The 72,089-nt window shown below is 47.4% G+C and overlaps 3 protein-coding genes across 4 annotated transcripts; 2 read left to right on the forward strand and 1 right to left on the reverse strand.

Moving 5' to 3' along the window:
• The first annotated feature begins 823 nt into the window (after positions 1-823).
• On the forward strand, positions 824-6,216 carry LOC123132167 (guanine nucleotide-binding protein subunit gamma 2). Of its 2 annotated transcripts, XM_044551932.1 has the most exons (5): positions 824-1,362; positions 5,494-5,546; positions 5,630-5,674; positions 5,775-5,793; positions 5,829-6,216. In XM_044551932.1, the coding sequence occupies exons 1-5, from the start codon at positions 1,138-1,140 to the stop codon at positions 6,000-6,002; spliced, it is 516 nt and encodes a 171-aa protein (XP_044407867.1). In that variant the 5' UTR covers positions 824-1,137; the 3' UTR covers positions 6,003-6,216. The 2 variants fall into 2 exon arrangements, with proteins under 2 accessions (XP_044407867.1, XP_044407869.1); XM_044551934.1 differs by having other exon boundaries at positions 839-1,362; positions 5,775-6,216.
• A 172-nt stretch (positions 6,217-6,388) lies between these two features.
• On the forward strand, positions 6,389-10,237 carry LOC123132166 (delta-aminolevulinic acid dehydratase, chloroplastic). Its single transcript, XM_044551931.1, has 12 exons — positions 6,389-6,721; positions 6,818-6,929; positions 7,023-7,096; positions 7,375-7,443; positions 7,527-7,610; positions 7,704-7,773; positions 8,563-8,618; positions 8,714-8,835; positions 8,958-9,029; positions 9,126-9,207; positions 9,307-9,384; positions 9,886-10,237. Exons 1-12 carry the CDS (start codon positions 6,449-6,451, stop codon positions 10,054-10,056), a joined length of 1,263 nt encoding a protein of 420 aa, XP_044407866.1. The 5' UTR covers positions 6,389-6,448; the 3' UTR covers positions 10,057-10,237.
• Positions 10,238-11,949: 1,712 nt separating this feature from the next.
• Positions 11,950-14,676, reverse strand: LOC123132165 (leucine-rich repeat extensin-like protein 4). The gene has a single exon (XM_044551930.1). It carries the CDS (start codon positions 14,498-14,500, stop codon positions 12,248-12,250), a length of 2,253 nt encoding a protein of 750 aa, XP_044407865.1. The 5' UTR covers positions 14,501-14,676; the 3' UTR covers positions 11,950-12,247.
• Positions 14,677-72,089: the final 57,413 nt, after the last annotated feature.

A 72,089-nucleotide genomic window follows, 5' to 3' on the forward strand; every position in this document is an offset into this window, starting at 1 on the left:
CACATGGACCAAGCAGTCGAACGCGTACGTGACGGAGGTCCGGACGTCCGCAAACCTTCTCCGATTTGCTGTCGGCTTGCAGAATTCAGACACACGTTAGCGCACATTTACGAGACGGCGTTGGATAGCAAAAAAGAATGTCCGAACAAATCGATCCCAACGTTTGCGGGCAATTTGAGGAGGTATAGCTTTGGAGATGCGCTACCAATGTTGGCGAAAAGTGTGGGGATTGGGTATCCATAAAAGGTCAATTTTATCCTTTTCGCCAAAGAAATAAAATCCATTGCACTGACAATACGGGCAAACCCTGACCCTCCTTCTGCCATTTCTACCTGTGTCTTTGGCCCTGTTTGAATCCCTATGTTAGAGTTAGTTTTAGTTAGTTGGGGCTCAAATAACCCAAAAGTATCCAAACATGATGGGTTAGTTTGGGTTAGTTGGATCTAACCCACCCAAAAAACTAGCCCACACTAGAGGAGCTTATTTGGGTTAGTTCTCTTGGACCCACTAGAAAAAATAGTAAAAAAAGTTACCCCTCCCATTCAAATAAGGTCCAAAGTAGTCAAATGATTGAGAAAGAATATTTTATTGTCAATCTAACCCTACCATCCAAACAGCTTTTTGGTTAGAGTTAGTTTAAGGTTAGTTTAGAGTTAGAATCTAACTCTAACCTCTAACTGAGTTAGAGTATCCAAACAGGGCCTTTCTCTGCAAAGTGGGTCCGGTGCTCTGTTTTAACTGGCAGTGAGCCAGTCCGTAAGTCCCATCCATTGACCGGCGCCTTGTGTTGACCAGTCAGATCGACCGCCTCCTCTCCTCCATTCCTCCCTTCGTTTTTACCCCGTCGTCGTCTTCCCCCCTATTCTCTCTTATCCCCACCGCCGTTCTCCTCCCGCTTTGTCGCCGCTCCCCCCGTACCCGACGACGACCGCCCGAGCGGAGGGGAGGGAGAAGTACCATCTCACGCAGCCCATGGCGTCCCGACGTGTTCGCCTTGTCTGATCGACCGCCCCCTCTTATTCCCTCTTGCTCGGCACAATCGCGCACGCGGAGGCGGGTAGGTGGGTCGCAGGTCTGGCTAGGGCGGAGGCGGAGGTAGATCTGTAGGGCGGGGAAGATAAGCGAGGGCGGGCCGGGATGAGGGGGGAGGCCAACGGAGGGGACCGGCGGCCGCGGGACGAGGAGGAGCCGCCGCAGCAGCCGGAGGAGGAGCAGGACAGGACGTCGAGGCCGTCTTCCGGGCAGCAGCAGCAGCCGGCTGCGGCGGGGGCGGCGGCGACGACGAGGAGCGTGGGGTACGTGGGGAAGCACCGCCTCTCCGCCGCCATCCAGCGCCTCGACCAGGAGCTGCAGTCACTCCAGGTACTCCCGACTCCGCCTCTCCGCACCCCCTCCTCCCCCGTCCACCCGTCTTCTCCAGCCGATGCATCGATCCATAGCTTCATCACGTAGTATACATGCCAAATCCAGAACCTCGCTCCGTTCGATGATAGTATTTCGCACAACAACTCGGCAGCTTAAAAAGCGCGATCTGGATCTTGTAGAACCCGGTTCTACTCGTAGAATCCACAAACCTTGGTGGTTGCCATAGTTAGGGTTGTTCGAGTGTGTGACACCAAATAAGGAAACGAATGTCCCTTTATCTCACGTTTTCCCCCTGAATGTTCCTGATTGAAGAGTCAAAGGCAGAGTCACCCGATTTCTTTCTAATTCAAGGCCTCTTCTAATCGGTGATAGAAGTAAAGTCAAGGTCCGTGCCACTGTTAGGCAACACGCCTACACCTGTAATAGTACTACCTTGTTTCCAGGGCATCTACGATGCCTTTTCTGTATGCCTACTGTCCGTGGATCTGGATGTCCACCAATCACCAATGCCGCCCATCCTAAGCCACACATGACATAGCTTGTACACGGCATTGGCAGGAACAGACGTAGTACCGGAGATGTGATGTCCTTGGTGAATGTTTGTTAACTATGTCTATGTGTAGCACCGTGCATGTCCTGTGTACCCCGATCTGTCGGGGGTTGACAGTTTGTGCTGTGTGCACGGAATAGGATTCTTCATAATTATCTAACGTACTTCATAGACGTTTTTGTCCTTGGTAACTGAGTAGCGTGTAGTACCAAAGGAGCTTTTTATAGATATTACATATTTTGCCTCCATTTCAGTATCATTTTCCCTAAATGACCTTCTTTGGACTTGATTACCCTACTGGCACCTCCAAACACTTGCACTTATGCCACCAGAGATATGGCAACATTTATATTGGCATTTTTATGGGGTAGTGGCGCCACTTCAATTAGTGTTTCTAGGTCGCGCCATTTTTTGATGGTGTATAAGGTTGGATGCCGTTATGTAGGTGCCGTCGGATCAGTTGGGGTCGGCGCTGCGGTATCTTATACTAATACATATATATACTCGGTGTGTGATAGAAGCTGGTGCTAGCCTAGATAGTTGGCTGCCCCGCAAACTGTACAGATATGCCACTTTGGAGCAACCAACATGTATATATGTGTCGTTAATTTCCATCAACACATAAGAAGGCAATACTTGAGCTCAAGAAGCAAGCAGGTTTCCCCTTCGTGTAGGATATTTTTTTTCTGAGCCACAGGGCACAAGGCCCTTGTTCCATTGCATTTTGCATGAAACATCATACAGTGTACAGCACCTTACCATAAAATTAAACATTGCTAACGCAGCACCTGAGTTAATTCTATCCAAAACATTCAACAGCCACATGCATAAACATGTCCTCTGTACCCCGATCTGTCAGGAGTTGACAGTTTGTGCTATGTGCACATAATAGGATTCTGCATAATTATCTAAAATAATTCATAAACGTCTTATCTAAAGTACCAAAGGAGCCTTTTATAGATATTACATCATTTGCCTCCATTTCGGTATTATTTCTAAATGGCCTTTGTTTAGACTTAACTACCCTACTGGCCCCTCCAAACACTTATTTGCACTTCTGCCCCCAGATATATGACGCCATTTATATTGGCAATTTTAGGGGGGGAGTGGTGCCACTTTGATTGGTGTTTCTAGGTCGCACCATCTTTGATGGCATATAAGGTCAGATGCCGTTATCTAGGTGGGGCTGACGCTGCGGTATTGTATATTAATAGAGATACTCAATGTTAGAAGCTGGTGCTAGGCTAGATGGTTGGCTGCTCGCAAAGTGTACATTGTGGGTTCGAATTCTCACCCCCCCCCCTTTCTTTAATGTGTCAGTTTGGAGCAACCAGCATGTAATATGTCTCGTTAATTTCCATCAACACATAGAGGAGGCGATACTTCAGCTCAAGTAGCAAGTTGTTTTCTCTTATTGTAGTTTTTTTTTCTGAGCCACAGGGCACAAAGCCCTCGTCCCATTGCATTGTGCATAAAACATCATACAGTGTACATCACCTTACTACAAAATTAAATACCGCTGATGCAGAACCTGAAATTAATTCTATGATTCTATCCAAAACATTCAACAGCCACACAGGTATAAACATGACCACCCTGTAGGATTTATTACGCTCTATTTTATTCGTCCGGTCATCATGCCATAAATGAGCATACGTACAAGGCAGACACACAAACTGGAGTCGTCCATTGATGGGCTTGGTTACTTGGACACCAAAAGGGACCCAACAAAATCAACTGGAGAGAGAGGTACATTACAGATTACACACAGATGTTTATGATAAAATAGTGAAAAATACACTGGTAGCGTTGATTAATGATGCAGATGTTTCTCCCTGGTTCCCGCCATCTTCGCGGCTATAGCATAGTATCATAACACTTGGGAGGACAAATTTGGCCACAAGCACGTCCCCAACCTCGAACCCGTTCACGAAATCATGCCTTCTAAATATCTACATGCTGGACATGCTTAAGATCGATGGAGAAAAACACTGCATCAAGAGAACATTTTCTTTTCTCGTTCAAGAGATAACGATCGATGCGATCTGAGCACACTTTGTATTTCTTAGCTTGAAATAAAATAGCGAAGGAGAGATGAGGAGTGCACGTCTAGTAGTAGGAACAAACACAAAGCTGCAACAGTTTTTCTCTTCTTATAGAATTTATTTATTAACTTAAAGCACAAAGAAAATCGGAAAAAGGAAAAGAAGAAACCTAGCCAGGAAAACACAAAGCGACAGCAGTTTTTCTCTTCTTATAGAGTTTATTTATTACCTTAAAAGACCAAGGAAATCGGAAAATAAGAAGCCTAGCCAGGAAGAAAATAAGAAAATCGGAACAGGGAATACAAAGATGGTTAGCCAGGATTCGAACCCATGACCGGTGAATAGCTAAAACAGCCAACCGTCCACGCTAGCGGTGTCTTGTCTCGTGTGTCACGGTGGTGTACATATCTTGGACTGCATGATGGCGTCTGAGTTCTGACCGTGTACTCCATCGAGGCTGGTACGACCTAGAAACAACAATCAAAATGCACCCGCCCCCCTCCCAAAAAAAAAGGCCAATATAAATGGCGCCATATCCCCGAGGGCCAGAAGTGTAAAATGAGTGTTTGGAGGGGCCAGCAGGGTACTAAAGTCTAAACGAACGTCATTTAGAAGAAAAAAAAAATCTCCTTTTCACACTTTTGACCTGTCGAACCATGCATATTTCTGCTGGATGGAGGGTTATCTGGAAATTGTCCGTGATGCTTTTCCAAGGAAGTTGCTACTGGAACGTATAAATGTGGAAGTGTTCGATATGATTGTCCACATTATCCCTGTCTTTCAGTTTCTATCTCTGGCAGTGAATCTTTTTTTTTTGTTACGTCGTATCTACTCTCCTTTACCATGAATAGATAACAGAATTTTTCCAGAAAGAACTCTAACCTCTAAATTCTTTTCCTCCCTTTACTGGAACTGTCGTCTAAACAAATGAATTTTAACATTTGTAGAATTATTTACATCATGAATTTGATTTAAGGACATGAGGGGACATCTGAGGAGTTTACATTATTTTGATACGGAGGTAATACTAGATAGATCATTCAGTAGTCGCAAAAAAGAAAAGGTTGAGCATTCAGGTAGATATAAAATGTCTGTGCAAAGAAATTATCATTTCTCTCTTCCATGCTGGATTCTTCAAGGAGTTATGGCAGGCTGTGGTCTTTACTCCGTCATACCAATGATTGGCTATAGAAACAGGGAGATTTCAGTGAAGTCCTGAAATTGGTCATCATGATGAATTTGTACCAATGTCCACCAGATTATGATCAGACTGATCTGGTCTGTTATTCACAATCATGTTTCTTCACAGTATACCAATCGAAAACAAAAGAGGTTCGAAGATTTAGAAGTCACTCTTCTGTTTCCAGCCATGTTTATTTTAGATGTTAGGCTAAAAGTTCTAACAAAATAACCATGATAAGTGATCTAGCATCCTTTGGGGAAGAAGTTTATGGATTTGATCATTAGCATGCTACGCTACAGGTTGAAATTAATTATCTCTGATGTATATTGTGTTTTGTGTATATGACACAGGATGAATTGAATGAGCTTGAAACCATGGAACCTGCATCTGCGGCATGCCGGGAGTAAGTAATTTCAAGTATATCGCATATGTTTCCCGTGCTCTTGCATTCCAGTTTGTGATTGTTTTTCCTCTTGACTAAGCCAGGGTGATCACAAGTACTGAAGGAAAACCTGACCCGCTTCTTCCAATGTAAGTGCCACCACATCTTATTCTTGCCAGTATCTCACCCTAGGAAATCTGACCGTATGAGCACACACACACAAAGTGTAACACGGTCGCATTTTTGCAGCACAAGTAGCCCGGAGAACTCTTCATGGGACAGGTGGTTCCAGCGCGTGCGAAGCTCTCGCAGCAACAAATGGTGGCAATCCAAAGGCTCCGATTTTGCCTAGCTTTCGCCGAAGCTGAGACAAGCTGTGTGCAGATTGAATCGACCCCAATCCGTATGGTCCATCGTTGGCCTGGCAACAGAATACAACCCAGTTTTCTTGAGAATCGTTGTGTATGTAATCCCTAACAAAAACATGAATGTATCCTCATTAGTCCTGATTGCTGTCCAGAAAATAGTCCTGTAATTCATCTCCCTCAGGTGCTGACTAGCTATGTTCGATTCTGGTGGTCTTGGAGCAAAATGGTCCTGTACTTTTGGGCAAGTTTGTTGACCTTTGAGCAAAATTTCTCATGTGCATCTAATTTTGTCGAAAATTGCGGAAGCACCGCCTTTCGTTCGATTTGGCTAGTTGTGTTTATTCAGTGATGAATGATATCTCCAAACATGATTGTGTAAAATATTGGGTCCACGATCTCTCACTGTCGTGTGGGGACCGCATGTAAGAGTACACCCGAAGCATCTCTCGCTGTCATGTGGGACCAGCTTGCAGGAGGGTCTACTTGGATCATGAGCGCCATCATCCATCCACATCCACTCTTCGATTCTCCGCTTCTCGCCAACCTCAACCCGCCATGGCCTCCACCGTGGCCTTCACCCCCGCCGTCGCCGTCGGCGCCAATGTGCAGCACTCTCGGAGGACCTCTTCGCTGCGGCCCGTCCCGAGAGCCAGGCCCGTGGCCGCGAGGGCCAGCGCCGAGCGGGACGGGGCCGCGGCGGCCGTCCAGGCGCGGTCGGGGCGGACCATCGAGGAGTGCGAGGCGGACGCCGTCGCCGGGAAGTTCCCCGCCGCGCCGCCGCCGACCAGGCCGCAGGCGCCCAACGGCACCCCGGAGATCAGGCCCCTCGTACGTCACATCCCCTCTCATCCGGGCATTTGCCCAAGTTCCAATCGCTGTGCTGAATTGTGGCCATGTGGGTGTTTGTTTGATGTGTGTGTGCAGGACATGGCGAAGCGCCCTCGCCGGAACCGGAGGTCGCCGGCGCTCCGGGCAGCGTTCCAGGAGACCAGCATTACCCCCGCGAACCTCGTCCTCCCTCTGTTCATCCACGAAGGTTGGTGATTGGGATACTGAAACATGGTTGGTGCAAGCAACTGAGATTGGTGGGTACAGTTTGGTTGATTGGTAGTTTGGTACTGATGTGCAGGTGAAGAAGACACTCCCATTGGAGCTATGCCTGGGTGCTTCAGGCTTGGATGGAGGCACGGGCTTCTGGAAGAGGTACCGAGCTTACCGCAGTTTACATGATTCGGTGCCATTGGAGCTATGCCTGAATTATGATACATTAGGTGATTTTCTGTAGTAAGGACATTGCTGTCCATATAACTTCAATATCACCATACTAGAAACAGTGCATGTATATCCATACGAGTTTACGACGATAGTTAATAATGCGCTGGAAAATTAGCAACTATTGTCACACCCTCTTGTTCAAGTCTTAGTTAGCTACATCTATCTTCAGGAAGAAATCAGTTTTGTTGAACTGCTATTATTCACAGGTGTACAAGTCACGCGATGTTGGTGTTAACAGCTTTGTGCTATTTCCAAAGGTTCCTGATGGATTAAAGGTTTTGCCAGAAACATAAGTTTTTTTCGTCTAATTGAATTGCATAGATCATATGGAATAACATAGACGTCCTTTGTCCATCAGACGCAAACTGGAGATGAGGCATATAATGATAATGGTTTAGTGCCGCGAACAATCCATCTGCTCAAGGATAAGTACCCTGACATTGTGAGTCATGTGTTACATTTGATAATCATTGTCACATTACATCATTTATGCTAAATGCTAACATGTCCGCTTCTCACCATACTACCTGTTTAGGTTATCTACACTGATGTTGCTTTGGATCCGTATTCTTCTGATGGTCATGATGGCATTGTGAGGGAAGATGGTTAGAATTTATTCCTTGCAGATTTGCTCCCAGAGAGATAATATTTGAAGTTTACTTCCATTCATTGCTTCAGTTCAGTGTGATATCCTGAGAATTTTACTTTGCATATGCTAACAATCTAATCATATTAATATAACACTCATTGCTTAATACTGCTACTGTTGTAGACTTGTAGTGCCATACTGATTAAAGAAAACTTTATTTCTTCTATCGAGACCAAGAGAGCATACCTGATTTGGAAGAATGTTGAGAAAAAGTAGTGTTGTATAGGCTTTACAGGCATATGAGCCCGTTAGATCATGCTTGAGTTGCACTGTTAGAGTATACCTGATTTTTTTTACATTATGTTGGATGATGTTACCGGAGGCTGCAGTTATTACTTTTTAATCATAGTTTGTGTGATTGATATTGATTTATACTTTCCGAAGTAAGCAGCTTTGGAGGAGTTTTGTGACTGATAAATGAGTTCCATCAAAGTTCAACTAGATGCTGTTTGTATAGAAATGAAAGGAATAGAACATCAATCTGTTACTTCTGACCATGTAGATTATGGGAAAAAATTGCTCGTTTCCCCCCTGTTTACATATGAGCTGAGGGCACCCCCTGTTTACATATGAGCTGAGGGCATTAAATTCCACAACGGAGATGTTTGCATGCCAAGTCAATTGGATGTGCATTCCAGTTTAGTAGTTCGTACCAATAAAAGTATGTTGGTAGAAATGTGCTCTTTTTCTCGATAATGGCACTTATTAATAACCATGTTTCCATTGGCCTTTTATCCCACTGCAGGAGTCATCATGAACGATGAAACAGTCCATCAGCTGTGCAAGCAGGCAGTTTCCCAGGTTCCCTTTCCTGAATCGGCCTTGTAGTCATGGGCCTCCTGGCTTAGTATACCTTTGAGTACATACTTATAGGAAACTTTGCTGTTGCTAAATAGGCTCGAGCTGGTGCTGATGTTGTCAGTCCTAGTGACATGATGGATGGTCGTGTTGGAGCAATTCGGGCTGCTTTAGATGCGGAGGGTTTCCATGATGTCTCCATCATGTCCTACACTGCCAAGTACATACCTGTCCTGAAATAGAACCTACTGTTGTCTTATTATATTTGATAATTTTCTTCTCCCCTTGACTACAAATTGCAAGTAGGATCATGTGTATGATGTATAAGCTATGATATTGCAGGTATGCTAGTTCATTTTATGGTCCATTCCGTGAAGCTTTGGATTCAAATCCACGATTTGGAGACAAGAAGACGTATGTACCTAACCTTAAAACTTGTAGTTACATCCAGTGTATAATTTAAAATCATTATATCTAAGTGACCTAGTACACGCTTTGTTGATTCTCAAGTTATCAGATGAACCCAGCCAATTACAGAGAAGCCCTTATAGAAACTGCAGCAGATGAAGCAGAAGGAGCAGACATTCTTCTGGTAATTCTGTTACTTTGTATACAGAGTGCTCGATCATCAAAGTCTTTGTTTGTTTCCTTGCTTGTGTAGCGTACTAAAAGCTATGTTATCATTTGTCAGGTGAAACCTGGATTACCATACCTGGATATTATCCGACTTCTACGGGATAATTCAGCCCTGCCGATTGCTGCATACCAGGTTAGTTTGCAAGCTTTTTTACCTGCAACCACATCTTCCATATTTCACGTGAAAGCAGAAACCATTTTCTTAGCGTCAGGTACAATGTTGTTGATGAAGCCATTTTCAGGGCCACATGTACTGCATAGTGCCACCTAGATTCGTCTTGTTATTTTCTCTTTACCCAGAAGGAGATTTAGGTTCATGTGTAACAAAAGGACTGGCGGCCAAATGATCTTTAGCAATAAGCAAAGCAGACATTTTCGATATCGTTTTCTCAGAAATAGCTTCTGGCCTCCCCTTGAACCCTGTCCCTGTCTATAACACCACCCTGAAACTGATCTCCAATATGAATGCTCCGGAGAATCCCCTTGAATCTGTTTTGCACGTCCTCCAATGCGTATCGCCTGCCTGACCCTACTACACGTGATCATTTGAGATGCACTAGTAATCTGTCAAACAGATCAATGCCACTTATTTCGACGCATTTGTTTGTAACCGCATGATGGTTGCTGTGTTCAGGTGTCGGGCGAGTACTCGATGATCAAGGCCGGCGGCGTGCTGAAGATGGTGGACGAGGAGAAGGTGATGATGGAGTCGCTGCTGTGCCTGCGGCGCGCCGGCGCCGACATCATCCTCACCTACTTCGCCCGCCAGGCCGCCAACGTCCTCTGCGGCAGCAAGCGGCCGTAGCTCATCACGGAAGTCGATTTCTTGTAGTAGTAGCACCATGGCCATGGCGCTTCACTGCATTGCAGAGTATGTGGCGCGGCACGGCCATGCTCTCCGGTAGATAGAGGTTTGTCACCGGCTTCGGTTTGGTGTAATTAACGAGGCTTTATTTTTAACTGATTTTAGGGGTGGTTTTTTAGAACTGATGAGAGGTTTGCGAGAAGGAGACGCTCGTTCGTGAGCACTGACAGGTGGGCCCGCCAGGCCTGCCTGCGTGGGCCGGGCCGCCGGGCTGCATGCACGGGTCAGCTTGACGTTCCGGTGACATCACCGGCTTTTTTGAATTGCACGCGACCTGGGGCACCGCCCCCCTGCTCTGCTCCCACTGTGTGCTCTGCTTCCGTAAATTTCTCCGGGGCTCACACGCACGCAGAACACCTGCACACACAACAGCGCCAGCACATTCAGGGCCGGACGGCGTCTGCACACTCCTGCGCCACCACCACCACTGCTCCTCCTCTATTATTTGCATCATGACATTTCACACCGTCTCTTTTCTAGTATAACCGCGAACGCTTCGCACCGTCTCTCTTTTAGAACCATTTCACACTGCCTGTTAACAGGAGTACTACTGTCTACTGTACTTACTATATATTTCCCTCGCAGAAAAGAAAAGACAATGGAAATCTCAGGTCCCCTCCTCGCTTCTTGTTTGACTATTTTCCTACCACGTGTTTGGTTTACCGAACACACATGCCGATGCCGCACGCTCGTTTTCTTTCCACCATTTTTTTTGCTTCAAAGGATCAGTGTGCGGGTGCCCGCTACACTTGTTCGGAAACTTCATATGGTCGTCGCTATGGGCCGGGATCACCAGATCAGATCATGAGAGTAGTGGAAGGTCAACGGTGGGTGCTGAGGCAGACCCAGTTGACCCAAGGCCCCAAACCAATACTGGCTCACTGGTCGCTGCCTGCTTTCTTCTTCCTTACTACGAGTAGCATTTGGCAAATGGGACGTACATGAGCAAACGTGTACTTTGCTCCGGTGGACGTACATGAGCAAACATCTAACTACACATTTTCTTTCGGAATCTCATCTGAGAACACTTGATTACTGCCTGTTTACAAGAGGTCCGTACTGCTACAACTTAGGACAGTGTTATTTTATCTTGGATCCGCCGCCGCCCCACGATGAAATGATGCCCAGCAGCAGGCCAGCACCCACCAGCCACTTCCTCGCCATTCACAGCGAGCGCTCGCTCGCTCGCTCGCTCAGTCCCCCTTGTCTGTCTCCATGGATGGATCGATGGGCACCGACAGCGACACCACTTGCCCCTACCCCGCCTGCTTTGCCCTTGGCGCCTTGCCAATGGCCAATGCCGTCTACCCATGCGTGACGGCCGGACCGGCCCAGTGCCGGGCCCTCCATGATAGAAATGCCCATGCATGCATGTACGTACGTCGTCCTCTTCCCCCTCCCCCCACCCCCACGACAAGTACAACAGCAAGGTGGCGGATGCGCTGGCGAGCGGGCGCACGGAATGGATGTCTGATTTGTTGCAGCATCGCGCGGCTGGCGTGAGCCGGGAAAATGCCATGGCCTTTTCATGTGCAGTTCTGAGTTCTGGGGGAGGGACCAACCCGTGTGCGCCCCGCACCTGCGCCTGCTCCCTCGAAACGCCGCATTTTCATCTTGATCCGATTCCTCTTTTGCGCGGGGAGAATTTCGATCTGAAATTACGAGAAGGAAGAGCGAATTGATGCCCAACATTCTCCCTCTCGGTTTCATTGCTGCTCTTTTTGGCCGCTGCGCTTCTGCGTCTCCTCTACGAGTAATCAACCCGTGTTCAGAGTTAGGAGGAGTACACTTTTGATCATCATGTATCAGATCGAGATGTTTTACTGCAGTAGATGAAGGTGCCACTCATTCTGTTATTGCAGGCTCGAAGATTACACATCCAAATTAATTTAATAAATCCGGGCAGAAAGAATACATAGGAGGGCCTCTTTTAACTCCATCCAATCTCTCTCTCTGTAGATCGTGGATCGAATACTCGCAACAAATTCAGAAGAAGGAAGAAGAAGAGATGAAAAAGAAATCCAAGGTGGAAAAAAAATACTACGGGTGACGGCGGAGCGAGCGCGAGGTGAGGTATTATACTGGCGGCGATCGGCTGTTGGCGGCGGCTCCGGCGGTGGATCGGGAGGAATTAGTTGTACGGCTTCATTGGCGGCGGCGGCGACCCGTATGCCACGCCGTACACCGGCGGGAACGGCAGGTTCGCGCCGGCCGGCGTCGGGTGCCCGGTGCTGCCGCCCTGGGACGGCGGCGCGCAGTGCTCGGGCGTGGACGGCGTTGTTGCTCCCGACGACGGCGAGGACGGGGTGCCTGGGTGCGTCTCTGATGGAGGCGTGGTGGTGGCTGGTGTCCCCGGCGAGTGGGGAGGCAGCGCGTAGCCGGGGTACTCCGTGGGCGGCGACGGCGTCTGGTGGCTGCCGGAGGGCGTCGTGGGGCCGTACGAGCCCGGAGGCGGCGCGTACCGCCCGTCTGGCTTGTCGGCCGAGGTTGGGGGAGGCGGCGCGTGGCCTCCTACTGGCATCGGGGTGCCTGACGAAGGAGACGGGTACGACGGGGTCCCCGGCGTGCTCTGCGGCGGCGAGTGGGATGACGGGGTGCTGGAGCTGGACGGCGGCGTCGGGTACGATGGAGTGGTTGAGCCCTGCGGTGGTGATGGGGTGGTGGATCCCTGGGGCGGCGAGTGGTACGACGGGGTGCTGGAGCTCGACGGAGGCGTCGGGTACGACGGCGTGGTCGAGCCGGGTGGCGATGGCGTGGTGGATCCCTGGGGCGGCGAGTGGTACGACGGGGTGCTGGAGCTGGACGGCGGCGTCGGGTACGACGGCGTGGTCGAGCCTGGTGGCGATGGCGTGGTGGATCCCTGGGGTGGCGAGTGGTATGACGGGGTGCTGGAGCTCGACGGTGGCGACGGGTAGGACGGGGTGGTGGATCCCTGATGCGGCGAGGGGTATGCCGGCGTGCCGGAGCCCTTGGGAGGCGAGTGGGACGACGGAGTGGTCGTGCTTGACGGCGGCGACGGGTAGGACGGGCTGGAAGGCTTGCCACCACCGGGCGTGGTGGGAGTGGCAGGAGTGTACGCCGGGAACTGGCATTGCGCCTTGCTGCAGTCGAACGGGTGGGAGGCCGCGGCGGCGCACTGCGCCGCCGGCCGCTGCGCGGGCGCGCCGGGGATGCAGTTCCACGCGCCGTCGGCGGTGGCCTGCGCGCAGCCGGGGCGCGAGGTGATGAAGTTGTCGGTGTAGGTGAAGTTCTTGAGCCCGGCGAGGCCGCAGACGGCGGCCGGCACGGCGCCCTCGAAGAGGTTCCCGGCGACGTCGAGCTCCTCGACGGCCGCCATCCCGCCGACGGCCGCGGGGAGGGCCCCCTGGAGCCGGTTGCCGCTGACATCAAACACCGTCACCTTCTTCAGCAGCCCCACCTGCGGCGGGACGCAGCCGGTGAGCATGTCGTCGATGAGCACGATCTCGTTGAGCGTGTCCGCCATCCTGCCGATGGAGGGCGGGATGCACCCGCCGAGCCGATTGTGCGCGAGCACGACGACGGAGGCCGGCGAGTTGCCGAGGTTGGCGGGGATGGGGTTGCGCAGGCGGTTGGAGTTGAGGAAGATGGCGTCGAGCGGGCGGTCGAAGAGCGCCGGCGGGATGGAGCCCTCGAAGTCATTGAAGCGGAGGTCGAGGTACCTGAGGGACGGCAGCGCGAGCACCACCTCCGGGAAGGCGCCGACGAAGCGGTTGTTGCTGAGGTCGAGCTCGTGGAGCAGGCGCAAGCGGCGGAAGGTGTCGGGCACGACGCCGCAGAAGCGGTTGGAGTTGAGGTGCAGCAGCGCCAGGTCCGGGAGCCCCAGCGGGAGGGAGGCGGGGATGTAGCCGGCGATGTCGGCGTGGTTGAGGTCGATCCCGGCGACGGTGAGTGGTGCGCCGTGGTAGGCGGCGGAGGGGGCGGGCGCGCAGTAGACGCCGTTGTAGCGGCAGACGTCGGGGCCCTGCCAGTTGGCGGTGAAGTTGGCCGGGTCGGAGAAGATGGCCGTCTGCTTCCAGGCCTGCAGCGCCGCGTAGGCCGCCCGCAGGCGCGGGTTCGGGAACGGCCAGCCCGCCGGCGCGTCGAAGCGGGTGGCCAGCGACGCCGCGTACTGCTCCGGCACGTTGCCCTCCTGCTGCGCCGCGGCGAACGCGCCGAGCAGCGCGAGCAGGAGCAGGAGCGCGAGCGGCGGCGGCATGCCGCGCCGGATCATGGCTGCGTTGAGCTGTGATCTGGGGAGAATGGAGAATGTGGCTGGATGCAAGCAAGAGCAAGGTGGAGGAGAGCGAGGGAGGAAGGAGGTGAGGGAGGTCGGGATCAAGCGGGGGGAGGGGAGCGTGGTGATGAGGTGTGAGGGCAGTGGCATTCAGGGCGGGTCACATGGGGCGAGAGGGAGGGGTCACATGGGGGAGCTGCTACGAGCTAGGAGCATGTATGATGCTGCGACGAGGCGACGCGGCTCGTGGACGACGGCTGGCTGGCGCGGCGTCGGTCCGTCGGCGAGGAGGGCCGCGTTTCAGCGTGTGGGGCTCCGCGTTTCACTGCTACTGCTGGCACTCTCTTATTTTATCTCTTCTTCTTTTTTCTTTCTTTTGCATGGGGATGACGACGGGGATGCCATGACCATTCGCGTCTGCGTCTCCAGGGTGAATGATTCATGCGATGGCCAAGTTGGAATTTCATAATGCCACCGATTTCTCGCCGGACGATTCGACCTGTGTTCATTTTGATTTTGAAGAACTTCACAGGAAACGTCTCGGGCCTACGCCGTGATCCGGGCATTTTACACGCGAGTTCTCCATGAGCCAGGTTGGCGCCAAGAATCGTCCCAACGAACGAATAAATTCCGGCGTTTCGAACGGGGTTCGTTAGCCAGCCATTAATTTAGCCCAGTCACCACTCACCAGTGATCACACCACATGCGTTACTAGTACCAATTTGGCTCAACAAACCTACAGTGCTTCCACCTACAACACTCCACGGCCGGCCACCAACATGCAGCAGCGGCGGTACCACTTCAGCAAATCAAATGGCCAGCAATCGATCAACAATCATGCACGCGCCGAAGCACGTACGCTCTCCTCTCATATACTACATGCTCTGGCGACACCGGTCCTAGTCCTATACCAAAATTTGATTGATTGATTGCTGGCCACCTAAGCAACACATGCATGCAACTCTTAAAGCGCAGATCTCCTCCCATGGAGCCTCTCCCCTCTCCCACCATCAACAAAAAGACTTGCATCATCAAAAAAAATTTAAAAATTTATCAGCAAGTCCAGCCCAGCGAGCAGGCAGGCACCGACCACGCCGTTGGAGTCTTCTCACCTACCGTTCCAAACCAAACAGTCCTGGGGTACCGCCGGGGGCAACTAATTACGCAATGCAGCAGCAGCCAGCGGGAGGCGATTAGGTTAGGTTAGCGAGGGCCAGATCGAGGCTAGTAACGTGCTCGTCAGACTAGTATAATGCGCCCGCCACTAATCAACAGCGCCTCGTGATGCGCTCCGTGCCGATCGCCTCGTGGGCTCACGGCGCAGAGCTGCAAACATTTTTTTTACTGATGACCAGTTTGGTTCACTGGCTAGGACTTAGAGCTTCAAATGTTTGAATTAGTCCACTACTACGTACATGCACTCTCGTATGGGATGGACACATGCATGCACACCCACGCGGATCGGATCGTTGCAGGCAGAGGTGTCAGTTGTTTACTGCAGTAAGTTACTCAACTGGTTGCTTCGTAGCCGTTTGATGAGGCGTTACTGTATTTATTTATCTTTGCGATTCAAACAAGAGCTACATTAACTTTTCTTTTTGAAGACAAGACTGTACTCCTATTATCAGTTCATGAAGCTCATCGGGTAATTTTTTTTTCAATTCAGCTCCATTGGGACCTGAGACCGATCGGGTATGTCAGATGGAAGCGTTCCTACTCCTCAATGAGGAGCCGCGTTGGTTTATATTGATATGAGACAGAAACAGCCCCTGTCGTGGCTTACAAGGCAATACCGATCGATCACGATTCGGTTGTTACAAGAGAGGAGGAGATAAGCTAAGAGAGAGAGAGAGAGAGAGAGAGAGAGAGAGAGAGAGTAGAGTTTGTTGAGATTACAATAGGTAGTTCTATCTATATTTCTAACACCCTCCCTTAATCTCAACTATCCTATATTAAGATTTCTCTTGAACTCCTCAAATGGTTTAATTGACAATGCCTTGGTGAAGCCATCTGCTACCTGATCTTTGGAGGGAATAAATCTTATGTCCAACTTCTTTTCTGTAACCCTTTCTCTCACAAAATGAAAATCAACTTCAATGTGTTTAGTTCTTCCATGGAACACTGGGTTAGCAGAGAGATAGGTGGCTCCCAAATTATCACACCATAAACATGAAATGCGGTGTTGCTTAACACCCAACTCATTAAGTAATGATTCCACCCAAATGATCTCAGGAGTTGCATTGGCTAGTGACTTATATTCAGCCTCTGTACTTGATCTTGACACTGTAGCCTGTTTTCTGGCACTCCAAGAAATAAGGTTAGGACCAAAGAATATTGCAAATCCTCCAGTTGACCTCCTGTCATCACTGCATCCTGCCCAGTCAACATCAGAGAAGGCACTAACAAGAGTGGAGCTGGAACGTTTAAACTGGAGTCCTAGGCTTACAGTGTATTTTATATACCGTACAATTCTTTTAACAGCTGTCCAGTGTACAGTAGTAGGTGCATGTAGATACTGACAAACCTTATTAACAGCAAATGATATATCTGGTCTTGTCAGTGTTAAGTACTGTAAGGCACCCACAGCACTCCTGTACCTTGTGATCTCTTCTTCCTTTAGAGGCTCCCCTTCAAAGGCTGACAATTTTTCTGAAGAGGACAATGGTGTAGGTGAAGGCTTGCAATCCTTCATCTTCATGTGAGTCAGAAGCTCAGTAGCATATTTCTCCTGATTCATTACTATGCCATGTGGAATCTTCTTCACCTCAATGCCCAGGAAGAAGTGTAGATCACCAAGATCTTTCAAGGCAAACTCTGAACTTAAGTCATGAAGTAAAGCATTAGTAGCACTTGATGAAGAACTGGCAACTATAATATCATCAACATATATCAAAACAAATATGACCGTGGTTGCCTTATTGTAGATGAAGAGTGATGTGTCAGCCTTAGATGCAACAAATCCAAGGCACCTTAGGTGAGAGCTTAGCCTTGAATACCATGCTCTTGGTGCCTGTTTCAGGCCATAAAGAGCCTTATCAAGCTTACACACATAGTGGGGTGTTTTCTTGTTTTCATACCCAGGTGGTTGTCACATGTAAACCTCCTCTTCCAGAACACCATGCAAAAACGCGTTCTGTACGTCTAGCTATCTCAAGCTCCATCCCCTGAAAACAGCAATAGCTAACACAAGCCTAATGGTTGCAGCTTTAACAACGGGACTAAATATGTCCTCATAACCCAGCCCATAACGCTGTTTAAAACCTTTCGCGACTAGACGTGCCTTGTACCTGTCAATCGAACCATCTGCCTTTTTCTTGATTCTATATACCCACTTACAGTCAATAACATTTTTACCTCGCTTCTCAGGTACAAGGCGCCACGTTTTATTTTTCATGAGTGCAGAGTACTCTTCATCCATTGCATTTTTCCACCTTGGATCTCCAAGTGCATCTTCCAATCTAGTTGGCTCTCCTGCAACACATAACATGCCATAGCGTATAGTACCATCTGATCTAATTTTTGGATTTTTTATACCTTTTTGAAGACGAGTTGTGACACGTGAGGCTGGCACCGGCTGTAGCTGAGCAGATGACCGCGTCACAGAAGATCCAGATGATGCAGATTCTCTGGATCCACTTTGCGTAGCTGATCCGGACCCTGATTCTGTAGCCTCTGGTGTGTTCGCGCCAGACTCTTGTGCCACAGCCTCGCACGACGTAGAAGATCCCGTAGGTGTCGCTGTCACCTGATCCGCACGCGTGGGCAGCCACGATCCCGAGCCGATCGTCTCAGGCTGGAGACCGGTCGTGGTGGGCCACCCGCACGTGGGTCGCTGAGCCGGCCCACTGCCTGGCGACATGGCGTGCTGGCCCTCGCCTCTGGTGGGCGCGCGATCCAAGGTTGATCGCGACGCGCGATCCAAGGGTGCCTGACGCTGTGGTGTTGCAGGTTGCTCCGGATCAACCTCGTAGTCTGCGCCTGCCTCTTCTTCCTCCAACACATGAAATATGGGGCCATTTTGTGCCAAATCTTGATCATTTTGAGCACCATTTTCTCCTGCGTTTTCTCCAGGACCCTGCACAGGAATAGATGCACCACTAGGACTGGTTGAAGTGTCATATTGGTCAGTACAATCGTCGCCCCCTTGCTCAAAGTTCCGAAGGTTTGGGGGAAGAAGCAAGATTTCTTTCTTAAGAATGGCTCCGGCGTTAGGATGAAGAGATGCAAAAGGGAGAATGGACTCATCGAAAACAACATCACGAGATATATAAACTCTGCCACTAGAGACATCTAGGCATTTTACTCCTTTGTGAATGGGACTGTACCCCAAGAAAACACACCGTTTGGAACGAAAGGCAAGCTTGCGCGAGTTGTATGGCCGTAGGTTAGGCCAACATGCACAACCAAAGACACGCAAAGACTTGTAATCTGGACTAGTGCCAAAAAGGCATGTGATAGGGGTCTCAAATTTAATGACTTTGCTAGGGAGTAAGTTGATGAGATATGTGGCAGTTAAGAATGCTTCATCCCAGAATTTTAGTGGCATAGATGCATTTGCGAGTAGAGCTAGGCCTACTTCAACGACATGACGATGTTTTCTTTCTGCAGAACCATTCTGCTGGTGCGCATGAGGACATGCAACATGATGAGAAATACCAAGTTGCTGGAAGAAGGAATTCAGTTTCCTGTATTCACCTCCCCAGTCGGTTTGCATGGCAATGATCTTAGTGTCTAGTTTTCTTTCAACAAGATTTTTAAAGTTTGTGAAAACTTGAAACACTTTAGACCGTTTCTTAAGAAGATAGATCCATGTAAACTTGCTATAATCATCAATAAAGCTTACATAGTATGAGTATCTACCGACCGAAGTAGGAGCTGGCCCCCAAACATCTGAGAATACTAGTTGTAAGGGTGCAGTAGATATGCTAGTAGATACAGGGTATGTGAGTTGATGGCTTTTAGCCTGTTGACACGGATCACAAACCGACTCACTAATCTCATGAGAGAAGAGAAGTTTATTCTTACTAAGAACAAATTTAACAATGACTGATGAAGGATGACCTAATCTACTATGCCACTTGGATGATGAAGGCTTGACAGCGACAAGCGCTTGTTTATTTGATGATGATGACGAAGAAATAAGTGGGTAGAGACCTTCCATGCACTTGCCTCTAAGCAGGATTCTCCTCGTGTCCAAATCCTTTACCAAAAAGAAATAAGGATAAAATTCAATAAGGACACGATTATCTAAAGTAAAACGATGAACAGAGAGAAGATTTTGTGAGGCTTCAGGGACATGAAGAACTTTGTTTAGATGCAAGGTTTTTTAGGGGTTTTGACGATTGAATGACCAATGTGAGCAACTTTCATACCAGAACCGCTCGCGGTGTGCACTTGATCATGTCCATGGTACTTGTCCTTGAACGTCAATTTGTCCAGCACGCTGGTGATGTGATGTGAAGCACCGGTATCTGCATACCAGTTCGTGTCGACGCCATAGGAGCTGGTCACCATGTTTGCATTCTTCTCCTCGGGTTCATCTTCATCATACCTATGCCAGCAATCACGAGCACCTCATGGGTGATGTTTGTAGCAGATTTGACACTCTGGATAGTCATGTTCCTGCTGCTGCCGTTGTTGTTGTGGGCGACCGCGGCCACCTCTGTCGCCGCCATGGCCACCAGACGGAGTCGGGGAAGGACGCCTGCGTCAGCCGCGCCCCCTGCTGCTGCTGCGCCCGCGGCCCCTGCTGTAGCTGCGCCCACGTCCCCTGTAGGCCAAGTTTGCAGAGGTTTTGAAACCCCCATCAGGGCCATCGCCGAGCATCTCGACTCGCTGATCGAACGCCGCGATCTGAGCAAATAGATCGTCAACCGTGATCTGATTCTTGATTGCACCAATAGCTGCCACAACAAGATCATAGTCTCTGTCAAGGCCGGTGAGGACATAATCCACCATCTCTGGATCCGAGACGGGGCGTCCTGCCGCTGCGAGCTCGTCCCCTAGATTCTTCATCTTGGATATGTAGGCGCTGCTGGACATGGAACCCTTCTTCGTGTTGGTGATTGCAATCCGCAAATTGGTGATGCGAGATTGGGACTGCGATGAGAACAAGGTGGAGATGGCAGTCCAGAGATCAAAGGTTGTCTCCTTGCTCGCAACTTGGACGAGGATCTGTTGGGGAACGTTGCAGAAAACAAAAAAATTCCTACGTTTCACCAAGATCAATCTATGGAGTCAACTAGCAACAAGAGGAGAGTGCATCTACATACCCTTGTAGATCGCGAGCGGAAGCGTTCAAGAGAACGGGGATGATGGAGTCGTACTCGCCGTGATCCAAATCACCGATGACCAAGTGCCGAACGGACGGCACCTCCGCGTTCAACACACGTACGGAGCGGATGACGTCTCCTCCTTCTTGATCCAGCAAGGGGGAATGAGAGGTTGATGAAGATCCAGCAGCACGACGGCGTGGTGGTGGATGCAGCAGCGATCGCAGCAGGGCTTCGCCGAGCTTCTGCGAGAGGGAGAGGTGTAGCAGGGGAGAGGGAGGCGCCAAGGCTTGAGGTGCGGCTGCCCTCCCTCCCCCCTTTATATAGCCCCCTAGGGGGGTGCGCCGGTCCTAGGAGATGGGATCTCCTAGGGGGGGCGGCGGCCAAGGGGGTGGAGTACCCCCCAAGGCAAGTGGAGGCGCCCCCTCCCCTAGGGTTCCCAACCCTAGGCGCATGGGGGGCCCAAGGGGGGGGGCGCACCAGCCCACTATTGGCTGGTTCCCCTCCCCACTTCAGCCCATGGGGCCCTCCGGGATGGGTGGCCCCACCCGATGGACCCCCGGGACCCATCCGATGGTCCCGGTACAATACCGGTGACCCCGAAACTTTCCCGATGGCCGAAACTACAGTTCCTATATATAATTCTTCACCTCCGGACAATTCCGGAACTCCTCGTGACGTCCAGGATCTCATCCGGGACTCTGAACAACTTTCGGATTACTGCATACTCATATCTATACAACCCTAGCATCACCGAACCTTAAGTGTTTAGACCCTACGGGTTCGGGAGACAAGCAGACATGACCGAGACGACTCTCTGGTCAATAACCAACAGCGGGATCTGGATACCCATGTTGGCTCCCACATGCTCCTCGATGATATCATCGGATGAACCACGATGTCGAGGACCTAATCAATCCCGTACTCAATTCCCTTTGTCAATCGGTACGTTACTTGCCCGAGACTCGATCGTCGGTATCCCAATACCTTGTTCAGTCTCGTTACCGGCAAGTCACTTTACTCGTACCGTAATGCATGATCCCGTGATCAACCACTTGATCACATTGAGCTCATTATGATGATGCATTACCGAGTGGGCCCAGAGATACCTCTCCGTCATACGGAGTGACAAATCCCAGTCTCGATTCGTGCCAACCCAACAGACACTTTCGGAGATACCTGTAATGTACCTTTATAGTCACCCAGTTACGTTGTGACGTTTGGCACACCCAAGGCACTCCTACGGTATCCGGGAGTTGCACAATCTCATGGTCTAAGGAAATGATACTTGACATCCAGAAAAGCTACAGCAAACGGACTACACGATCTTTGTGCTATGCTTAGGTTTGGATCTTGTCCATCACATCATTCTCCTAATGATGTGATCCCGTTATCAATGACATCCCCATGTCCATAGCCAGGAAACCATGACTATCTGTTGATCAACGAGCTAGTCAACTAGAGGCTCACTAGGGACACATTGTGGTCTATGCATTCACACATGTATTACGATTTTCGGATAATACAATTATAGCATGAATAATAGACAATTATCATGAATAAGGAAATATAATAATCATTTTATTATTGCCTCTAGGGCATATTTCCAACAGTCTCCCACTTGCACTAGAGTCAATCATCTAGTTACATTGTGATGAATCGAACACCCATGAAATTCTGGTGTTGATCATGTTTTGCTCTAGGGAGAGGTTTAGTTAACGGATCTGCTACATTTAGGTCCGTATGTACTTTACAAATCTCTATGTCTCCATTTTGAACACTTTCACGAATGGAGTTGAAGCGACGCTTGATATGCCTGGTCTTCCTGTGAAACCTGGGCTCCTTGGCAAGGGCAATAGCTCCAGTGTTGTCACAGAGGAGAGTCATCGGGCCCGACGCATTGGGTATGACTCCTAGGTCGGTAATGAACTCCTTCACCCAGACTGCTTCATGTGCTGCCTCCGAGGCTGCAATGTACTCCGCTTCACATGTAGATCCCGCCACAACGCTTTGCTTGCAACTGCACCAGCTTACTGCCCCACCATTCAAAATATACACGTATCCGGTTTGTGACTTAGAGTCATCCAGATCTGTGTCGAAGCTAGCATCGACGTAACCCTTTACGACGAGCTCTTCGTCACCTCCATAAACGAGAAACATTTCCTTAGTCCTTTTCAGGTACTTCAGGATATTTTTGATCGTTGTCGAGTGTTTCATGCCGGGATTACTTTGGTACCTTCCTACCAAACTCACGGCAAGGTTTACATCAGGTCTGGTACACAGCATAGCATACATGATAGACCCTATGGCCGAGGCATAGGGGACGACACTCATCTTTTCTCTATCTTCTGCCGTGGTCGGGCATTGAGCCAAGCTCAATCTCGTACCTTGCAATACAGGCAAGAACCCCTTCTTTGACTGATCCATTTTGAACTTCTACAAAATCTTGTCAAGGTACGTACTCTGTGAAAGACCAATGAGGCGTCTCGATCTATCTCTATAGATCTTGATGCCTAATATATAAGCAGCTTCTCCAAGGTCCTTCATTGAAAAACACTTGTTCAAATAGACCTTTATGCTTTCCAAGAATTCTATATCATTTCCCATCAACAATATGTCATCCACATACAATAGGAGAAATGCTACAGAGCTCCCACTCACTTTCTTGTAAATGCGGGCTTCTCCATAAGTCTGCATAAATCCAAACGCTTTGATCATCTCATCAAAGCGAATGTTCCAACTCCGAGATGCTTGCACCAGCCCATAAATCGAGCGTTGGAGCTTGCACACCTTGTCAGCATTCTTAGGATCGACAAAACCTTCCGGCTGCATCATATACAATTCTTCCTTAAGGAAACCATTAAGGAATGCCATTTTGACGTCCATTTGCCATATCTCATAATCATTGAATGCGGCAATTGCTAACATGATTGGGACGGACTTCAGCTTCGCTACGGGTGAGAAAGTCTCATCGTAGTCAACCCCTTGAACTTGTCGATAACCCTTAGCGACAAGACGAGCTTTATAGATGGTCACATTACCATCCGTGTCTGTCTTCTTCTTAAAGATCCATTTATTTTCTATGGCTCGCCGATCAACGGGCAAGTCAGTCAAAGTCCATACTTCATTTTCATACATGGATCCTATCTCGGATTTCATGGCTTCCAACCATTTGTCGGAATCCGGGCCCGCCATCGCTTCTTCATAGTTCGAAGGTTCACCGTTGTCTAACAACATGATTTCCAAGACAGGGTTGCCGTACCACTCTGGTGCAGAACGTGTCCTTGTGGACCTACGAAGTTCAGTAGCAACTTGATCTGAAGTTTCATGATCATCATCATCAACTTCCTCTCTAGTCGGTGCAGGCACCTCAGGAACATTTTCTTGAGCTGCGCCACTTACCGGTTCAAGAGGTAATACTTCATCAAGTTCTACCTTCCTCCCACTTATTTCTTTCGAGAGAAACTCCTTCTCTAGAAAGGACCCATTCTTGGCAACAAAGATCTTGCCTTCGGATCTGAGGTAGAAGGTATACCCAACAGTTTCTTCAGGGTATCCTATGAAGACACATTTTTCCGACTTGGGTTCGAGCTTTTCAGGTTGAAGTTTCTTGACATAAGCATCGCATCCCCAAACTTTTAGAAACGACAGCTTAGGTTTCTTCCAAACCATAATTCATACGGTGTCGTCTCAATGGATTTCGATGGAGCCCTATTTAAAGTGAATGCGGCAGTCTATAAAGCATAGCCCCAAAATGATAGCGGTAAATCGGTAAGAGACATCATAGATCGCACCATATCTAATAGAGTGCGATTACGACGTTCGGACACACCATTACGCTGAGGTATTCCAGGCGGCGTGAGTTGTGAAACTATTCCACATTTTCTTAAGTGTGTGCCAAATTCGTGACTCAAGTATTCTCCCCCACGATCTGATTGCAAGAACTTGATTTTCCTGTCACATTGATTCTCAACCTCACTCTGAAATTCCTTGAACTTTTCAAAGGTCTCAGACTTGTGTTTCATTAAGTAGACATACCCATATCTACTCAAGTCATCAGTGAGGGTGAGAACATAACGATAGCCACCGCGAGCCTCAACACTCATTGGACCGCACACATCAGTATGTATGATTTCCAATAAGTTGGTTGCTCGCTCCATTGTTCCTGAGAACGGAGTCTTGGTCATTTTAACCATGAGGCATGGTTCGCACGTGTCAAATGATTCGTAATCAAGAGACTCTAAAAGTCCATCTGCATGGAGCTTCTTCATGCGTTTGACACCTATGTGACGAAGGCGGCAGTGCCACAAGTATGTGGGACTATCATTATCAACCTTACATCTTTTGGTATTCACACTATGAATATGTGTAGCATTACGCTCGAGATTCATTAAGAATAAACCATTAACCATCGGAGCATGACCATAAAACATATCTCTCATATAAATAGAACAACCATTATTCTTGGATTTAAATGAGTAGCCATCTCGTATTAAACGAGATCCTGATACAATGTTCATTCTCAAAGCTGGCACTAAATAACAATTTTTGAGGTTTAAAACTAATCCCGTAGGTAAATGTAGAGGTAGCGTGCCGACGGCGATCACATCGACCTTGGAACCATTCCCGACGCGCATCGTCACCTCGTCCTTCGCCAGTCTCCGCTTATTCCGCAGCTCCTGCTTTAAGTTACAAATGTGAGCAACCGCACCGGTATCAAATACCCAGGATCTACTACGAGTACTGGTAAGGTACACATCAATTACATGTATATCACATATACCTTTTGTGATGCCGGCCTTCTTGTCCGCTAAGTATTTGGGGCAGTTCCGCTTCCAGAGACCACTTCCCTTGCAATAAAAGCACTCAGTCTCGGGCTTGGGTCCATGCTTTGGCTTCTTCCCGGCAGCTTGCTTACCGGGCGCGACAACTCCCTTGCCGTCTTTCTTGAAGTTCTTCTTACCCTTGCCTTTCTTGAACTTAGTGGTTTTATTCACCATCAACACTTGATGTTCCTTTTTAACTTCTACCTCTGCTGATTTCAGCACTGCAAATACTTCAGGAATGGTCTTTTTCATCCCCTGCATATTGAAGTTCATCACAAAGCTCTTGTAGCTTGGTGGAAGCGACTTAAGGATTCTGTCAATGACCGCGTCATCCGAGAGATTAACTCCCAGCTGAGTCAAGCGGTTATGCAACCCAGACATTTTGAGTATGTGCTCACTGACAAAACTATTTTCCTCCATCTTACAGCTGAAGAACTCGTCTGAGACTTCATATCTCTCGACCCGGGCATGAGCTTGGAAAACCATTTTCAGCTCTTCGAACATCTCATATGCTCCGTGTCGCTCAAAACGCTTTTGGAGCCCCGGTTCTAAGCTGTAAAGCATGCCGCACTGAACAAGGGAGTAATCATCAGCACGTGTCTGCCAAGCGTTCATAACGTCTTGGTTCTGTGGGACGGGTGCGTCACCTAGCGGTGCTTCTAGGACATAATCTTTCTTGGCAGCTATGAGGATGATCCTTAGGTTCCGGACCCAGTCCGTATAGTTGCTGCCATTGTCTTTCAGCTTGGTTTTCTCTAGGAACGTGTTGAAGTTGAGGACAACGTTGGCCATTTGATCTACAAGACATATTGTAAAGATTTTAGACTAAGTTCGTGATAATTAAATTCATCTAATCAAATTATTCAATGAACTCCCACTTAGATAAACATCCCTCCAGTCATCTAAGTATAACATGATCCGAGTTGACTAGGCCGTGTCCGATCATCACATGAGACGGACTAGTCAACATCGGTGAACATCTTCATGTTGATCGTATCTTCTATACGACTCATGCTCGACCTTTCGGTCTTCTGTGTTCCCAGGCCATGTCTGTACATGCTAGGCTCGTCAAGTCAATCTAAGTGTATTGCGTGTGTAAATCTGTCTTACCCCCGTTGTATGTGAACATTGGAATCTATCACACCCGATCATCACGTGGTGCTTCGAAACAACGAACTGTCGCAACGGCGCACAGTTAGGGGGAACACTTTCTTGAAATTATTATGAGGGATCATCTTATTTACTACCGTCGTTCTAAGTAAACAAGATGCAAAAACATGATAAACATCACATGCAATCAAATAATAGTGACATGATATGGACAATATCATATAGCTCCTTTGATCTCCATCTTGGTGCTCCATGATCATCTTGTCACCGGCATGACACCATGATCTCCATCATCGTGTCTCCATGAAGTTGCTCGCCAACTATTACTTCTACCACTATGGCTAACATGTTTAGCAATAAAGTAAAGTAATTTACATGTCGTTTCTCAATGACACGCAGGTCATACAAAAAATAAAGACAACTCCTATGGCTCCTGCCGGTTGTCATACTCATCGACATGCAAGTCGTGATTCCTATTACAAGAACATGATCAATCTCATACATCACATATATCATTCATCATTCATCACAACCTTTGGCCATATCACATCACAAAACACTTGCTGCAAAAACAAGTTAGATGTCCTCTAATTGTTGTTGCAAGTTTTTACGTGGCTGCTATAGGTTTCTAGCAAGAACGTTTCTGACCTACGCCAATACCACAACGTGAATTGCCAATTTCTATTTACCCTTCATAAGGACCCTGTTCATCGAATCCGATCCGACTAAAGTGGGAGAGACAGACACCCGCCAGCCACCTTATGCAACTAGTGCATGTTAATCGGTGGAACCGGTCTCACGTAAGCGTACATGTAAGGCTAGTCCGGGCCGCTTCATCCCACGATGCCGCCGAATCAAGATAAGACTAGTAACGGAAAGAAAATTGACAATATCGACGCCCACAACTACTTTGTGTTCTACTCGTGCATAGTAACTACGCATAAACTTGGCTCTGATACCACTGTTGGGGAACGTTGCAGAAAACAAAAAAAATTCCTACATTTCACCAAGATCAATCTATGTAGTCAACTAGCAATGAGAGAAGAGTGCATCTACATACCCTTGTAGATCGCGAGCGGAAGCGTTCAAGAGAACGGGGATGATGGAGTCGTACTCACCGTGATCCAAATCACTGATGACCAAGTGCCGAACGGACGGTACCTCCGCGTTCAACACACGTACGGAGCGGATGACGTCTCCTCCTTCTTGATCTAGCAAGGGGGAAGGAGAGGTTGATGAAGATCCAGCAGCACGACGGCGTGGTGGTGGATGCAGCAGCGATCGCAGCAGGGCTTCGTCGAGCTTCTGCGAGAGGGAGAGGTGTAGCAGGGGAGAGGGAGGCGCCAAGGCTTGAGGTGCGGCTGCCCTCCCCCCTTTATATAGGCCCCCTAGGGGGGTGCGCCGGTCCTAGGAGATGGGATCTCCTAGGGGGGGGGCGGCGGCCAAGGAGGTGGAGTACCCCCCAAGGCAAGTGGAGGCGCCCCCTCCCCTAGGGTTCCCAACCCTAGGCGCATGGGGGGCCCAAGGGAGGGGGCGCACCAGCCCACTATGGGCTGGTTCCCCTCCCTACTTCAGCCCATGGGGCCCTCCGGGATGGGTGGCCCCATCCGGTGGACCCCCAGGACCCATTCGGTGGTCCCGGTACAATACCGGTGACCCCGAAACTTTCCCGATGGCCGAAACTACACTTCCTATATATAATTCTTCACCTCCGGACAATTCCGGAACTCCACGTGACGTCCAGGATCTCATCCGGGACTCCGAACAACTTTCGGATTACTGCATACTCATATCTATGCAACCCTAGCGTCACCGAACCTTAAGTGTTTAGACCCTACGGGTTCGGGAGACAAGCAGACATGACCGAGACGACTCTCTGGTCAATAACCAACAGCCGGATCTGGATACCCATGTTGGCTCCCACATGCTCCTCGATGATCTCATCGGATGAACCACGATGTCGAGGACCTAATCAATCCCGTACTCAATTCCCTTTGTCAATCGGTACGTTACTTGCCCGAGACTCGATCGTCGGTATCCCAATACCTTGTTCAGTCTCGTTACCGGCAAGTCACTTTACTTGTACCATAATGCATGATCCCGTGATCAACCACTTGATCAAATTGAGCTCATTATGATGATGCATTACCGAGTGGGCCCAGAGATACCTCTCCGTCATACGGAGTGACAAATCCCAGTCTCGATTCATGCCAACCCAACAGACACTTTCGGAGATACCTGTAATGTACCTTTATAGTCACCCAGTTACGTTGTGACGTTTGCACACCCAAGGCACTCCTACGGTATCCGGGAGTTGCACAATCTCATGGTCTAAGGAAATGATACTTGACATCCAGAAAAGCTATAGCAAACGAACTACACGATCTTTGTGCTATGCTAAGGAGAATGATGTGATCCCGTTATCAATGACATCCCCATGTCCATAGCCAGGAAACCATGACTATCTGTTGATCAACGAGCTAGTCAACTAGAGGCTCACTAGGGACACATTGTGGTCTATGTATTCACACATGTATTACGATTTCCGGATAATACAATTATAGCATGAATAATAGACAATTATCATGAACAAGGAAATATAATAATCATTTTATTATTGCCTCTAGGGCATATTTCAAACAGGATCTCCATTGACAGAGAGTTCAGAAGATGACTCCAAACCTGCTGATCCTTTGATATCCACTGTGCATACAGCGGATTGGGCTCCGTGGTGACGGTTTTGTCCGTCTGCTCTTGCTGCACCGTCTTTCGTGGTGCGGCATCTGACCTGTCCAGAAGGCCGGTGACCTGCGCTCCTCGCAGGCCCGGCATGACTGTGCTTTCCACAGGATGTAGTTGGTTTTGGTAAGTTTCTCGGATGGTAGGGCTCCGAGGTTGAGGGTGACGGTAGATGAGGACGACATGGCAATGGCGAGGGTGATTGGGAGGAAAGCTTTTGGCTAGATCGATGGGAAGAGGATGGCTCTGTATACCATGTCAGATGGAAGCGTTCCTACTCCTCAATGAGGAGCCGCGTTGGTTTATATTGATATGAGACAGGAACAGCCCCTGTCGTGGCTTACAAGGCAATACCGATCGATCACGATTTGGTTGTTACAAGAGAGGAGGAGATAAGCTACGGGAGAGAGAGAGAATAGAGTTTGTTGAGAATACAATAGGTAGTTCTATCTCTATTTCTAACAGGGTATTTTCGTCGGCTCACAAAGTTGCTAAATTTTCTTCTGAATCAAGTCAGGAGTGCACCCGCCCGGTACATCAGGTGCCGGATAACAACCCGATGTGCACTGCAACGGAGTACACCGGTATGTAGTGTTCCGTGCAACAAACCGGTGGAGTAGGTGTTTTATGCAAAATCAACATCAAATAGTTCATGGTTTATGCAATTCCTCCTTGAGATCCAAGAATCTGCGTCCCCAAAGTAGAGCACATATGCCGGCACATATTTACACCTTAAGCGGATAAAAAACAATGGCATGGTGTTCCTTTGTACAATGTGCATATACTTTTTACATAGACAAAATATTTCCTCTAGCATTAATTAGGCAAAAGAGAAATTGTTCATTTGTGGGAAAACGTTGCTGGGACTTCTAAAAATTTGTCTTAGGATGCGCATGATGTCTTTGTTGATGTGTTCTTCTCAAGTTGCAGAGCCAGCCAAAGTGGGAGATTGCAGGAACAGTGTTATAGGAGTGTGTGTGTTGATTTGCCATTGTGGTCGTTTAACTTTAGTATAGATGAAGACGTTCACGCACACATTCGTCCAATGAACACATGCACACAACCCTACTCATATGAGCACCTTTGAAGATTGAGTTGATAGATATTGCGATTGACAAAGTCGCCAAAGACAAATCGTATATAGTTGACAAGCACATCATACCACTGAAAGATTAGCGTCACAGAACCTAAAATAAATCCAAAAGAGTATGTGAGCATAAGAGTCAAGTCGGGTAGACTGATTCCACTACAAGAAAACCATCCATATAAACTAGGTTAGTTGGCAGCTTCACCATGTGGGTTCTTGGCAGCACAGGCCGCTTCATATATCTGTAGTATGCATTCTATCACTACCAATAACTTAGGGCATTAGGTTGGCCCCTCGAGTGGGCTCTTGACTGCTTCGGTGACCTTGTTGATGACCTGCTCGTCGTATACAGATGTTGAAACGTGACGATCTAGCTTGCAACAATAACATCTTCACTAAAAATGGGGGCGGCAGTACAGGGAGACTTAAGTGTGGTGGTGCTCTTTAGCACAGGGTCTCGAGCTCCAGAGTGAGAACTCTAGGTCTGATCTCTGCACTGGTTGTACCTGACAATGATGGTGTTTCACACCATTCCCTTCATGAAGGCATTTTCTGGAATTTGCTCGGATATTTCTTCAGGGGTGAAAAACCGTAGATCTAACCTCCATCGGTGGATCTAGTGATGGCGGCGCTCGAGTGTCGTGTCTTTTTTGAAGGCGTCGTTGTCCAAGAACTTTTCACAAAGTCCGGGTATTGTCATCGGTGGTGGTTGCTGTTGCAAGATTGAGTTGAGTTCGTTGTGACAGGTTTTTTTGCGTGTGTGTTAGTGTTGCTTGTGTGTATCCTAGTTTTGCAGAAACCGAGTGTGTGCTTATAATGATTGTATTCTCTTGATGCGACGTTATGAGTCAAAAAAAGCATCATTTATCCAAAAAAAAGTTGGCAGCTTCGCCATGGTTTGTGAGTGGTTTGCACATTTTGCAGGGCCGTCCCTTCGTACAGTGCGCCCTTGACCGTTTTCAATCCCGCGAAGCTTGGCTTCGCTGTCTGAACAACTGTTTCGGGAGGCGGTGTTGAATCAGAGATCCGTCCATGCAGCTGCACAGTGAGATCGTGCATGCAGCGGGAGCGGAGAGCCCTCTGCATTTTCGGCGCCCCATTCAATGATAGTTCACGATCTCTCAAGTATAATGAATCAAGAGAAAATTAAAATACTTTCTGGTATACGTACGTACAGTACGTAGTAGTAGCAGCGATCGACGGCGTTCCCGCCAAGACATGTCGATGGAGACATGCATGCAGTACAACGTGCACGTGAGAAAACGCGTTGCTCTCCGCTTTCTCTCGTCCTTTAATTCCGGCCACCTAGCTGGCGTGCGTCCAAACACACGACGTAAAGTCTCCCCGTTGTATGTATAGCCCTGGGTACCATCGTAAAGTTATGTTCGTTGTAGTGTACAGTACTAGACACACGCTGGCCGTGCCCTTCTTTGGTTCCATTTGAGGAGCTCAGTTTCATTTGCCTTAGACTTTTCGTCGCCGTCGTTCACTTTTACGTTGAGCCTTTATATTACGGTGAAAATGGGCAGCAAAAAGACAGGAAAAAAGAGTTGTACTTCCTCCGTTTTTAAATATTGGTCTTTCTAAAGATTTCAACAAGCGACTACATACAAAGCAAAATGAGTGAATCTATACTTTAAAATATGTCTATATATACATCCATATGTGATAGTTCATTTAAAATCTTTAAAAAGACTTTATTAGAAACGGAGGGAGTAGAAAACATATACAGGGAAAAAGGGCCGGGGCCTTTTGCAAACTTGTATGGTATGCAGGCGTGTCTGTGTGGACACACATGACGCTTACACTTGTTCCGGTACTCGATCGACGGTGGCTAACTAGTGCTGGACAGCGGGCATGCATGTTCGAGATCGATCGATCGATCGAGCGTAGCAGGCAAGTAATTCGGTCGGTCGCGCAGCAGCAGCAGCAGCACATGCATGTGCGTCCATATGGGCACAGTTGGCATTGCATCGCCGAAAGATGGATCGACGGAAAGCATGCACCATGCTCGATGCTCCACTGTGCTAACTGCTAGCTGGTGTTTGGCCGGTTGAATGCATGCATGCTTGTTTTACACCGCTGCGGAACAGGCGATCTGAGACCAGATCCCTCGTCGGTAATTACTCGATCACCACCTTTGTTCGTTCGTGCTCTGGCTACATACGTACCTAGCTAGATAGCGCCACTAAGTGCAACTCCAACGCATGGTCCGGCCGCATCTGTTTGGGATAAACGGATAGAAGACGCGGCCCAACGCCCCAAGAGCAAACGAATCAGTGTCCGTTTTCGGTCCGCTTTTAAACCATTCCTGGCTCAAATTTCGGCAATTATCCGATGGCAATTCTGAGATCCCTCATAGGCAATTATCCGATCTACGCACGTTTGTTCGTGCTCGGGCGACATACCTAGCTAGATAGCGCCAGTAATGGATGAACGGATGCATGTGTTTGATCTCAGATGATGATCAGGCATCCAGGCCCGTCGACATGGACGGCGCCACAGGATCGTCCATGGATGAGATGAGACGGACGTCGTACGGTGCAACACGGAGGACACCAGCACACGGCACGAGTGTCCTCGGCGGATTGGCACCGTCACCCAATCACGCGTGTAGTACGTAACGTACGCGTACACGCGCAGTGCGCAAGCAACCAGCTCTGATGTTCTGACGCCACGCCGTCCAGCCAGCTGGTGCCCCTCTGCTGTCATGCCACTGACGCCACAATGGATGCCACGCATGATAGATTGGTAGTAGCAGAGTACTGCTCGGGACGGGAGGAAGAGTGAGCTGCAATGCAAGCGGTGTCCACTCGACCGTCGCACGATGCTTACGTGCCAAGATCGAAGCAATGGCCCCAACTGGCACTGCCTGTGGACTGGGTGTACGTACAGCTCCGTACTAACTAACTACTGCTCCCTCCCTCCATTCCTAAATATTTGTATTTTTTAGAGATTTCAAATGGACTACCACATAAAGATGTATATAGACATATTTTGAAGTGTAGATTCACTTATTTTGCTTTGTATGTAGTCACTTGTTGAAATCTCTAGAAAGACAAATATTTAAGAACGGAGGGAGTAGTACACTAATCACCAACACAGATGTAGGGATGGATAGCAGAGTTGAGTCCGCGACGAATCGAACCAAACCAAGTATCGAGTTACTCGTTTAACTCGCGAGTTTCAAGTTTTTCTTTTTGAATTATTTGTACAGTCTCGCTAAAACTCAGCCGACTGAGACTTGACGAAATCTCAGTCAATTCCCTGCCCGTTAGATTTGTGTGTTGCTTTTAGATGCGTGCAGACTGTGTTTAATAAGAATTGGCCTGCGTAGGGGAGGAAGTGGGGTGGGCTGCTTTTCTGTCTTGTTTTTTTCTTGCCGGGCAGGCCTTTTGGCAGTGGGCTGGGCAGAGAAGGTTTTTTTTTGGGGGTCTGTTTGCCCTTTATTCCCTTTTTATTTGTTTGTTGGGAATGCGTGGCGCTGAGCGAGGTTCTTTTTCCCTTGTTTCATCACCTTCTTCTGCCCCATTTTCAACACTTCTCTTTCTGCACCCAAATACTTTTTCTTTCTTTTATTTTTCTTTTGACTTTTATTAATTATTACCTCTTACATTTGTTTTTCTTATTTTGTAAATCAAACTATCGGTTGCATGCTAGTCATTCCGTGCGCAACTGGATACATCGTATTTTTAACTTTGAGTAAAATTTAGTCGTATTTATTTTTTGCGGGTCAATTTAATCATATATTGCACGTGTAGTCTATCCATGCACAACTACACGTCTCTCACCCAGTGTGCAAGCAAAAATCCTACACTTACGGACTACAACCTACAGACTGCTTTTACGGACATACGTGTCCTTCTCATGCTAAACTCTGCCCCCCTATTTCCAGCAGGACCCCCAACATGACCCAATCAGATAAGGCCACCATCATCCCGTAAGTATAATCTGTAACTTTCAGTCCGTAACTCTAGCAAAGCTCGTGTGCAAGTAGCGAAGGATTAGCCTTTGGGTACATTTTTTTATTTGTATGTGGGAGAGGGAGGATGCACCTCGGCACGCAAATGCAAGTACTTCATGTGTTCAATGCGACTGTACCTGCGTGGTGTTTTGCTAGAAAAGTGGGCAGTTGTATGTCTGCTACTAGGCACGCAACTGCAAGTGTCACCCTCGACTGCAACTATGTGGTGTGGAGCAGGCCGGTTGCATGTCTATCACTAGGCACACAACTCCAAATGCCCCCGCCCCCCACCTATAACTACATGTCTTTGGTAAGACTACAACTATGTGTTGTTTTGTATGGAAAGTAGGCCTCTTGCATGTCTACCGCTAGGCACGCAACTTCAATTGTCATCCCCGACTACAATTGCATGTCTTCGATAGGAATGCAATATTTGATGTTTTATCGGAAGAAGTATGCCAGTTGCATGTCTATCACTAGGCATGCAACTCCAAGTGCCACCCCCGTCTATAAATGCATGTCTTCAATAGGGTTGCAACTATGTGGTGTATTATTGGGGATATGCTAGTTGCATCTCTACCACTAGGCACACAACTGCAAGTCTCACTTTAGACTACAATTTCATGTCTTCAACGCAATGGAACCGTGTGGTGTTTTGTCGAGTGAGAGTAGGCCAGTTGCACATTTACCACTAGGCACGCAACTGCAAGTATCACCCCTGACTGCAATTGCATGTCTTCAATATGACTGCAACTATGTGGTCTTTTGTCGGTAGGAGTAGGCCAGCTGCATGTCTATCACTATGCATGCAACTGCAAGTGTCACTCCCTATTGCAAGTACAAGTCCTTGCTAGGACTGCAACTATGTGGTGTTTTATCGGGGGAGTAGGCCAGTTGCATGTCTATCACTAGGCACCCAACTCCAAGGGTCACCCCTCGACTGCAATTGCATGTCTTCGATATGACTGCAACTATGTGGTGTTTTGTCGATGGAATAGGCCATTTGCATATCTACCACTAGGCGCGCAACTCCAAGTGTCACCACCGACTGCAACTACATGTCTTCGATAGGAGTGCAACTGCATGTTGTCAATATGACCTCAACTATGTGGTATTTTGTCAAGGGAGTAGGCCCGTTTGCTTGTCTACCACTAGGCACCCAACTGCAAGTGCCACCCCTAATTGCAATTGCATGTCTTCGATAGGAGTGCAACTTATTAGTGTTTTGCCGGGCAAGGGTATAGTTGCATGTCTGTCACTAGGCACACAACTCCGGGTGTGACCCTTGACTACAACGACATGTCTTCAACGTGACTGCAACCGTGTGGTGTTTTGTCGGTATGGAGTAGGTCAGTTGCCTGTCTACCAACAGGCACGCACCTGCAAGTGTCACCCCCACTACAATTGCAGGTCCTCGATGCGACTCCAACTCATTGTTATTTCTTTTTCTTTTTTGATTTTTGTTTGACTTTCTATTTTTTGTTTCTTTTCTAAAACTTATAAATGTCGTAAAAAGAGCAGATTATCAAAAATTGTTCAGAACTTTCAAAATATGTTTAAAAAAATCAAATTTTGTTCGCATTACTGAAAGTTTGTTCGTATTTCCAAAAAATAGTTTTCCAACTTGTAAAACTGCGTTTACATTTAAAACAAATGTTTGTGTTTTTTAAATATTTTCTCTAAATTTTAGAAAATGTTCCCATTAGGACATGTTGATCAAAAAAATTAAAGAATGTTCTCATTCTAAAAACATTTTCATGTTTTTCAAAAAGTGTTTGTGTTTTAAAAAATATTCAAATTTCTGAAAAAAATATAACCTGTTCGGGATGAAAATAATTGTTCGGAATTACAAAAGTCATTCACATTTTAAAAAATGTTTGCAATTTCAAATATTGTTCATGTTTTACAGAAAATATTCGGTATTTCATAATTCTTCACAATTTTGAAAACTTGTTTCAAATATTTTTCAATAGTGTTTCAAATCTCAACGATGTTGTGTGTTCTTATATGGTTCGCGCTTCGCATGATCACCAACAATCATGAGGCCGACTGTCTTCTTTTCCCCTTTGAGGGGATGAGGCCGACTGACTAGCTGCACTCGTTTGGAGTGTGAGGCCGCATTATAAAAACAAGCTGCTTTCGCGTGGAGCTGTGCGTCCCCCGCTAGGTGCTGCACTCGTTTCCTTTCCCACATGAGGTGAAGCCCATCATGCGTTTCTCAACACAGCACAAAACTTAAGCCCACAAGAAGAAAAATACATCCCAGCAGCCCACAAGATAAACAGGCTGAATTTAACATGGATGACTTCAGCTGACTTAGACTTCGCGAAGTCTCAGTCGAGTGAGACCTTGGCAGACCCTTATTTGTATTGCTTATCACATGTGTCACGTGGTTCAAGTTTTATTTATTTACAAACCCTATGTTGTTACCAGCGGGCCTGCAACTGAGGACGACTAGGTTTAGGGCAACAAATCAAGGAACGGATGCAACAGTACCAGCCGGGCCTCATCTGGTGGCAACAATTTTGGAGCGAGTGGAGAGAAGGAAAGGAGAAAGGGGATCGGGGCATCGGGCAAGAGCATCGATGCTGATCCATACCGCGGGGGATATTGTCCTCCTCGCTCCTTCAGAAATTAGCCTTTATATGAATTTAGATCACAACTTAACATAAAACATAAATAGCTACTTCGAGTGCATCCTCCTCTCTTCTCTTGCTCAAAGAAAAAAAAATCATATTCCAGCATCCGCATACGATGGATATTTTGAGTGCATTGCCCCACACTCAATGACGAACGCTCTTCCATGGCATTGGTGGGTAATTTATGCAGCTTTACAATTAATCTGACATCTATGATTTGCTAGTCTACTAAACTAAGGGTCGGATATTTCTGATTATTGGCGCATGTGGGATTTTCTAAGCTATTTTTTTTGGTGAGTTAGCACTAGACTAAAAAGGAGAATCAGAACCTTTATTACCCTTGGCCATGATAAAGCGCAACTCTTATGCGGGGTTTTCTAAGCTATTTTTTTTTTCTGGTGAGCTAGCACTAGACTAAAAAGGAGAATCGAAAACTTTATTACCCTTGGCCACGATAAAGCGCAACTCTCATTTTACCATTTGAAAGAATGGAGGTTAAGTTTCTCCACAGCGAATTTGCGCCCTAATTTGCTTGTAAGAGATACTCAACAAGCTGAGGGGGCTTTCTATAAAGTTGTGCATATATGCCTATTCCCAAAACCCAGAGTAACCATGAGAATTGAGCTTTTTTTGTTCCTGAGAGTATTCTAGAGTAGGGAGAGACGCGTGGCCGTTAGATATACAAATTCACCCAAATCTAAGTGATAAAATTGAGGATCTAGAGCTTCTCCTACTTGTTAGTTCTCTTGTACTCCCTCTGTTCCTTTATATCGTGCTCATTTCATCTGGGCTACAATACCAACGAATGTGCTGGCATGTGTACTTTGGACCCTGTTACCCTTCGCTCAGCATTTCCACATGCATGTGCCTAGCGACCCACACTTCTCAGCCACATAATTCAGCCAAGCGAGGGTTAATTCCGTCCAAAACACCAAACCTGCACTACATTGTGAAACTTCCTTAGAAAAATAACACGCATTACATAGAGGAATGGAGGGAGTACTCGATTTGTGTCTTTTGCGCGGACCCTTGTACTCGATTCATGCCATGATAAATATGGCATGATATTGATGTGGTACTAAGTTGCTTTTATAAGTGTATCATTTTGTGGTGAAAATTTTGGCCAATGATGACCCCGGCCCTAGAACTGGCATAGGCTGAAGACATCGGTTTCTTGGTCTTTGGATAGATTTTCTCTATTACTTTCTTTTCTGCCCTCATTGTAACATACTATTATGATGATTATTATGAAAATACTGTAGAACAATAGGCCTAAAAAAATTGGGTAGCTTCGTACTTGTAGATTTATCATATCTCTCCGCTCTTTATAAAAAAATACAAATGATTAGTTCGTTAACTTTGCCTTTTCTACGGCCGTTGCGCTCACATGGACGGACAGCTATAGCTGCAACAGTGCCACGGCGGCCAAGAACATGCACATATTGCATGTGGCAGCGAAGCAAGATATTCGTACACGCGGCAAAGCGCGTACAGTACGTCGGTACGCTCTGATAGAGCCGTAGTCCTTTGGACATCAGTCCTAAGCCAGACCATAAGTGATTGACAGACACCTAAGCAACGCAAATGGGACGAGCTTCTCCACTCCTAGCTTAGTGGATTCCAAGGGCAGCTTCAAAAGTTCGAAGCCAGTCAAGCTAAAGCTCATTCGAACGGAAGTAGGGAAAAGAATGTGGCAAGTGGGTCATCACAAGCTAGTTGATATGATATGAAAATTGCATGTTGGACTGCTGGTGTCAGTAATTTACTAGCCGGGCCGGCTAAACTGCTTACTTGGCTAGGTTTTGCTCTTCAAGTGAACCTGGGCCATGTTTTCTCTCTTGACTGTTAGTACAAAACAGGTCCTTGCTGGTTTTGCTTAGTTAATGTTAAAGAAAAAGTGTAGCATCGGCATTTTCGGCCCATTTAATAGCTCCATCACCTTAACTGTGTCTGCATACTGTACTGTACTGGTACTGGCAGCAGTAGCATTGGCGTTAACTACACAAGGAAATACGAGAGAAAAGGGCGGAAACGGCGTTTGGGCATGGACTTGAACTGCGCAGCGGTACACGTAGTACGATACACGTGTTGATTCTAGAAGAACATATAAACTGTTTTGTTAGGGCATCTCCAAGAACCTAAACTTCCCGCATGCATCCGGTCTGCATTGTTCGGACAGCAGAAGCTATCCAACACAGGCGCGTATCGATTCAAAGAACGGTCCGGACGCGTTTTTCCCCGTAAATCGGAGACAAACGTGGGGGATTTGGAGTTTGGACCGATGCCACGCCTACTTGTGACCGCCTTGGTCCACCCAAACTCCTTATCCCTCTCCCGCGGGCATTCCGGCCCGTCGCCAGCTGTCTGCGTTCATGCCGCTGTAGAGCACATCGCTCCACATCGAATATGGCTCAGGGTGGAAGCGACCTTTCACTGCCTCCGCCATTGAAGCGGCGCACCGGCCAAGGGTGCCGTCCGCTGCACGTCTTCGGTGTCCACACATGTTTAATGCCGGAGACGCGTTACTAGAGAGGAGGGACGGCCCCATTGAATGTCCGATCCGTCCATATGCCGCTATTAAGCAGGCCCACTGATCAAGAAAGCCACTTCAGCGTCGCGCATTGACGCACCTGGACGCCTGGCTTCACCGGAATCCGCTTTAAAGGCGACCACACTTTGGCTAACTCCATGCCATAACACAAGCCGCTCCCCATCCTCCTACCTTGCACTTCACCTGTCATGACTGCGGGTGGCGAAGCTCTGTGGGAGAGCCTTTCAACTAAGATGAAGCATGGTCGCCCTTGTCATCGCCATGCCCGACGGATTGAGGCTGGCTTGCCGGTCAGCTTGCCCGAGGTCTCCGACGACGAGGACGACACCACAATGGAGACGGACTCCGACGACACCGCCACGACTCCCGCGCCTCCGGTGTACGCCGGCGCACTACAACGCCACCATGGAGGAGGTGTGGCCTGTGCCGGCGTCTTTATCGGCGTTCCAGCAGATGCATGAGGAATAACGGTACAACATGTTCCTCCTGGAGCAGCACCGACTGCCGGAGGGTCAGAGCTACGGCGAGCGCGTGAGCGAGGAGGCCATGGCGGCCATGGCCACGACGAACCCCAATTTCGTCATGGATCAGTGTGCCATCTAGGCGTCGCTCGCCACGAAGAGGCCGCCACCGAGGTGCAGCTTCGGGCGATCGCGGAGGAAAATAACGCGAGCTGCGCCTCCTACTCGTCGCCGTTGAACCATCCGGCGGCCCGGTGGGACGACGACAACGTGGGCGCCACCATTTTCATCGTGGACCTCATGTTCACCGGCGATGGACAAGTCGCAGACTCCTCTGAGGATGAGTAGGGCACGTGAAGCAGCAGGGCCTTGTGTCCCATGCGGGTCGTTCCGTCTCCCGTGTTCTACTCTTCCTCGCGGGAGACCGCTGCTTCACTTCATTGGTTTTATCGCCGGTGGTTATGAAAATGGCGGATGGAGGATGACAAGGGGTTGTACGCCGCCATAGGATAGGTTTAGGGTCTGGTCTTTTTTTTCCCCTTCTAAATGTTTGAAATCTAATCAAAATCCGCCATGTTTGCATGAACGTCGCCCGATCTGGTATGTCTGAAATCCACCATGTTGTAAGAATTTTGTCCAATTTGTTGCCAAAGTGTTTGAAATGTATGCGAACAACATTGGATAACGATCTCATACATCCAGGTCCGCCGACTGGTCCCCGGTTCGTGAAGGGATGCGAGAGAAAATTTAAAGGTTACGAGTTACCCTAGCGTGGGTACAGTGTGCATGTGCATGCGTTGGAGAGAGACGGGACCATTGCCCCAGAAACTGATTTGCTTGTTTGCCGCTGTTAGATTGGTGATTTGCATGTGTGCCGGTAGAGTAAAAGGCTGCCCGACAAGGCGACAAGTTGATGAGTAGGTAGAGAGAGTTCTATGGATTTTTCTACAGGTACATATTTATATCTTAGTATTTTGAAACGATGGGATGGTGTTTCATTTCACCAAAATACTGTCCCACTTGCACTGTTTTGAAACAAACGTTAATTAACTAGGCAGCCAATGCAGTTGTAGCTTGTAAAATGATTTTATATTGTGAACGGAGGGAGTATTTGTTTCCGATGTTATGCTCCTATGCACATATATACATTACATAGATACGCAGAAAAATCGAAGTGCTCGAAACAGGCTTTTGCCCCGCTTTATATTTGTGTATTGGAAAAAAAATCCTTATACATATTGATCAAAGAACAAACATGACAAAGTCGAGCACCCCCAACAAGCACCAAAGTTGCTCCACAAGGGGCGTGTTTGGTTGCCATCGCGTATAGTACCCGCGTTACATACACATCTCCACTCGGCCTAACTCTAGAAAAACAGCCTCATATAGTCATATGAGACATCTGCGAGTTGTTTGGTTGCCTGCATATGAACTGCCTGCATTAGGAGGTCAACATTGGCACGTTGTTTGGTTGCCTGCATTGTCTTAGCGCATGCAACTATACACTGTTTGGTTGCCCGCATGGGGTATGATTAAGAGCTAGCACTTGCACTTAGCACACAGGGTTAAGAGATAGCAGAGGAAGTGGGAGAAGAAATGCAGTGTGCGCCGGACCATGGAGACTGCGGTGGATAGTGGGCGTGGCGCCGTGTTCGACATGACGAGCATGGAGTGTGGACGAGCGACCCCGTCGGCGGCACGGCGAGCGACATCGTCGGCGAACTAGTTGCGATGCTCGCGCAAAGACAGTCGATAGAGAAAGAGAATGCAGTGCCCGTTCCATGGTATCGTCAGTGCAGTGGACGAGAGAGGAGGTCAAGATGATCGACACCGGAAATGACTCCAGTGTAGTAGGGCGAGAGAGAGGAGGCCAAGATGATCGACCTCGTCGGCGGCGTGGCGAACTGCAGTGTGCACGTAGGCAGAGGACACAAGAAAGCAGTATGCACACCATTGCAGCGTCAGTGCAGTAGGAGGACGACAGAGAATAGGCCGAGATGAGCGATGCCGGAAACGACTCTAGTGTAGTAGGACATGGGCAAGGAGATCAAGGGAAAGGGCTTTGGCGTCGAGAGGGACGAATAGGAGGGCTCTGAGCAGAGGACAGAGGAGCTCGACATGGCGGCGTCAGTGCAGTAGACTGTTGCTCAAAGAGAGATGAAGCTACGATCGTCGAAACCAAAAACTTACAACACGAATGTTGTGAGGAACTGCGAGATTAGGGTGTTGGTCAAAGAAAATTTCAAATAATCGATCGTGCGCGAAGAATCTGACAAAATTCGTCAAGAACAACCTCAAATGGGAAGACAAAATTAAGAACTTACAACCGACGAAACTACGAACCGATCGCCTGAACGGAACCGTAGCATCGAGGTGAATCTTTTTCGTGTAGAGCTTACCTCGAATCGAATCACTATTGTGTAGATCGGAGGGCTAGGAAGAACAAAATTAGAGGGAAGGTTACTGGAGGTAGGAGTAGATAAGCACTCACAGGCTGCATACCAGCTCGTATCCCTCCCATCTTCCCTCATGCAAGTGGCCCACCTTGTGCGCTCACCTCAGCCTGGCTCGCTAGAAAACTGCCGATCTGAGCATTTCCAGCGAGCCAGGCCCAAGTTTTTTTTGAGACATCCTCACCAGGCTTTATTTAAATTGTCACAATATTTACAGGGATAAAATTTAAATCTCCGAGGAGGCCTAACCAGACACGGCGGCCTAACCCGAGCGAAAGTGCATGCCTAGCGAGATTGTGAGCCTCGAAATTTGAGCTCCTAAATTCATGGACAAAATTACAAGCAATAAAAGCATTCGATCTCTATATGATTTCATGTACGATTGCCGCATGATTCGACGATGTACCTTGCTTGATTTCATCCACCACGATATTGCAATCAGACGCCACTTGTATCTTATGCACATATAAATCCTCCGCGAGCGCCAGCACCTCTCTTACCGCCAATGCTTCCAATGCAACAGGATCAAATATGTGTTGGAAATTAAGAGAAGAGGCACCCAGGAAAGTGCCAGCCACATCCCTACATATTACTCCAACTGCACCAAATTTTCCACTTGAAACAGCGGCATCAACATTAAACTTCACGTGATCCAGTGGCGGAGGTTGCCAAAGAGCTGACCTGGGCATCCGGCTTGCATTAGTCCGCTGTACTGGTGTTGATAGTATCTATATATCCCTCAAAAAAGCATTGATGAAAAGATGGATCTGCATAGGGCTGTCACATATATCCTCATGAATGGCTTTACGCCTTGATCTCCAAATTGCCCAAAGAGTAACAATCATGCGAGTAAATTCTTCATGCTTTAGTTTCTCATGCATTGTGAAGATCCAGTTTTTAGCATTTAAACTCATGCTGTCACACATATGCTCCACTATCTCTTCTGACGAAAGAGACCAAACGCACCTTGCAATAATACAATTAATTAAAGCATGTTTCCAGCTGTCCTCCACTGGGCAGAATGGACAGGTCGGGGTTGAGGCCATATGTCGATGATGCAAAATGTTTGAAGTTGGTACCGAGTCCTTGCACAATCTCCATACAAAAATTTTCAGTTTCAAGGGAACCTTGATGTTCCACAAAGACACCCACGCCTTCTTCTCCTGTTCGTATGCTGAAGAGCCTCCATTACCAGCCAATAAATTTTCCCTTTGGGTTTTGACATTGAAGAGCATCTTGTAAACCGAGCTGACTGAAAACTTGCCTCGACGGTCTTCTCCCCAAGCCCAAAAATCATCTATTCTCTTCGTACACAGTGGGATAGATAATATGACATTCACGTCAATTGGAAGAAAAACTCTTCTTAACTCCTCCTCCTTCCAAGTACTTGTAGCTGCATTTATAAGTTTAGAAACTAGTTGTGGTGGGTTTGCCACAAGGGAACAAATCGGCCTCATCATGCCCGTTCTGGGCAACCAATTTTCTGTCCATATATTGGTATTTTTGCCCGTTCCAATGCGCTTAATGATGCCCTATGCAACAGCATTTCGTCCATCGATAATAGCCCTCCAAATCTGTGACGGATGGGTTCCCAGTTCAGAATTTAATAAAGAGTTCGATGGGAAGTATACAACCTTTAGTATCCTTGCACTCAATGTCGCAGGCCCCTCAACCAAGCGCCATGCTTGTCTTGCAAGGAGGGATAGGTTGAATAATTCTATGTCTCGAAATCCTAATCCTCCCAAAGATTTTGGTTTAGTGCATACATCCCACGAAACCCAGCATGGCTTCCTTTTACCCCTCTTGCTTCCCCACCAGAATTGGCGGATCATTGACGTCACATTCTCACAAATGCCACGCGGCAGCCTGAAGCATGCCATAGAATAAACCGGAATAGCTTGGGCGACTGCTTTTATCAATACTTCCTTACCCGCATAAGATAATAACTTCTCCATCCATCCTTTTATCTTTTCCCACACTCTGTCCCTCAAATATTTGAAGGTTCCGTTCCTCGAGTGCCCTACATCAGTGGGCATGCCAAGATACCTCTCACTCAATTGTTCATTGAGCACATCAAGCGAGTTTTTTATGCCATCGCGAACAGATTGAGGGCATCCCTTACTGAAAAATTGATGATTTTGCATTGTTCACTCGCTGTCCAGAAGCATTGCAATAGGTAGTCAACATGTTTGACACTGTAGTCGCCCCCTCATTACTCGCTTTGAATAGCAGCAGGCTATCATCAGCAAAGAGAAGATGGTTAACAACCGGAGCTGTCGAAGCCACCTGTACTCCCACGAAATGCGATGACTGAGTTTCAGATTTCAAAAGGCACGAAAGGCCCTCCGCTGCAATCAAAAAGAGGTAAGGGGAGATTGGATCTCCCTGTCGAGTACCCCTGGTAGGTTTGAACTGATCCAGTTTCTCTCCATTAAAAAGTACTGAAAACGATACTGACTTGATCATGCCCATGACAATTCCAATCCAAGATCTTGCAAAGCCAAGTTTAATCATAATTGCCTCCAGGTACGACCACTCTAGCCTGTCATAAGCTTTCATCATGTCCAGCTTCAAAGCACAATGACTGTTGGATTTGGATTTGCTCCTCTTCATGAAATGCAGGCATTCATAGGCACATATAATATTGTCCGTGGTCAATCTTCCAGGAACGAAAGCAGATTGTTCCTCAGAAATAATGTCAGGCAAAATTTGCTTTAACCTATTCGCCACCACCTTGGAAGCAATTTTATACAAAACATGTGCGGGGAAGCCATCTAGTCCAGGCGACTTTGTGGGAAACATTTGAAAAAGCGCCACTTTCACCTCTTCACTCGTGTAGGGAGCACAGAGAGTGACGTTCATGTCATTCGTGACTTTCCGAGGCACATGTGCTAGCACTGCCTCCAGATTCGTTACTCCCTCTAATGTGTAAAGATCTTTGTAGAAATTGGAAACAAGAATTTTCAGCTCTGCCGGATCGTCTATCGTGACGCCCAAAGCATTGGACAGAGACTTGATCATGTTTTTCTTTCTTCTTATGCTGGCCCTCATATGAAAAAACTTTGTATTCTTGTCTCCCGCTGCTAACCATTCGATTCTCGACCTTTGTCGCCAGAGTATTTCCTCTCTGTGATACAACTCCACAAGCCGCTCATGAATCTTTTGCTCGACGTGGCTCGGACCAGTGCGTAGAGGATTATCTCTTAATCTTCCAAGCTCGCATTTTAAGTTTTTTATTTCAGTCCGCACTGAACCAAAAGTGTGTTTATCCCATCGACTCAGGCTTTGTGACAGCGCAAGGAGATTCTGTTTTACATCCTCCACCCGACCACTAGGGTGCTCCGGGGACCAGGCAGCCTAGATTTCATCCCTCAGACCATCATGAGACTCCCAAGCTACCTCATATCGAAAGATTTTACTAGTAGCTTTTGGCTGCAAGGGAGCACTGTTGAGTTCAAGGTGTATTGGACAGTGATCAGAGGTGGCCGCCACCAGATGTGACAAGCTAGCATTAGGGAACATGGTACTCCACTCAGCCGATGCTAGCACACGATCCAACCTTACTCTAGTGAATGTACCACCAGTTACCTTTGTTGGGGAACGTAGCAGAAATTCAAAATTTTCCTACATGTCACCAAGATCTATCTATGGAGAAACCAGCAACGAGGGGAAGGAGAGTGCATCTACATACCCTTGTAGATCGCTACGCGGAAGCGTTCAAGAGAACGGGGTTGATGGAGTCGTACTCGTCGTGATCCAAATCACCGATGATCCTAGTGCCGAACGGACGGCACCTCCGTGTTCAACACACGTACAGCCCGGTGACATCTCGTACGCCTTGATCCAGCAAGGGGAGAAGGAGAGGTTGGGGAAGACTCCATCCAGCAGCAGCACGACGGCGTGGTGGTGGTGGAGGAGCGTGGTACTCCAGCAGGGCTTCGCCAAGCACTGCAAGAGACGAGGAGGGAGAGGGGTAGGGCTGCGCCAAGAAGAAGAGGAACTCGTGTGTGTTGGGCAGCCCAAACCTCAAGTATATATAGGGGGAGGGGAGGGGCTGCGCCCCCACCTAGGGTTCCCTCCCTAGGGGTGGCGGCAGCCCCCAGATCCCATCTGGGTGGCGGCCAAGTGGAGGGGAGAGGGAGGCGCACCAGGCATGGGCCCTAAGGCCCATCTGCCCTTAGGGTTTGCCCCCCTCCTCCCCTTAGGCGCCTTGGGCCCTTGTGGAGGGGCGCACCAGCCCACCTGGGGCTGGTCCCCTCCCACACTTGGCCCATGCAGCCCACCGGGGCTTGTGGCCCCACTTTGTGGACCCCCGGGACCCTCCCGGTGGTCCCGGTACGTTACCGATAAAACCCGAAACTTTTCTGATGACCAAAACAGGACTTCCCATATATAAATCTTTACCTCTGGACCATTCCGGAACTCCTTATGACGTCCGGGATCTCATCCGGGACTCCGAACAACATTCAGTAACCACGTATATCTATTCCCTATAACCCTAGCGTCATCGAACCTTAAGTGTGTAGACCCTACGTGTTCGGGAACCATGCAGACATGACCGAGATAACTCTTCGGTCAATAACCAATAGCAGGATCTGGATACCCATGTTGGCTCCCACATGTTCCACGATGATCTCATCGGATGAACCACGATGTCAAGGACTTAATCAATCCCGTATACAATTCCCTTTGTTTAGCAGTACGATACTTGCCCGAGATTCGATCGTCGGTATCCCGATACCTTGTTCAATCTCGTTACCGGCAAGTCTCTTTACTCGTTCCGTAACACATCATCCCGTGATCAACTCCTTGATCACATTGTGCACATTATGATGATGTCCTACCGAGTGGGCCCAGAGATACCTCTCCGTTTACACGGAGTGACAAATCCCAGTCTCGATTCGTGCCAACCCAACAGACACTTTCGGAGGTACCTGTAGTGTACCTTTATAGCCACCTAGTTACGTTGTGATGCTTGGCACACCCAAAGCATTCCTACGGTATCCGGGAGTTGCACAATCTCATGGTCTAAGGAAATGATACTTGACATTAGAAAAGCTTTAGCATACGAACTACATGATCTTGTGCTAGGCTTAGGTTTGGGTCTTGTCCATCACATCATTCTCCTAATGATGTGATCCCGTTATCAACGACATCCAATGTCCATGGTCAGGAAACCGTAACCATCTATTGATTAACGAGCCAGTCAACTAGAGGCTTACTAGGGACATGGTGTTGTCTATGTATCCACACATGTATCTGAGTTTCCTATCAATACAATTCTAGCATGGATAATAAACGATTATCGTGAACAAGGAAATATAATAATAACTAATTTATTATTGCCTCTAGGGCGTATTTCCAACAGTCTCCCACTTGCACTAGAGTCAATAATCCAGTTCACATTGCTATGTGATTAACACTCAAGGTCACATCCCCATGTGACTAACACCCAAAGAGTTTACTAGAGTCAATAATCTAGTTCACATTACCATGTGATTAACACTCGATGAGTTCTGGGTTTGATCATGTTATGCTTGTGAGAGATGTTATAGTCAACGGGTCTGAATCTTTCAGATCCGTGTGTGGTTTACAAATCTCTATGTCATCTCCCAGATGCAGCTACCACGTTCTATTTGGAGCTATTCCAAATAACTGTTCTACTATATGAATCCAGTTTACTACTCAGAATAATCTGGATTAGTGTTAAAGTTTGCATCGGTGTAACCCTTTACGACGAACTCTTTTACCACCTCCATAATCGAGAAAATTCCTTAGTCCACTAGTTTTTTTTTTGAGAAGCTTAGTCCACTAGTTACTAAGGATAACTTTGACCGATGTCCTATGATCCATTCTTGGATCACTCTTGTACCCCTTGTCTGACTCATGGCAAGGCACACTTCAGGTGCGGTACACAGCATAGCATACTGTAGAGCCTACGTCTAAAGCATAGGGGACGACCTTCGTCCTTTCTCTCTATTCTGCCGCGGTTAGGTTTCGAGTCTTACTCAATGTTCACACCTTATAACACAGCCAAGAACTCCTTCTTTGCCAATCCATTTTGAACTCCTTCAGAATCTTGTCACGGTATGTATTCATTTGAAAGTACTATTAAGCGTTTTGATCTATCCTTATAGATCTTAATGCTCAATACTCAAGTAGCCTAATCCAGGTTTTCCATTGAAAAACACTTTTCAAATAACTCTGCATGCTTTCCAGAAATTTTACATCATTTTCGATCAACAATATGTTAACAACATATACTCATCGGAAATTCTATAGTGCTCCCACTCACTTCTTTGGAAATACAAGTTTCTCATAAACTTTGTATACACCCAAAACTTTGATCATCTCATCAAAGCATACATTCCAACTCCGAGATGCTTACTGCAGTTCTTAGAAGGATTGCTGGAGCTTTGCATACTTGTTAGCATCTTTCAGGATTGACAAAACCTTCCGGTTGTATCACATACAACCTTTCTTCAAGAAAATCTTCGAGGAAACAATGGTTTTTGACATCCTATCTGCAAGATTTCATAAATAATGCAGTAATCGCTAATATAATTCCAACAGACTCTTAGCATCGCTACGAGTGAGAAAGTCTCATCGTAGTCAACTCCTTGAACTTGTCCGGAAACATCTTAACGACAAGCCGAGCTTTCTTAATGGTGACATTTACCATCATTGTCCGTCTTCCTTTTAAAATCCATCTGTACTCAACAGCTTTACTGTCACATCCCTAGCTTCAGGCATTGCTCTAGGTTAGCCTCATGTGAGCATCATGTTTAAATTCAAATGAAATTGAATTGAGGAATTTTCAAAGCCTCAGAAACCTCTAAAAACAACCAACAATTAAATCTTCTCAAATGAGTCCAAGAAAATGTTCCTGTTATTCCATGGAAATATTGGTGAGAGGTAAAATTTAAACCAATATTTTTGGAGTCACAGAGATATTTATTTTGGCCATTTGAATTAATCCAATAACTATTTTCTTTGGATTTATATTTAATATATATTAAATATGACTTCAAATAATTCTGGAAGTTTGTGAGTGGCTTTGTATATATTTTAGCAAACCACATAATAAACTACAGAATTTATTAAAATGGTTTAGTATTTTACTAAACTAAAACAAAACAGAACAAAATAGAAAACAGAAATATAAAACAGAAAGCAGAGAGAGAGAAGGAATCTCACCTGGGCTTACCTGGCGGCCCAAGTGGCCGGCCCAGCCCACCTCCTCCTCCTTTGTCCTCTTCCTCCTCTGCCAGGAGGACGAGCAGAGGCGAGGCGTGGCGCTCGCCGACGCTGCCTCGGCCACCTCCTGCTTCCCCCCCCTAGCCACCTCCTGCTTCCTCCCTGGCCTCCCCAGCGACGCCCGGACGACGCCACGCGCCTCCCCGACCGCCCCTCACTCCCTCCCGAGCTCTCCCCCTCCTCTGTTTCTCTCTCCCTCTCGGACCCGAGCGGAGCCGCCGCCACCGACGAGCACCACCGCAGCCACCGTCTCCCCCTCGACCCCTCGCTGTGCTTGCGAGCTCCGCCACAACCCCCTCCACCTCCTCGTTGAGCTACGGACCTCCCGGACGTGCTGCAACGCCGCCACCATCGCCGTTTCCATCGCCGGCCGCCGAGGATCTTCATCGTCAATTCACCACCATCGTCGCGTCCCCGAGCCGGCTAACCACCCCTACGGCACCGCTGTGAGCTCCCACGCCTCCCCTCCCTCTTTTCCCCTTCGATTGCGCCCTGTAGCCTCGATTCCACCGGAGCCGCGAGCTCGGCTCCGCCGGCGATGTCGCCACCGTCGTTGCAGGTCACCGAACTCGCGTCCGAGCACGACCTCGAGCTCGTGGATCTCCCAGGAGCCCGCCCAGCCTCTCAGCTCGCTCGCTCGCTAAGCGTAGCCCCGTGCCCGTGCTGGCCCGAACTCCGGTCGCCGCCGCGGACCCCGTTCCGGTGAGCTCGAGCCACCTCAGCCCCTGCCGTTTGCACAAATGGATGCGGGCGACTCCCAGCTACGCGTAGCTGCCCTCCGCCGGCCATTTGGTCGCCGGAGGAGGAATTCCGACCCCCTCCGCCGTCTCGGGCTTCACCGGCGACGAGCCGCCGGCGTGTTAGCCTCGGCTGACCAGGGGTTTGACCTCCCCTGGGTCCATGACAGGTGGGCCCGGCCCCTGCTAACTTTGGTTAAGTTAATAACTACTTTTAGTTAAGCCACTGACCCACTGACAGTAGGCCCCACCCCTGGTCAAACCCCAGTCAGCGCTGGGTTTGACCGGGATTAACTCCTGTGACACTGACATATGGGTCCCACAGGTCAGATTTGACCTGGACAACGGCCGTTGACTTGCTGACGTCACTGTGAAGTCATGCTGACGCAGTAATAGGTTTTCTGGATTTAATTTAATTCTGAAATTCCAGAAAATAGCTAAAACTTCAATAAATCATAGAAAATTAACCGTAACTCCAAATTAAATAAATTATATATGAAAAATTATCGGAAAAATTCAAGGAATCCATCTGTACCATTTTCATGCATGTTAGAACAACTTATAACTGCTGTTTAGCACAAATCATTTAAATGGCATTTGAATAATCACATATGGAGTTTGAATTTGAATCTTGTATTCAAACCAACTTCATTTAACCTGTTGCTAGTTGCATTAGCCCAAAACACATTCATTTTGCCATGTCATGATCATGCATCATATTGTGCATTGCATTGATTGTGTTCCTTTCTGTGTTGCCGGTATTTGTCCCCTCTCGATAGACGTGTACCGATGATGTGATCGTTGACACTGATGAAGACTCAATGTTATCTTCAGAAGTGCCAGGCAAGCAAAATCCCCTTGTTCATTCCGATACAATCCTACTCTCTCGCTCCTGCTCTCTTTTACTGCATTAGGACAACACCGATTCATCTGTTACTTGCTGCGGTAGCTGAACCCCTTTATCCTTTGCATGACCTGTCATTCCACAGTAAATAGATGAAACCCACTAGTATGAGTAGGAGTTGTTTGAGCCCTGTTGTGTCTACTCATTCATGCTTGTTTGTCATGCCTGCTACTGCTTAGAGTTGAGTCAGGTCTGATTCATCGGGGATGAATCAGAGGCGTGTGAACATGTCCTACTGTGTGTGAGCTAAGTGTGTGAACACGATTTGGTAAAGGTAGCGGTGAGAGGCCATGTAGGAGTACATGGTGGGTTGTCTCATTGTAGCCGTCCTCAGGAACTGAGTTCTGTGTTTGTGATCCATGATTCAGTTACTACCATACATTGGGCCCTGAAATATGACCCCGCTCGACTTCTTATTCACCCTTGTCCTCTGTCCAGGAGTTGCAAGTAGTTTCTGGTGTTTGTAGTATGCTGGAGGCCGTGGACAGCGCTGACCGTAGGGGTGGGCTGTGATGCGGTAGGCACGTGGCCGGGTAAACCGGGCGCCCGTTTGGTGTCACGGAACCCTGTTCACATCGTTTGGGGCTGTGAGCGAAACTCCGGCCGGATCTCCTCATGGATGGAACCCGAATAGGCGATAAACCTGGACTAGAGACTTGAGTGTTTAGGTAGGTCGTGGTCTACACCCACGTCGGCTTTCGCTTGAAGTCTGCCGAGCACATGTCGTGTGCAGACGCTAAGTGGTGGAAACATGTATGAAGAAGTACACCCCTGCAGGGTTAACATCATCTATTCGAATAGCCGTGTCCGCGGAAAAGGACTTCTGGGTTGCTTATATCAGTTCATAGACAAGTGAAAGTGGATACTCTAAAATACGCAAGATAAGCGTGAGTGCTATGGATGGCGTTCTCGTAGGGAGACGGGAGCGATTCCATAGTGGTGTATTGATATGGGGAATATGTGGACTCGTGTGCGCCACCTCAAAAGAGTTACTTGCAGTCGTAGTTCAGGATAGCCACCGAGTCAAAGCTGGCTTGCTGCAGTTAAACCCCACCATCCCCTTTGTTGATAATGAAGCATATGTAGTTAGTTCTGATGTAAGTCTTGCTGGGTACATTTGTACTCACGTTTGCCTATTTATGTTTTTGCAGAGAGACTTCGGTCTCGCTAGTAGTTCCGCGTGGACTTCGACGTTTAGCTTGTTACCTCAGCTACGATCTTGTGCCCTCGGCAGGATCTGGTAGATAGTCAGGCTTCTCAGCCTTTTTCATTTATAGATGTCTGTACTCAGACATGATAGCTTCCGCTTGTGCTTTGACTTGTATGCTCTGAGTGTTGGGTCATGAGACCCATGTTTGTAATATCTCGCTCCTCGGAGCCTATTGAATAAACTACTTGAGTCGTAGAGTCATTTTGTGATGCCATGTTGTAATTGCACATATCGAGCATATTGTGTGTATGTTATTGAAATGCTTGGTATGTGTGGGATCTGACCATCTAGTTGTTTATCTTTAGTAGCCTCTCTTACCGGGAAATGTCTCCTAGTGTTTCCACTGAGCCATGGTAGCTTGCTACTGCTCCGGAACACTTAGGCTGGCCGGCATGTGTCCTTCTTCGTTCCTGTGTCTGTCCCTTCGGGGAAATGTCTCGTGATGAATACCGGAGTCCTGTTAGCCCGCTACAGCCCGGTTCACCGGAGTCCTGCTAGCCCAGTGCTACAGCCTGGATTCACTCGCTGATGACCGACACGTTCGATGCTGGGTCATGGATGCCTGTCCCTGTAAGTCTGTGCCACTTTGGGTTTACGACTAGCCATGTCAGCCCGGGCTCCTTATCATATGGATGCTAGCGACACTGTCATATACGTGTGCCAAAAGGCGCAAACGGTCCCGGGCAAAGGTAAGGCGACACCCGTGGGAATACCGTGCGTGAGGCCGCAAAGTGATATGAGGTGTTACATGCTAGATCGATGTGGCATTGAGTCGGGGTCCTGACAGCGTTGGTATCAGAGCTTGACTGCCTGTAGGATTACCAAGCCAAACTGGTCGAAGTTGAGTCTAGAAATTCTTTAGTTATATAAGGGAATTGATTGTGGGATGGAACGTAAGGCTCTTTTTACTCCTTATACCTCATGCCTTCTGATCTGAGTCATCATCTTCTCTTCTACGGGGATTAAGAACTAGGCTATCTCTTCTTTCTATCAGGATCACGTGTTACTAATCCGAAGACTTATAAGATTGTTGGATTTAAGCTCAGTTCAGTTCCTACTACTTCCGTATGTTAATTGTTGATCTCGAAACCTTGATATCGTGCTTCTGAGTGGTTATGCCACCATTTTTGTGAATGTCTCAAATCTTTTTGAGCATTTACAGCCGTTATGCTGTCCGAGTCATTTCAGGTTTCTAAATAGTCTGATGCAATTGCAAAATCCTTTCCCTCTGGTTTCAATGCTCCTTTATGCCAGCTCAATCACACTAATTGTTGAGTCGAGGTACTCTACTGCCTCGGCCTTTATGTTGGAGTTATTACTATGACCCTAGGTGTCTTAGGGGATCATCTAGTAATTTAGCCATGATTTGTGTTCCCAGTGTGATGATTCTGGCCATCATTCTCGAAAGCATCCCGTGATGCTACTTAGTAATAGGTATTCTGTCCCTGGGTTTTTGAACCCGAGATTCACTCTACTTACCTCATGTTGATAGTGTTTGCTAGTTCCTTTAGGATATTAGTAACCTTTGCGATAGTCCTCGAGGTCCGTGGTATATCGTTCTTCCAAATACCATGAACCATTATGGCAGAAGTTTGTTGGATCAAAAGATCACAACAGGCCCTCTAGGAGTTCTCCATGCTATATTGTGACTCTGCCAGTTCTACTTTTCTGCATGGGTCATCCGGAAGAAATATGTTGAACTTGGTTCGACATACTAATTTATGCATCCACAACTCAGAAAATTATATGTTCCTTTGAGTTGTTCTCTTTAGTTGCATTCTGACCCTCGTCTATCAATCGATAGTCAAGAGTATGCATGCATTCGTTTATGATGCCTATTACCCTTGTGGTACGTCAAGCCATTCTGTCCTGAATGACTTGGAGAAACAAACTCCAGTACCTCATCCATATCTAGGATTGGGTCAAAGTAGTTGTGTTCCGCAGATCAAGTTACAATCCAGCTTCTGGTCTGCTCTACCCTGAAGTATTACCTTCTTTATGACAGGAATTTCATGAGAATTGCACCACCTTTTGTGAATTCTTGACATAGTGATACTTCTCGCCATCCTTTTTCATTCCTCGGTTCCGTGTTGATGCAACCGGAATACCGACAAATGAATTGTGATGTGTGAAATCAATACTCCTAGCAACCTTGTTGCTTGGTAGTTAATGGACAATAATTTCATTCTTAGCGTGTTGGCTTTGAATCATCATTCTAAGGTTGATCATGCTACCTAGTCCTTATTTCCTGGTGCACTCTTGATTGATGAGTTAGGATTTGTCAAGTCCTCGCTCATTTGATCATATCATCTTGCCCTGAAAAGCAAGATTGTTCTCGAGCTTAGTAACATATCGGTGGTTCGTGATTTTCCGAAGATCTTCTCGGAAGTACTACCAGGTCGTCACCTGACCGTTATGTTGAGCCCGTGATCAAGTTGGTTTCTTATGAACCACCTTCTTTCCAAGAATCGGTGTTAGATATCCCTGAGCTAGTTGGTTAAGCTGGACAACAACTTGGAGAGTTGGAAGATAAAAACTTGTCTGACTTAGTTCGTTCCAAAGGGATATTCTTGTGTAGTGTGTGTTGAAGAAAGATGATATCTTCATCGATTGGTCCCTGTGATCAGTTGCTGGACCTATTGTCTTATCAATCCCTTGATTTGAGTGTGGGCTATCGTCAAATCAAATCAGTACCAACGATGCTCGTAATGTTGTCCTACTCGTGGTTGATCCCTCGAGCATACACCATTACATCTTTGGTCTGACCAATACTATCACCGTGTTCACATGATGGTGGAAGTCCAGTGATATGGAAATTCCGATGAGTTGCTGTTGAGCCCATCAGTAGCATTTTGTTCCCCCCCCCATGAATCATGTTGAACATCAACCTAGTGTTGGAAACTTGTGTAAGCATTTCTTCGTGTTTCGTTCATGAAGCATATGTTCGAATGAAAGTAGTGATTTTCCCTAATTCATGTGCATATGATGCAAGTTGCCGCCATGAATTTGAGGAAGATTGTTTTGTTTCCCTGGAATCATTCCAAATTAGTCATGCACACGTGCGAAGTATTCTGTGGTCTGGAGACTTGCAACCTTCATTCCATATGTGTCCCGAGCACACCAAGCCACTGATTGATTTGTTCAAGGGGAAGAAGTTCCTTCATAAGAGCTAATCATATGACTTATGCAAGGACTTCGTTATCCACGGTGATGGTTCCCAACCAGAACTCGGTAGTGTTTTATTGTAAGACTACCACGTGGTCATGCTTGTCCGGGACAACGTGTTCACATGTTTGTAGCAGAACCAGCTCATGTTTTGGAGCTTGCTATCGTAGTTCATTTCCCGAGAATCTCGCAACGTCATCTCGTCGAATTGTGTTGCAAACTTTCATTTTTCTTCCTAGACTCGATGAGTCTGGAATATCCTGACACCAACCAGATCTGAATCTCAGGCAGATATGATGGTTTGGAACATTTCCCAAGAACTATAATATTGGTCCCTTGATAACCGGTAAAGTGGATGTCGTGGCCAGCACCACCCAGCCGAAGGACCTATTATTGTGGTATCTTGATTGAAGCAGTTGGCCACCTTCCCATAAGGACTTCGTAGGATTTACTCTCTAGTTGCCCCTATGGATCTTTGTGTTTCCGAAGTCCGACCTTTTTACTTGATGTTCTAGATATCAAACCATATCTATGGGTGGGTTACACTAGCACATCAAGGAGAACATTAGAAGCGGAGTGCTAAATGTCTCTCGGTCGATCATCCAGATTTTGTTCCTTGGCCTCGCTAAGGTGTAATCTGAGAAGGTGTTATCTTCCTTTGCATCTGCATCCTCCATCACCATTCATCATGGTAGTAAGTTGTGTTACCGGACCCTTGACACGGATGTTGGTAAAACCTTGATGAATGTGGAAATGCTTAAGTTCTTGAGAGCACGCACAAGCGCTACGTCTTATCATCGGCACTAGCTGGGATTGCCCCAGATTCTTCGGTTATGCTATAACCACTCCAACAGTGAATTCACTCTCTATTGTTGGGTTCTTCCCCAGTTACCAGAATCATTCCCAGCATTTGCATTTTGTTCCCAGCTTGCACCGCCAATGTGCCATTCTACCATGGGTCTCTTCCATCTCCGGTGATAAGGAAATTCATCCATTACGTTGTCTTCAACAAGGTAATCCACATCATCCAAGTCCGAGTATGCCATTCTACCGATCCCCTCCAAACGATCGGTGTGAATTGCCTTATGCTGGTATGAAGAGTTTCAATGATCTTTGAATCAAAGGTAATTCTTTTTGCCACTTAAGATAATACCCTACGATCACCCTCCTCCAGGATGTTTCGTCGTGGTATCATGGCAATTCAACTCCTCGCTACGTTAACAATCGTTTGCCACCTTCTTAGGTATGAAATTGTTGTCTACCTAGCGAACCTTCGTCATCTGTTCCACTCCATCCCTCTAGAGGTGTGCTTCATCTCTCAGCTCGAGAGATATTGTTATGTCTCATTCCGTGAGTTGTTCGATCTTCGAGAAGATCGACCCTTCTAGAGTCTCCTTCTTCCCTCCATGTCATGTTGACAGGATTTCTCAGAGCAAGACGACAAGACAAAGATGGTGAACAAATCAACGTTCAACTGAAGTGCACCCTGGATCGTGAAGATTGTACTAGTTTGCGTTTCCCCTTCATCCTACCCTACGCTTGAATCTCGAGACGAGATTCTTGTTTAGTGGGGGTGAGTTGTCACATCCCTAGCTTCAGGCATTGCTCTAGGTTAGCCTCATGTGAGCATCATGTTTAAATTCAAATGAAATTGAATTGAGGAATTTTCAAAGCCTCAGAAACCTCTAAAAACAACCAACAATTAAATCTTCTCAAATGAGTCCAAGAAAATGTTCCTGTTATTCCATGGAAATATTGGTGAGAGGTAAAATTTAAACCAATATTTTTGGAGTCACAGAGATATTTATTTTGGCCATTTGAATTAATCCAATAACTATTTTCTTTGGATTTATATTTAATATATATTAAATATGACTCCAAATAATTCTGGAAGTTTGTGAGTGGCTTTGTATATATTTTAGCAAACCACATAATAAACTACAGAATTTATTAAAATGGTTTAGTATTTTACTAAACTAAAACAAAACAGAACAAAATAGAAAACAGAAATATAAAACAGAAAGCAGAGAGAGAGAAGGAATCTCACCTGGGCTTACCTGGCGGCCCAAGTGGCCGGCCCAGCCCACCTCCTCCTCCTTTGTCCTCTTCCTCCTCTGCCAGGAGGACGAGCAGAGGCGAGGCGTGGCGCTCGCCGACGCTGCCTCGGCCACCTCCTGCTTCCCCCCCCTAGCCACCTCCTGCTTCCTCCCTGGCCTCCCCAGCGACGCCCGGACGACGCCACGCGCCTCCCCGACCGCCCCTCACTCCCTCCCGAGCTCTCCCCCTCCTCTGTTTCTCTCTCCCTCTCGGACCCGAGCGGAGCCGCCGCCACCGACGAGCACCACCGCAGCCACCGTCTCCCCCTCGACCCCTCGCTGTGCTTGCGAGCTCCGCCACAACCCCCTCCACCTCCTCGTTGAGCTACGGACCTCCCGGACGTGCTGCAACGCCGCCACCATCGCCGTTTCCATCGCCGGCCGCCGAGGATCTTCATCGTCAATTCACCACCATCGTCGCGTCCCCGAGCCGGCTAACCACCCCTACGGCACCGCTGTGAGCTCCCACGCCTCCCCTCCCTCTTTTCCCCTTCGATTGCGCCCTGTAGCCTCGATTCCACCGGAGCCGCGAGCTCGGCTCCGCCGGCGATGTCGCCGCCGTCGTTGCAGGTCACCGAACTCGCGTCCGAGCACGACCTCGAGCTCGTGGATCTCCCAGGAGCCCGCCCAGCCTCTCAGCTCGCTCGCTCGCTAAGCGTAGCCCCGTGCCCGTGCTGGCCCGAACTCCGGTCGCCGCCGCGGACCCCGTTCCGGTGAGCTCGAGCCACCTCAGCCCCTGCCGTTTGCACAAATGGATGCGGGCGACTCCCAGCTACGCGTAGCTGCCCTCCGCCGGCCATTTGGTCGCCGGAGGAGGAATTCCGACCCCCTCCGCCGTCTCGGGCTTCACCGGCGACGAGCCGCCGGCGTGTTAGCCTCGGCTGACCAGGGGTTTGACCTCCCCTAGGTCCATGACAGGTGGGCCCGGCCCCTGCTAACTTTGGTTAAGTTAATAACTACTTTTAGTTAAGCCACTGACCCACTGACAGTAGGCCCCACCCCTGGTCAAACCCCAGTCAGCGCTGGGTTTGACCGGGATTAACTCCTGTGACACTGACATATGGGTCCCACAGGTCAGATTTGACCTGGACAACGGCCGTTGACTTGCTGACGTCACTGTGAAGTCATGCTGACGCAGTAATAGGTTTTCTGGATTTAATTTAATTCTGAAATTCCAGAAAATAGCTAAAACTTCAATAAATCATAGAAAATTAACCGTAACTCCAAATTAAATAATTTATATATGAAAAATTATCAGAAAAATTCAAGGAATCCATCTGTACCATTTTCATGCATGTTAGAACAACTTATAACTGCTGTTTAGCACAAATCAATTAAATGGCATTTGAATAATCACATATGGAGTTTGAATTTGAATCTTGTATTCAAACCAACTTCATTTAATCTGTTGCTAGTTGCATTAGCCCAAAACACATTCATTTTGCCATGTCATGATCATGCATCATATTGTGCATTGCATTGATTGTGTTCCTTTCTGTGTTGCCGGTATTTGTCCCCTCTCGATAGACGTGTACCGATGATGTGATCGTTGACACTGATGAAGACTCAATGTTATCTTCAGAAGTGCCAGGCAAGCAAAACCCCCTTGTTCATTCCGATACAATCCTACTCTCTCGCTCCTGCTCTCTTTTACTGCATTAGGACAACACCGATTCATCTGTTACTTGCTGCGGTAGCTGAACCCCTTTATCCTTTGCATGACCTGTCATTGCCACAGTAAATAGATGAAACCCACTAGCATGAGTAGGAGTTGTTTGAGCCCTGTTGTGCCTACTCATTCATGCTTGTTTGTCATGCCTGCTACTGCTTAGAGTTGAGTCAGGTCTGATTCATCGGGGATGAATCAGAGGCGTGTGAACATGTCCTACTGTGTGTGAGCTAAGTGTGTGAACACGATTTGGTAAAGGTAGCGGTGAGAGGCCATGTAGGAGTACATGGTGGGTTGTCTCATTGAAGCCGTCCTCAGGAACTGAGTTCTGTGTTTGTGATCCATGATTCAGCTACTACCATACATTGGGCCCTGAAATATGACCCCGCTCGACTTCTTATTCACCCTTGTCCTCTGTCCAGGAGTTGCAAGTAGTTTCTGGTGTTTGTAGTATGCTGGAGGCCGTGGACAGCGCTGACCGTAGGGGTGGGCTGTGATGCGGTAGGCACGTGGCCGGGTAAACCGGGCGCCCGTTTGGTGTCACGGAACCCTGTTCACATCGTTTGGGGCTGTGAGCGAAACTCCGGCCGGATCTCCTCATGGATGGAACCCGAATAGGCGATAAACCTGGACTAGAGACTTGAGTGTTTAGGTAGGTCGTGGTCTACACCCACGTCGGCTTTCGCTTGAAGTCTGCCGAGCACATGTCGTGTGCAGACGCTAAGTGGTGGAAACATGTATGAAGAAGTACACCCCTGCAGGGTTAACATCATCTATTCGAATAGCCGTGTCCGCGGAAAAGGACTTCTGGGTTGCTTATATCAGTTCATAGACAAGTGAAAGTGGATACTCTAAAATACGCAAGATAAGCGTGAGTGCTATGGATGGCGTTCTCGTAGGGAGACGGGAGCGATTCCATAGTGGTGTATTGATATGGGGAATATGTGGACTCGTGTGCGCCACCTCAAAAGAGTTACTTGCAGTCGTAGTTCAGGATAGCCACCGAGTCAAAGCTGGCTTGCTGCAGTTAAACCCCACCATCCCCTTTGTTGATAATGAAGCATATGTAGTTAGTTCTGATGTAAGTCTTGCTGGGTACATTTGTACTCACGTTTGCCTATTTATGTTTTTGCAGAGAGACTTCGGTCTCGCTAGTAGTTCCGCGTGGACTTCGACGTTTAGCTTGTTACCTCAGCTACGATCTTGTGCCCTCGGCAGGATCTGGTAGATAGTCAGGCTTCTCAGCCTTTTTCATTTATAGATGTCTGTACTCAGACATGATAGCTTCCGCTTGTGCTTTGACTTGTATGCTCTGAGTGTTGGGTCATGAGACCCATGTTTGTAATATCTCGCTCCTCGGAGCCTATTGAATAAACTACTTGAGTCGTAGAGTCATTTTGTGATGCCATGTTGTAATTGCACATATCGAGCATATTGTGTGTATGTTATTGAAATGCTTGGTATGTGTGGGATCTGACCATCTAGTTGTTTATCTTTAGTAGCCTCTCTTACCGGGAAATGTCTCCTAGTGTTTCCACTGAGCCATGGTAGCTTGCTACTGCTCCGGAACACTTAGGCTGGCCGGCATGTGTCCTTCTTCGTTCCTGTGTCTGTCCCTTCGGGGAAATGTCTCGTGATGAATACCGGAGTCCTGTTAGCCTGCTACAGCCCGGTTCACCGGAGTCCTGCTAGCCCAGTGCTACAGCCTGGATTCACTCGCTGATGACCGACACGTTCGATGCTGGGTCATGGATGCCTGTCCCTGTAAGTTTGTGCCACTTTGGGTTTACGACTAGCCATGTCAGCCCGGGCTCCTTATCATATGGATGCTAGCGACACTGTCATATACGTGTGCCAAAAGGCGCAAACGGTCCCGGGCAAAGGTAAGGCGACACCCGTGGGAATACCGTGCGTGAGGCCGCAAAGTGATATGAGGTGTTACATGCTAGATCGATGTGGCATTGAGTCGGGGTCCTGACATTTACGACCATCGAGCCATTCTGCCAAAGTCTACACTTTGTTTTCATACATGGATCCTCTCTCGGATTTTATGGCCTCGAGCCATTTATCGGAATCCGGGCCCACCATCGCTTCTCCATAGCTCGTAGGTTCATTGTTGTCTAGCAACATGACTTCCAAGACAGGATTACGTACCACTCTGAAGTAGTACGCATCCTTGTCGTCCTACGAGGTTTGGTAGTGACTTGATCTGAAGTTTCATGATCACTATCATAAGCTTCCACTTCAATTGGTGTAGGTGGCACATGAACAACTCCCTATGCCCTGCCACACACTACTTGAAGAGACGGTTCAATAACCTCATCAAGTCTCCATCATCCCCCACTCAATTCTTTCGAGAGAAACTTTTCCTCGAGAAAGGACCCGATTCTAGAAACAATCCCTTATTGCTTTCGAATCTGAGACAGGAGGTATACCCAACTGTTTTGGGTGTCCTATGAAGATGCATTTATCCGCTTTGGGTTCGAGCTTATCAGCCTGAAACTTTTTCACATAAGCGTCGCAGCCCCAAACTTTTAAGAAATGACAGCTTAGGTTTCTCTAAACCATAGTTCATACGGTGTCATCTCATCGGAATTACGTGGTGCCCTATTTAAAGTGAATGTGGTTGTCTCTAATGCGTAACCCATAAACTATCATGGTAATTCGATAAGAGACATCATGGTATGCATCATATCCAATAGGGTGCAGTTATGATGTTCGGACACACCATCACACTATGGTGTTCCAGGCTGTATTAGTTGTGAAACAATTTCCACAATGTCTTAATTCTGTGCCAAACTCGTAGTTCAGATATTCATCTCTACGATCATATCATAGATCTTTTATCCTCTTGTCACGACGATCTTTCAACTTCACCCTGAAATTACTTGAACCTTTCAATAATTCAGACTCGTGATTCATCAAGTAAATATACTCAACATCTACTCAAATCATCTGTGAAGTAAGAACATAACGATATCCACTACACGCCTCAGCACTCATTGGACTGCACACATCAAAATGTATTACTTCCAACAAGTTGCTTTCTAGTTCCATTTTACTGAAAACGAGGCTTTTAGTCATCTTGCCCATGTGGTATGATTTGCATGTCTCAAGTGATTCAAAATCAAGTGAGTCCAAACGGTCCATTTGCATGGAGTTTCTTCATGCATATACATCAATAGACATGGTTCGCATGTCTCAAACTTTTCAAAAATGAGTGAGTCCAAAGATCCATCAACATGGAGCTTCTTCATGCATTTTATACCAATATGACTCAAATTGCAGTGCCACATTTGTGTGGTACTATCATTACTATCTTATACCTTTGGCATGAAATGTGTATCACTACGATTGGGATGGTATTACTCAAAGAAGCAGAGTAACCATTATTCTCCTTAAATGAATAATTGTATCGCGATAGACATAATCCAATCATGTCTATGCTCAACGCAAACACCCAATAACAATTATTTAGGTTTTAATACCAATCTCGATGGTAGAGGGAGCGTACGATATTTGATCAACCTTGGAAATACTTCCAACACATATCGTCATCTCACCTTTTAGCTAGTCTCTGTTTATTCCGTAGCCTTTTGTTTCGAGTTACTAACACTTAGCAACTGAACCGGTATCTAATACCCTGGTGCTACTAGGAGTACTAGTAAAGTACACATTATAATGCATATCCAATATACTTCTGTCGACCTTGCCAGCCTTCTCATCTACCAAGTATCTAGGGTGGTTCTGCTTTAGTGACTGTTCCCCTTATTACAGAAGCACTTAGTCTCGGGCTTGGGTTCAACTTTGGGTTTCTTCACTAGAACAACAACTGATTTGCCGTTTCATGAAGTATCCCTTCTTGCCCTTGCCCTTCTTGAAACTAGTGGTTTTACTAACCATCAACGATTGATGCTCCCTTTTGATTTCTACTTTTCGCGGTGTCGCGAATAGCTCAAGGATCATATCTATCCCTGATATGTTATAGTTCATCACGAAGCTCTAGTAGATTGGTGGCAGTGACTTTGGAGAACTATCACTATTTCATCTGGAAGATCAACTCCCACTCGATTCAAGCGATTGTTGTACTCAGACAATCTGAGCACAAGCTCAAGATTGAGCTTTTCTCCCTTATTATGCAGGCTAAGAAAATTGTCGGAGGTCTTATACCTCTTGACGTGGGCACGAGCCTGAAATCCCAATTTCAGTCCTTGGAACATCTCATATGTTCTGCGATGTTTCAAAAACGTCTTTGGTGCCTCAATTCTAAACCATTTAGCATTACGCACTGAACTATCATGTAGTCATCAAAACGTGTATGTCAGATGTTCGCAACATCCACAGACGACGTTCGAGGTTCAGCACACTGAGCGGTGCATTAAGGATATAAGCCTTCTACTGTCTGCATAAATGCTACTATCAACTTTCAACTAATTTTTCTCTAGGAACATATCTAAACAGTAGAACTGAAGCGCGAGCTACGACATAATTTGCGAAGACCTTTTGACTATGTTCAGGATAATTAAGTTCATCTTATGAACTCCCACTCAGAGACATCCCTCCAGTCATCTAAGTGATTACATGATCCGAGTCAACTAGGCCGTGTCCGATCATCACGTGAGACGGACTAGTCAACATCGGTGAACATCTTCATGTTGATCGTATCTACCATACGACTCATGCTCGACCTTTCGGTCTCTTGTGTTCCGAGGCCATGTCTGTACATGCTAGGCTCGTCAAGTTAACCTAAGTGTTTCGCATGTGTTCCGAGGCCATGTCTGTACATGCTAGGCTCGTCAACACCCGTTGTATTCGAACATAAGAATCTATCACACCCGATCATCACGTGGTGCTTCGAAACGACGAACTTTCGCAACGGTGCACAGTTAGGGAGAACACTTCTCTTGAAATTATAGTGAGGGATCATCTTATTTAAGCTACCTTCGTTCTAAGCAAATAAGATGTATAAACATGATAAACATCACATGCAATCAAATAGTGACATGACATGGCCAATATCATATTGCTCCTTTTGATCTCCATCTTCGGGGCTCCATGATCATCATCGTCACCGGCATGACACCATGATCTCCATCATCATGATCTCCATCATTGTGTCTCCATGAAGTTGTCTCGCCAACTTATTACTTCTACTACTATGGCTACCGGTTAGCAATGAAGTAAAGTAATTGCATGGCGTTGTTCAATGACACGCAGGTCATACAATAAATAAAGACAACTCCTATGGCTCCTGCCGGTTGTCATACTCATCGACATGCAAGTCGTGATTCCTATTACAAGAACATGATCAATCTCATACATCACATATCATTCATCACATTCTTCTTGGCCATATCACATCACATAGCATACCCTGCAAAAACAAGTTAGACGTCCTCTAATTGTTGTTTGCATGTTTTACGTGGCTGCTATGGGTTTCTAGCAAGAACGTTTCTTACCTACGCAAAAACCACAACGTGATATGCCAATTGCTATTTACCCTTCATAAGGACCCTTTTCATCGAATCCGATCCGACTAAAGTGGGAGAGACAGACACCCGCTAGCCACCTTATGCAACTAGTGCATGTCAGTCGGTGGAACCAGTCTCACGTAAGAGTACGTGTAAGGTCGGTCCGGGCCGCTTCATCCCACAATGTCGCCGAATCAAGATTGGACTAGTAACGGTAAGCATATTGAACAAAATCAACGCCCACAACTACTTTGTGTTCTAATCGTGCATAGAAACTACGCATAGACCTAGCTCATGATGCCACTGTTGGGGAATGTAGCAGAAATTCAAAATTTTCCTACGTGTCACCAAGATCTATCTATGGAGAAACCAGCAACGAGGGGAAGGAGAGTGCATCTACATACCCTTGTAGATCGCTACGCGGAAGCGTTCAAGAGAACAGGGTTGATGGAGTCATACTTGTCGTGATCCAAATCACCGATGATCCTAGTGCCGAACGGACGGCACCTCCGTGTTCAACACACGTACAGCCCGGTGACGTCTCCTACGCCTTGATCCAGCAAGGGGAGAAGGATAGGTTGGGGAAGACTCCATCCAGCAGCAGCACGACGGCGTGGTGGTGGTGGAGGAGCGTGGTACTCCAGCAGGGCTTCGCCAAGCACTACAAGAGACGAGGAGGGAGAGGGGTAGGGCTGCGCCAAGAAGGAGAGGAACTCGTGTGTGTTGGGCAGCCCAAACCTCAAGTATATATAGGGGGAGGGGAGGGGCTGCGCCCCCACCTAGGGTTCCCTCCCTAGGGGTGGCGGCAGCCCCCAGATCCCATCTAGGTGGCGGCCAGGTGGAGGGGAGAGGGAGGCGCACCAGGCATGGGCCCTAAGGCCCATCTGCCCTTAGGGTTTGCCCCCTTCCTCCCCTTAGGCACCTTGGGCCCTTGTGGAGGGGCGCACCAGCCCACCTAGGGCTGGTCCCCTCCCACACTTGGCCCATGCAGCCCTCCGGGGCTTGTGGCCCCACTTTGTGGACCCCCGGGACCCTCCCGGTGGTCCCGGTACGTTACCGATAAAACCCGAAACTTTTCCGATGACCAAAACAGGACTTCCCATATATAAATCTTCACCTCCGGACCATTCCGGAACTCCTCGTGATGTCCGAGATCTCATCCGGGACTCCGAACAACATTCGGTAACCACGTATATCTATTCCCTATAACCCTAGCGTCATCGAACCTTAAGTGTGTAGACCCTACGGGTTCGGGAACCATGCAGACATGACCGAGATAACTCTCCGGTCAATAACCAACAGTGGGATCTGGATACCCATGTTGGCTCCCACATGTTCCACGATGATCTCATCGGATGAACCACGATGTCAAGGACTTAATCAATCCCGTATACAATTCCCTTTGTTTAGCGGTACGATACTTGCCCGAGATTCGATCGTCGGTATCCCGATACCTTGTTCAATCTCATTACCGGCAAGTCTCTTTACTCGTTCCGTAACACATCATCCCGTGATCAACTCCTTGATCACATTGTGCACATTATGATGATGTCCTACCGAGTGGGCCCAGAGATACCTCTCCGTTTACACGGAGTGACAAATCCCAGTATCGATTCGTGCCAACCCAACAGACACTTTCGGAGATACCTGTAGTGTACCTTTATAGCCACCCAGTTACGTTGTGACGTTTGGCACACCCAAAGCATTCCTACGGTATCCGGGAGTTGCACAATCTCATGGTCTAAGGAAATGATACTTGACATTAGAAAAGCTTTAGCATACGAACTACATGATCTTGTGCTAGGCTTAGGTTTGGGTCTTGTCCATCACATCATTCTCCTAATGATGTGATCCCGTTATCAACGACATCCAATGTCCATGGTCAGGAAACCGTAACCATCTATTGATTAACGAGCCAGTCAACTAGAGGCTTACTAGGGACATGGTGTTGTCTATGTATCCACACATGTATCTGAGTTTCCTATCAATACAATTCTAGCATGGATAATATAATAATAACTAATTTATTATTGCCTCTAGGGCATATTTCCAACAACCTTCTTCTCAAAGGTCCAGAATCTACCCTTGAAACCCAAGTCCATCAGCATGCACACATCAACCATGTCCCGGAATGCTTGAATCTGAGCATTACTCCGCTGTCCAACTCCTTCATGTTCGTCCGGACGAAGGACTTCGTTGAAATCGCCTATGCACAGCTAGGGTAGGCTGCTTGAAGAGCTTATGTTTTTTAAAGTGTCCCATGTTTGATGGCGCAAATGAGTTTGAGCCTCTCCATACACTGCCGTCATCCTCCATGGATCCCAGCCAGGGTCAAGAACCTCCACATCCACATTGTAGTCCGAGTAACCTAAAATATTTATTTTTATTGAATTATTCCAGAAGAGGCCTATACCTCCACTCCTACCAACACTATCAATAGCATAGGCATTATCAAAGCCTATAGAAGCTGCTAAACTCTCTACTCTTGTCTTGCCAATCCGAGTTTCTAAAATACAAAGCAAGGCATAGTTCTTTGCTAAATCGCGAAGTTCGCGAACTGTCGAGGCCTTGCCCGCGCCCCGGTAGTTCCAACATATGTAATTCATTGTGCCCGGCGGCGCCCCTCATGGGAGCCCGCCGATGATGCATTTGTTGTTTCAGTTGTGTCATCCTCCCCTTCTCCTTTTTGATGGATCAGCCCCTTCTTTAGCCGTTTTTTGTTCTTGCGTGGTGAGACATAGAGCGGAGGAAGTGGTGGCACCCCCGTTGGATTCTTCTCTGCCAAAACAACAGCCCCACTAGATTCTGATACGTGAGCAACAAGACTAGGGGACGAAAACTGAATATTTTCCTGCAACCCTGTTTTGCTGCTGTTTCTGGTATCTGTATTGTTGGTGGTTTCCTTCATCTCCACCGCGGCCACCTGAGTACTCCCACTAACCGTTGAGCCTTCAGCAGAAGTTGTATGGGCTGCATTCAAAACCGACGCACTATATTCTGCCTTTTCAGATGATGGTACAGGCGCATTATTCAGATTTGCCTCGCTCACTTTTGAAGCGTCCTTCTCATCCCTCACCAACTTCTCATCATGGATGACAGGACCATCCGTCTGGTTCCCATCAACAGGAGCTTCGGCCGTACCTGGTCGTCGATGCTCATACACTCGTGCAGAACCGGGCAATAGCACCGGTTCGTAAGGCCCTTTAGTGCCGGTTTGGTAACCGGCGCTAAAATGTAGGCACTAAAGGCCCCCCCTTTAGTACCGGTTCAGCACGAACCGGTGCTAAAGGGCAACCACGTGGCACGAGCCAGCTTCGGGGGCAGGGAGCCCTTTATTACCGGTTGGTGTCACCAACCGGTATTAAAATGTTGGGGGGGGGGTTTGGGTTTATGATTTCCTTTTCATTTAATTTTGTGTTTTCCATTTAATTAGTTCGTCATTTATTCATCGTGAATGTCTCACACAACTTCCATTAATTAATTCACACATATATACACACATGTATATATATATATGAGTGAATTCCACTTTTTACCCCATATTTATACATTTGTGACACTAATTACCCCTTTGAGTGAAAATTCGTCTAGAATACCCCTTTTGAAATCTTTGGACCCTTGTTTTTTGATGCGTGTCCATCAGGTAAGGTGTGAGGTGACGCCCTGTATCCAAAAACATGTGGACGGCCACAAGGAGTGGAACAGATAAACAAGAGAAGCTTGGACAAGATCGCCAATGATGCCCTCCGATCCTTACAGTTTTTTTTACAAATCAATGACGCAACATGCCGATCCTATCGACCATAAACAGACAAAATGTAAAACTGGGGTAAAACCGTGTTAAAAGTCTCCAAAATCTGACATTTCGATAAAAGTTCCGCTAAATAGGGTAATATGTGTCACAAATGTACAACTACAAGGTAAAAAATGAAATTCACTCTATATATATATATACAATTTCTCCTAATAGGTGCCTTCGGAGCCAGTGGCATTAGCCTAGCTAATTGGTGCCTTCGGAGCACGATAACAATTGGAAGTGGTTCATGGGGGCGGTAGCGGGTAATAGTATTCTCCTTTGGGATCTATGACCTGGTCGAGCAAAAATCCTGCTATTTCCTCTTGAATTGCTTCTATGCGGTCCTGTGCTAGGAGCTTGTCCCGCACCTCTCTGAACTGTTAAGAAGGAGATCAATATGCATGTGTATTATTTGTGTGACTAGATATTGAAAATGATGTAAAAATTGTGAATAGTATTCTGACAATCGATATCGTACCCACTCCTGTCTTTGAGATTTGCTCCTTTCGGACGCCATCATGCGAATGTTCTCGCAAACATATTATGCACATAGATCATTCCCCGGCGCCTGCTTTAGGGCCTTTACGAGAATGGAATTTGATCAGATAATAATTAATCAAGCATGATAATTAAAGAGATGGCAGCTAGCTAGTACTACTTAATTACTTACCTTGGGTCGATACCATTTCAGCTTTTGTTTCCATGCGCCTGGAGTGGCCATGATGAACTTTGCCCAAGCCCTGCCCCGCCGACAAAGAAAATGAATAAATGGGTTATTAAATAGTTTTTATCAGGAAATGACGAACTAATTAAATAGGCCGAAATATAGTTAATAATGATTGAAATTACCTGTTGACTATCCCCTTCACGATGGTGTAGTCACTTGCTTTCTTAAGTAGCGAGTCTAGTACTTCAACTGTTCCTTTATCAACTTTAATGATTAACAAGATCCAGTGAAATCTGCATGCACACACGTTTGCATGTCTTAATTAAGAGGGCATATGTAAGCAAAAACATGTAGCTGGCTAGTAGGGAAAACGGAATTTGTAGTACAAGACAGTGTGACTCACTGGAAGTTGTAAGGAAGTAGTATATCTTCATTGTATTTGAGTTCCTTGAAGAACTGTAGCATGATTTCCTCTACACTTTTTTCGTGATATGGATCTATTTTCCATGTGTATTCATTAATGGTATTTGGGTCAACGAACCCAATGCCATAGCGTCCACCTTTTTTCATTTCATAAATCTTTATCCTGCATAATACCACAGAAAAAAATATAGTGAGGATAATTACAGGTAATGATTGATCAAAATGATCACTACAGCTAGCTTGAGACTTAAATTACAGAAAGAAATCACTTACAGACAATAGCAACTGGCGATAGATTTGTCGAGTGCGTCTTTATTGTATAGCTGAAATAGTTCTAAATACTCAACGGTCACAGCTTTCTCATGGTAGTAATGATCCTTCTTGACATTCACCATGAGAGACTCTCGATTGGAAATCTTGGTAATGTCCATGTACCATTGATGCAATTCATACATTCTTGTTGGGAGCTTCTTGACCTCCTCTGCCTCGACCAAAGGTTGGCCCCGGGCATATTTCCGTTTTATTTCCTCCTCTCTAGTCGGAGACATGGGCTCGATATCGAGGAGTTGTCCAACAGTGATCCCGATCGATTCAGCCTGCGCAATATGCTCCTCGGTTATTACCACATCGCCCACCCCGGGAACGTTAACGGTTTGCCCACAATAATATTGGGCGCGCCTACTCTCATGTGTTGTTGGCATAACAAGCGGGGGGATTGATTGCGCTGCCTATTCTCCCAGCTGGGGAATGGTTTACCGCTCATTTTGCTAGCTGATTTGCTCGAGCTCGAGCTCGCCTCTTTCTGTAGACGTGCTCGATTTAACTTCTTGAGGTGGCGCTCATAGTCTGTGTCAACAAGCTTGGGAGCTGATGGTCTAGCCATACGAATGAAGTGGTCAATCTTTTCCACAGACACTTTCTCCCTTGGCGGCGGTGGCGGTTTCGGTGCAAAATGGGCTTCCACCTCGGCCTTCGATATGGCTACGTTTTCCTCCTCGGACTTGTCGTAAGGCCTCTGCTGAAGAGGCGCGAGGCTTGGACCATATTGAAATCGCTTGCCTCCGCCTGTACCTGTAGTACTACCTCGACTTGTACCGCTACGCACCATAGCTGAGGCGGTTCTCTTCCGTGATTGCTGAGGTGGCGAAGACGGCTGACGTGGCTGAGTTGGAGGAGGAGGAGTGGCCTGAAGCTGTGCCGGACTTGGAGGAGGAGTGGCCTGAAGCTGTGCCGGACTTGGAGGAGGAGTGGCCTGACGCTTTGCCGGACTTGGAGGAGGAGTGGCCTGAAGCTATGCCGGACTTGGAGGAGGAGTGGCCTGACGCGCTGGTGGACTTGGAGGAGCGGGAGTCTGCTGACTCGATGGCGGACTGCGACGAGGAGTCGGATGACGCGGTGTCGGTGGCCTTCGAAAGATGATGCAATCCTTTCTCCATAGGATGATACGATAGTTGGCCTCTCCTAGTGTGTGCTCATCGTCACCTCCAGGAATGTCAAGCTCTAGCCCCGAATATTGGTCCACCACCTCATCAACCAAGACACGAGCATAGCCTGCTGGAATCGGGTTGCAATGGAAGGTTGCCTCGGGGGGATTTGTAAAAGCAAGGGCGTTCGCCACCTTCATGGATATGTTCTTCATTTTGAAGTGTAGCTCGCAGTTAGTGTTCTCCATGATGTCATCCACTGGGTAGCTATCCAGCAATGCGTCGCCCGGGGCGGAACCCACGCTGCTTCTCGGCATGGATGGGACGGTGCTATCCATTGGTAGATCATCCGCTAGCTGCTGAGACCCCCTTTGCTAGCTAAGTGAGTCGATCTGCTCCTGCTGCCGCTGGAATTTGATTGCCAAGTCCGCGTGCGCTGATTCTAGGCCTTGAAGGCGTTCATAGTCTAGCTTCCTCTGCTCCTCCTTCATATTCCTCTTCTTCTCCTCCGCAATCTTCTTTCTTGCACGGGTTCTGTAGTCAGCGTTCCAGTCCGAAAATCCCTCATACCACGGAATAGCGCCCATGCCTCGTGTTCTTTCCGGATGTTTAGGATTTCCTAGGGCACGCATAAGCTCGTCGTTCTCTCTGTTGGGCTCGAACAACCCCGATCGAGCCTCTTCTATTGCAACAAGTAGCTTATCTTCGGCTCCGTCCAGACATGCCTTCTTCGAAACTTTGCATGTCTTCGGGTCCAACTCCCCTCCATGCGCATAGAACCAAGTCCTGCACCTGGGGGGCCAGCTCAATGTTTCTGG

This window comes from Triticum aestivum, chromosome 6A (assembly GCF_018294505.1).
Source record: "Triticum aestivum cultivar Chinese Spring chromosome 6A, IWGSC CS RefSeq v2.1, whole genome shotgun sequence".
NCBI lineage: Eukaryota > Viridiplantae > Streptophyta > Magnoliopsida > Poales > Poaceae > Triticum > Triticum aestivum.

Coding starts and splice junctions, on each gene's coding strand:
- LOC123132167 (XM_044551932.1), top strand. CDS start 1,138: ATGAGGGGGGAGGCCAACGGAGGGGACCGGCGGCCGCGGGACGAGGAG. Junction 1,363..5,493: donor AGGAGCTGCAGTCACTCCAG/GTACTCCCGACT, acceptor TATATGACACAG/GATGAATTGAATGAGCTTGA. Junction 5,547..5,629: donor GCATCTGCGGCATGCCGGGA/GTAAGTAATTTC, acceptor TGACTAAGCCAG/GGTGATCACAAGTACTGAAG.
- LOC123132166 (XM_044551931.1), top strand. CDS start 6,449: ATGGCCTCCACCGTGGCCTTCACCCCCGCCGTCGCCGTCGGCGCCAAT. Junction 6,722..6,817: donor CCCCGGAGATCAGGCCCCTC/GTACGTCACATC, acceptor GTGTGTGTGCAG/GACATGGCGAAGCGCCCTCG. Junction 7,444..7,526: donor AGGTTCCTGATGGATTAAAG/GTTTTGCCAGAA, acceptor TTTGTCCATCAG/ACGCAAACTGGAGATGAGGC.
- LOC123132165 (XM_044551930.1), bottom strand. CDS start 14,500: ATGCCACTGCCCTCACACCTCATCACCACGCTCCCCTCCCCCCGCTTG.